Source organism: Haemorhous mexicanus, chromosome 2 (genome assembly GCF_027477595.1).
Source record: "Haemorhous mexicanus isolate bHaeMex1 chromosome 2, bHaeMex1.pri, whole genome shotgun sequence".
NCBI classification, from domain to species: Eukaryota; Metazoa; Chordata; class Aves; order Passeriformes; family Fringillidae; genus Haemorhous; species Haemorhous mexicanus.
Window position 1 is genome coordinate 72982509 of NC_082342.1, and position 71442 is coordinate 73053950.

The 71442-nt window shown below is 42.6% G+C and overlaps 2 protein-coding genes across 4 annotated transcripts; both read right to left on the bottom strand.

The window, feature by feature from the left end:
* Nucleotides 1-11087: 11087 nt before the first annotated feature.
* POU4F1 (POU class 4 homeobox 1) lies at nt 11088-13302 on the bottom strand. 3 transcript variants are annotated; one of them, XM_059840378.1, is made up of 3 exons: nt 12967-13302; nt 11876-12137; nt 11088-11782 (listed from the first exon to the last, which is right to left on the bottom strand). In XM_059840378.1, the coding sequence occupies exons 1-3, from the start codon at nt 13087-13089 to the stop codon at nt 11088-11090; spliced, it is 1080 nt and encodes a 359-aa protein (XP_059696361.1). In that variant the 5' UTR covers nt 13090-13302. The 3 variants fall into 3 exon arrangements, with proteins under 3 accessions (XP_059696361.1, XP_059696362.1, XP_059696360.1); XM_059840379.1 differs by having other exon boundaries at nt 11088-11775; nt 11875-12137; XM_059840377.1 differs by having other exon boundaries at nt 11088-12137.
* Nucleotides 13303-21663: 8361 nt separating this feature from the next.
* OBI1 (ORC ubiquitin ligase 1) lies at nt 21664-44435 on the bottom strand. The gene is made up of 6 exons (XM_059839195.1): nt 44301-44435; nt 39600-39735; nt 38522-38613; nt 36605-36853; nt 33336-33424; nt 21664-24010 (listed from the first exon to the last, which is right to left on the bottom strand). Exons 1-6 carry the CDS (start codon nt 44370-44372, stop codon nt 22507-22509), a joined length of 2142 nt encoding a protein of 713 aa, XP_059695178.1. The 5' UTR covers nt 44373-44435; the 3' UTR covers nt 21664-22506.
* Nucleotides 44436-71442: the final 27007 nt, after the last annotated feature.

The following is a 71442-nucleotide window of genomic DNA, read 5'->3' on the forward strand; positions in this document are numbered from 1 at the left end:
TTTTTTTTTTTTAACAGGGGATGGATCGAGAGGAGTGGTTTAAAGTACATTTTCTCTTATTAAGCGTTTGGGAAGAAATTGTTTAATAAGCCTTTCCTGTACTACCTATTTTCCCTGCCGTGTTTTTACTGCGGGTTGAGGCATCTCAGAGCATTGCTAAAGTTAATTCCAGATTTTTATCTCTCTAACCTACTTAGGATGCAAAAAGGAAAAAAAATCCCGTCAAATTAAAGTGAGTCCTCCCGTCTTGCCTTCTCCCAGCAAATAACTTGCAGCACCTAATAAATCTAGATGGAGTTCCTCATATAGCCCGGTGCAGAAATAATTATTGTCCTGGCTTGTTTCATGTCAGAGGCCTCTTTGGCTCATCTGTCATGAAACCAATTTCACTTTATTTACATCCATTTGCTAGTTTAATTACTGTGCTGATGAATAGCCTGAAGGAATTAAGTTACGAGTCTTTGGAAACCTAAAACGACAGATATATGGGTTACCTTTTAAATAGAGGAAGAAAATGATGGGTGGTGTGTGCACCAAAATTTAAAGGTAATAAGAGACTCTTTGCTAGGTGGAAATGCAGAATTAACTTACGCTCAGCCCATGCATTTCCCTCTGTCTTTATGTGAAGTACTTCTTTGAGAGGCACTCATATTTTTGCAGGTTTAATGCAATCTGTATTAAAGCAAAGGTTCTGCAAGATGGGTACCAGCTTAAGATCTAAGCATAGATGCACTCATTATTTTTTCAGCCACAGAAAGAGGAAAAATGTTAGAAAATAAGTCGAAAGTCTTAAAGACTGGCTTCAACATAACCTATGCACTGTACCTTATAATACATATCAATAGGATTACTTTGCTGTGTCTGCAATTGCACAAATCGTCTCAAGCACCTCTTCCCTCTTACTTGCCTCTCTCTGATGCTCAGTACCAACACAGGGAATTTCAACCAGCTGGGGGATCTCGTGCTTTTTATAAAAACCTTGAAAACAACAAAGCTTATCCTTTTGTTATCTGTAGCCTGCATCCTTTCCTCTTCTTCAGGTGTTGGTCCCATCATTTGCATCGCACATATGCGTGTCACTTGACTTGGAGATCAGGGGTAGGGAACCTGCCCCATTCCACCCGCACGGTCCCTGCCGCACACTGAAATGATCCTGCCCTCCCCTCCTTCACCATTCACTAACTTTCCTGAGCCGTTTTCCTGAGCTGCTGCTTTTATAATCATCTAGAAATCCAAAACTTTATGCAGCAGGTATCTGAACGAAAGGTCAGTCTCTTTCATGCTCCCTCTCTGTCACAGTGTAAGGAAAAAAAAAAAAAAAATCCGGTGACCTCGGAATTAGGTCGGAAGTGTCAATTGCAGGGGCTGTTCCCCAACGTGTCACCTACGGACTGGCAAACGAGGTCCAGGAGGAGCCCGTGCAAGCATGTTCATTCTAACCCTGAAGACAAAGTCCCCCCAAAACCCTGTCCTCCAAACAAAAGTAGAAACCAGACCTGAGAGCCCGTGCATCTTCTCAGGCGCTGAGCCTGAAAAGCAGAATATTTTTGTGGGGGCATTGAGGGCTGCATGAAAAATTCACATACACAAAAGCTTTTGCAGCACTCTCCTATACAGACTGCTTCTTCTCCTTCTCCCGGTAAATTTGTGGATCCAATCCTTTCGTGGATCTCACGTGGGACAAACCTTCCTTGAAGAAATGATGTGAGGCAATAGGCAATAGGGCAGATATAAAAGCGGTGAGGATGGCCAGAGCTCTGGCTGCCTGCGGGGGAGACGGTGCTTGATTCGCTAGAAAAAGTCTTCTCCTCAGACACACCCTCCGCAAGGAGATGGCTGGAGGGGTGGACAGAGACCCCCTTTGTCACAGAAGTTGAGCAGCACTTTAAAACCAAATCCTTTGCAGGGGGAAACGCGATGCATTCCCCCTTCCTCCCTCAAATATCGCTATCCACTAACCCGAGCTGCTTACACCGAGGCTATAAAAGAGCAGATCAAAAGAGAATTACAGCTGCCTATTCGAGGTACTCCGGGTTTTTATATCTGGGAGAAATGAAAGGAGAAAGTGTACAGCAACACAGAGTGGGGTATGAAAAGCTCCCTTCCCCCCCTCCCTGCCTCTCCCCTCTTCTCTCTCCCCCTTTGATTAATAGATCCATGTGGCTAACGGCCTGACATATGGTGTGCGAAGCAGCTTGAGATGGCACCTCGGGCATACCCTACGGCTATTAACATATTACAGGCTTCTGTGCAGCCGCAGACGGACAGAGGGAGAGTCAGGCAGACAGACAGCCTCCCCTCTCCCCGCGCCGCCCGCCGCGGCCCGCCGGAGCTCTCCGTGGTGCTGAAGCTCCACTGCGCTGCGCTCCGCCCGCCGCTCCGCCTGCGCGCAGCCCCCGCTCCGCCTGCGCGCTCCGCCTGCGCGCAGCCCGCCCGCGGCGTCTCCGCCGTGCTGGAGTTCAAAAAGCAGGCGTGCACGCCCAGGCGGATTTGAAAGTCCTGCGCCGCTTTCAAACGAAGAGGAGGAAAGCAACATCGGCATTATTCCTTGTACATAATCTAAGGATTTCTCTCCCTCCCTCTTTTTTTTTCTTTCTTTTTTTTCTTTCTTTTTTTTTTTTTTTAAATTCTAGATTAAAAAAAAAGGTGTTGCTATGTATATAAGTCCTTTAGCACAGAGTACACAAAAATTGCCTTCTGTGGAATCCGGTGGCATATGCAATGCAGTGCCATCTTGCTGAGCAGAAAAGACTTTCCTGCCAATGATCCAAAAGTTAGGGAACTCGCACCTAATGCACCTGGCGGCGTGGGAGACAGGTTGTACCCAGCCATGGTGTTTAGAAGGAGGAATTATATTAGGCAAAAAGTGGCTTAGAATGCAGCAAAGCCTGAGGTTTATTTGATGCATTTCAAGGGTTCTGACAGAAACATACATCACCCCCTGCACTTTGCCTTGTAGATAGCTGCCCCCCGACTCTTTTTAACTTTGTTCTGGCTGTTTAGTTGGGAAATAAATGCTAACACCAGATTAAACGTTTCAGGTAGCTTCATCTTCTGATTTCAGTAAAATAGTGTTAATAAGGAGCTTTGATGTTGTTTTACTTTCAGACTGCATGCCTTAAGGCAGAAAAGCGCATAAAGGTACCTGGGAAAGTAAATTGCCAGAAGCGAAGAGCACCCCCCCTTTCAAAATCCTGTAAGTACTCCTCTCTCTTACATCAAACCGACCCTATGCAGAGCAGCGCTAGCTGTTCTGAGATTTCCTGGCTTTCACCAATACCTCCTCTGTCAATGCACACACGGCGACGTGTGCCTCTGTGTTTATGTGTGCGCACATTTCAATGTTAGCAGTTGCTAATGAAATTGAAGATTAGGGGGGGAAATACGAAAGGGTCATTGCCGTAGCTGCTTTTTTATTATGATTATTTTCTTATTCCCTAATAAGAATACAAAATCCCGTGGGATAAAGCCTCCTAGAGGTTTTTGGTGAGGAGTAAAGCCATGCAACGCGAGTAGAGAACTGTAGATCTCCACCACACTGAAGCAGCCAGGAATAAAAGTTTCGTATCCTGTATGTGCATTTGGAGCTTTCTTAGCTATTTCGCCAGTAGCCCCTCTATTCTTTCGGGAGACCAGCATATCAGCATCGCAGATTCCTCACAATCAATACATTTTGCATAACACGAGTCTCCCTCGAACGCTCTCTTCTTGTCTTGCTCCCTCTCTATTCTGCTTTGCCTCTCGTCGGTGGCCGGGGTTTCTACACGGGGTTTTTTCTAAAAGAAATTAGCGCCAGCGATAGAGAGTCTCAAAAGCAAAACCTGCTTGCTCGAGTCAGAAATTTCGCTGGAGCCCACCGCAGTAACCTTTCAAGCACGCGGTTCGGTTTCAGACAGACACAGCTTGTCTCCCTCCAGTATCTACTCTCCCCCCCTCCCCTTCTATCCCTCTTACAGCAGTGCTTTAATAAAGTCACATAAGTGATTGAAATTAACATAAATCATTATTAGTTATTAGGATTTGCTCTAAATTACTCTGTGAATATAACACCAAACCCCATCTGCCACTCCTGCTCTAGCAGCAATAGATTGCAGATAAAATAAATGTCCTTACCCCATTAGAATGTTCCTGTCTCTGTAGCCAAAAGCCAAACAAAAGCAATAAATACAGAGCTTTTTTCTCTCCACTATTCAGCTGTGACTGTTTTCATCAGCTCTTCCTCTAGAAAAGCTCAATAGCTGCCTGAAAATATTGCATTTTATATCACCAAAGGGCGATTAATATTGCATTAACTGTATTTAACATTTTTTAAGCGCGAGTAATCTGAAATGAGTAAGTTTCTGTTACTAAATACGGGGGATGTCAGAGCTGGTGAAAACAGCTTAAAATATCTGTATAAACAGATTATTTGTTTCATACTTTGTATTTTTATAATGTTATGGTATAGTGTGCTCTGTTTGAAGTAGAAGAAGCCATGCTAATGGTCTGTTTAAAGTATTCTGACACTGTCTGGAGACATCCAAGTCTCTGCCTTCATTAAATGTTTATTGTCAACACTTCAGTGAAAAAAAAGTCTTGTGTAAGTGAATTTCCACTGCTGGATGCTGTCAACACTTTGTTTTATTCTGATCCGCGTGTACAAAAGTTTGTATACATTATGCGGAAGTGAAGAGAGGCAGAGATTTAGTGAGCTATAATTAGTTACCAAACAAACTTTTGTTAGTAATTCGGTTTATATAATGACCACAATCAAGGGTTAAGTTATGTATATTGGCGCCTCGTCTCTTTTCCGCGCAGCCCCTAAAAAGATGTGTTCATGTTGACATGCGATCTTCTTGTCAAGGAACATCCTTTTTAAAATAAAGTAAGCAAGCAACAACAACAACAACAAAAAAAAAAAAAAAAAAAAGAAAGAAAAAATCAAACCAAAAGCATACACACAGATCTTACATCTTTACATCTTTTAGCTCTGCCTCACAATTTTAAATTTCTTTCTTCCACCCGGGCAAGGGATGAAAAGCCCTCTCCCATGTCTGTGTTTGCAGCATGAGCCGCCGGTCTGCTCCCGCTGCTGGACCCGGGCTCGGGGCGGTTTGTCCCCGCACCGGGACCTGCCCCGTGCTGCAGCCGTGCGAACGGCAGGCTCGCTCGGCATCCTCACCCAACGAGGCACTTCGGAGTCTTTTATGGCTCGCTTGTGGAAATCAGTGAGAAGTTACAATTTATCTTCAACGTATCAGGGCCGAGTGTCTTTTAAAAAAATTATTAATTTTTATATAAAACCTTTTAAATACTTTAAGTACAGCATTTAGAGTGATTAACGTCTTCAGACATCATTTTTTAAAAGTAATTTTCCCTACCCCCCTACTGCCTGATAAATTTTAATTTTATATTAAAACAAAAAGAAGTCTTTAACCACTTTTCCCCCAGAGTTAGAGATGCTTTGGTGCACCTAGGTAAGCAGGCTGAAGGAGTTAAAAAGCAGTTCAAAGGAGGACGTCTGCTTTCCCAGAGGGGCTGTGACTGCAATTTGGGAAGCAGATTTTGTATGTGCAGCTGTCCCTGGACGACCAGGCACGGCGAGCTCCCGAGCAGGGCTTGGCTGGCGACAGGGCCATAAACCCGCACCCGTGCAGGGACCGGGCTCCCAGGCCCCCTCTGCCCGCGGGAGCGCCGCGCTGAGTCCGCCTCAAAGTTGCATCTCAAACCAGCAGGCGGAAAGGCTCTCGGTGGGGGAGGGCGAGCATCCCGCGGCGCCTCCGCCCCCAGCGGAGCAGGAGGCGCGGTAGGGGCCCCGCACCGCCTGCCGCTGCCCTCGCTGGTGCGGAAGAGAAGGCGGAAAGTGAGCTCCTGTGCCCGCGGGCGCTGCCCGCCCTGCCCGGCACCGCCTGCCCCCAGCGCTGCCCATCCGCCAGCCGGCGGGGCTGGGGCCCTCCGGTGCAGGCGCTCTTTCTGCCACGACTGCTTCTTCAAAGATTTATATGTGACATCTTATTTTAAATTAACTTTTTAGCCCTGGGTTTCATTCATCCATCCACCATCCACGCACCCATCCACCCGCCGCCTGCCTATCTATCTTGCTACGATGCGAAGAGACTTGCTTGCAGTTTTACCACCTCGGTCTCATCTCTGGGACCTATATATTCAGTTGACCTATATATTCATTCACTGCTTTTCTCCCAAACCGAGCCTCCTTCAGGTGCGAAGGGGTCGCAAAGGAGGAAAAAGAAAAAGCTTCTCAAAAAGCGGAAGGGGGAAGGAAGGGAAGGCGCGGGGGGGGGGGGGGACGACGGGGGGACGGTGAGTGTCGTGCAGCACGCCTCCCATCAAGCTGTCTTGACAACAATTACTAAAGTTTTTAATTAGCCTCTTGTTATAATTCATTTTATTAATTTTCTAAATCTCAGCCCATGAATTATTAACGGCGGCCCTGTAATTGTGTTTGCAGCGGCGCACGTGATGGCGGCGGCCCCGCCGCGCCCGGCTCTCCCCGCGCGGGTCCCCTCCGCGCCCCGGCTGGGGAAGGGGCCCGGGCAGCGCCGGGCCCCGCTATTTTATCAACTCTTAAATAACATAATTACCCATAATCAGACCCTCGTCTGGCAGGTGGAAACAGGTTCCCAAGCGGGTTAGAATTCTGCTGCTGATCTTTTAAAAATCAATTAGGCTTGCCTCCGCTTTGGAATCAGCAGGTAAATATAATAAAGCTTTAAAAGAAAAAAAAAAAAAAAAAAAAGAGCACCAGCTGAAAAGTGAGATATAAATAACTGGAGGGATTTAAAATCGTTTGGGAAATGCCAGAATAACACAGGGCACCACCGGCGCTATCAAGCTTTATGCGCTCGAGTCCGTCAGAGTTAAAATAATTATCTTTCGACAAATCTATTTCTCTTCGGAGGAAAGGGGTAACACAGGGAGGCGGGGAGGGAGGCACATAAACCATAAAGTCAGTGCTGTAGGACACTTCATTCTCCTTCTGGGAAGCCTTTTTACTTGTTGAACCAGGACCGAATTAGTCTTAATATCACAGGAGAGTAAAAATCAATACGACCGTGGCAGTGGGTGTCTGTTACTCACTTATGATGGCCTAATCTAAGTTGAAAGCAAGCGGAGAGCAAGTGTTAGGCAGAAATTCCGGGAGCCAAACCGCGTCTAGCAGACTTAGGACTGGAAAATCACACTAGGAAACGCTAGGAGAGCGGCGAGATACCTCGGCTGTGGAGAAAAAGGCCGTTCAAGGAATGACAGCAGCGAAACGCTCTTCGGCAAGGGGCACAGGCTGGAGTGCAGGAGTCGTCAGAGCCGCCACCCGGCAGCGGCCTCGGCCCCTGGCACATGGGCAGTGGGGGGGATTTCTGTATCTTTCTGGCCACAAATGGCTCTTCTCTATGCGAGAAGCTGCGCACTGCTGGGGAATAAATGCCTCTTGGTCTTTTATCTTACTTTTTTCCTCGGATGCAAAAGTTTTAATAGTACTTAGGTTAAATCTTATAAACTAACTCCTTCCTTCCTTTCTTTCTTCCTTTCTTTCTTTCTTCCTTTCTTTCTTTCTTTCTTTCGAGGCATTTGTTAAAAAAGCCTCAGGAGAATTTTGTGGCTTTATGAACCATTCAGATTCATCCGACAGAAAGTGGGACGTTTTTGGTTTTGCACAGTTTCCTACCATGAAAAATAGGAAACTCTGCAAAGCTTTTATTTTCACCATCTCTTTTATTAACATACCTTTTTTTTTCTTTGTAGTCGATAAGGATTGTACTTATTACAAAACAAGCTCCTCAACTTTTCAATACATACATCGGTCATTACTGAATGATACAAATGCGGTATCACTTTCAACATTTCCATCATTTGGGGCAGATGAAAAAGAAAACCCAGCATTTGTAATTATTTTTATTTGTTCATTCCTGACTCTCCAAAAAAATGATATCCGGTAATACTTTTCTATAAAATAATATTTTTACAAATGCATTTATTAAAAATTCTGATGACATTTCAAGTTAATAACAACATAAACAAGTCAATTTCCGGTGGACGAGATCTATGGGTTTTTTTTAAAAATACCTTTAGTGCTTATTTTTTAACATCAACAGTTGTTTAAAATCACAGCTTTTTTGAATGTATTATTCTTTTCTGAACATCACGTGTCTTGGTTCACAGATTTACCGGCAAAATTAAAAAGATTTGGCTAAAATATGTCTACAGAAGAAAAAATCCCAGCTATTAAGTAACTTTTTACATTTGGCATCTGATCTAGTCACAGGTCATCAGAAAATAGAAAGAGGTTCTTTGATCACTTGAAGCAGTAGGTGGCATCCTATACGTTCCTAATGAACAATTGCATTCACAACATAAGGAGAGATCAGTTTAGGATTTTCATATTTATTAACCCAAAATAAAAATAAAGTATCTTGATACATAATTAAGTGCAATTAGGCCAGTCAGAACAACATATAAACCTGAAACCACCCAAGCTTTTCTTCTTTATACATATTTTGTAGGTGCATAATCCTTTCCAGCACACTGAAAAGAAATACTTCAGAAGTCCTTCTTAAAATTTTACTTTGATTTATATTCTGCAGTTATAGAATAAACTTCAAGAAACACACGCAGCTAATATATAGTTAATTTTATTCAGAGCACCGATTTTCACATAAGAGCTATCTCAAAGTAATGATTTCTGGATTTAGCAGAAAAATACATCTCTCACTATTTTCTTTTTGGTAGAATTAGTCTTATCGTCTAACGGCCATACCTTGAATTTACCAGCCGTGGAAATATTTTTCTTTTTTTTAAATGCACCCAATAATGATAATAATAACTATTCTGTTTTTATGTTTGTTTTATTTGTAAGTATGCTGGGACACATCTCCCTGTTGTATTTTGGCGTACAGAAATATTTCTGATAGAAATTAAATAGAGTAAAGACACAACCAAGGAGAAAGCTCAGCAAACATACATGGACAGGTAGATTATTCAGTGAGACATTTTAGGATCCACACGTGGTTGCAGTTTGTAACCTTTTGTTGTTGTTGTTGCTGTTGTTGTTGTTTTGTGCATTAAAGAAAATATTTACAATCGTCTTTCTTATCTTTTTTTTCTTTTTTTTTTCCCCTCTTTTAAATCTAAATACAAGAACGTGACAAGAACGTTTGTGTTTTCGGTGAAAACAGGCAGTTAAACTGTGAAATTACACCATCCACAAAAGATTCTACCAGAAGCTAGTCTATTTAGTGCTCAGTTTCAAAATGCATAGAATGTTTGCGCTGCAAACAATGATACACAAAATAATAATAATAATAATAATAATAATAATATTAATAAAATAAATAGATAAATAAATAGATAAATAAATAAATAATATCGAGACTTTATCACGGATCTTTCTATGCCTTTTCCCTCCTCTTTTATTTTCCTTTTCTATTTTTCTTTTTTTTTCTTTTTAATTTTTTTTTCAGGTCATGTCATGCACAATTTCAGTCTATTGATTGTTTTGATTTAAACGGAATGGTATTTTCTTTTCAGAATTTTTTTTTTTTATTCGAAAGCCTCAGCAGTCTCTTGGCAAGAGACAGTCAGAGATGGCTTCTGCACGTCACCCTTTTTTTTTACCTAACAAGCCCTGATAATTTTGTTTGTTTTCAATCCGTGAGACATGTAACACACCTTGACGGTTATCAGCAGTACCAGCATGGTTATTACAGAACAACATCATCGCTTCCAATCCAGGAGACTGTGATAGTGCAAACTGAACCCCACACACGCCTTCCAAAAACCTTCCTCCACGTAACGTTTATGATATACAATAAACGACTTTTAAGCCCAAGTGGTTTTTTCGTCGTGTGTTTGTTCCCAACGTGCACATCCCTCAGAAACAAATGTCATTCCAAACCCATCACCGGTGATTTCTTTTGCTTACCGGGTGCAATAACCTCCAGCCCTTGGAGGAAACCCAGGGAGGACCTTAACCTAAATCCAGCAGATTTGGTGGGGCTGCCGGGGGGCATACGGCTGGGAGCAGCGGGGTGGGAGGGAGGAGAAAGAACATAGCTAACCATGAGCCTTAATGAGTCTGAACATAATCTTTTGGAGAACATCCCCGCTCTGGCAGGTTTGGCATCTGCCTCCAGATGCATCTCTGCAAAGGGAGGGACCCGTCTTTGGACACAGCTGGAAACGCAAACCACGCAGGCGAGGGAGGAGAGACAAAGGGGTTGTGGAGTAACTTTTTTTCCCTTGTTTTTCATGATCTAGCTAGGATTATTGAGGCAACACGGAGAGGAAAGGGACTGCTCCCTAGCCTCGGGGGTCCTCTCTCCCGCTGCCGGCCCTTGCCCCGCTCTCACCGTTCCCCCGGCACAGACAAGACCCATAGCCAAAGCCTCGCGCAAAACCGCGTTCGAAGGAAAATAAAAAACAACAGGAAAAAAAAACAAACAAAACCCAAGAAAAATCAAAACAAGCAAACAAAAAACCCAAACCCAAGTCAACTAAAGAAAAAGTTCCCCCGCACCAAACCACCACTGTCCTCATTCATTACTAAGCCAGGGTACAGAAAAAAAAGCAGAATGTAATGAAAAGAGACCCAAACCAAACGTAGCATCATCATCACCAACAGTTTCGCCTTCCGGGTTTGTTGGTCGACTTTGTTTTCCTTCGGAAAGTTGTGACTTAGGTTTCTCGGTTTGTGGCTGTTGCTGTCACGGTATTTATTGGTGTGTGTCTGTGTGTGTTTACGCTTTAAGTTGCTCTTTCTCCCGCTTTCTCTCGGGGGGCTGGGGGGCAGAGAGAGGAGAGGGCCGCAGAAGTGACCCCCCTGGGCTTCTAGAGCGTTTTTACCTCCTCTCTCCTCCTTCTTCTCGTTGGTGTCCCGGTGTCTTTTTTGTTTTAATAATTGATAGCACACCCCCCTACGCGCACGCCCCCACCCCTTTCCCCGAGTAGTTCGCGTTTAATTTCTACATCGTCCCTTGGTCCCCAGGAGCCTCCCACGGCGTCTCAGGCGACGGTGGCGGTGCGTGGGCGTCCCCCGCGGCCCCGGCCCGACCCCCCGGTGCCCCCGATGCCGGGGCCGCCCCTCCCGCTCGCCCCTAGTAGGTGGCGGAAAATTTCATCCGTTTCTGCTTCTGTCTCTGGTTGCAAAACCAAACCCGCACCACGTTCTTTTTGAGGTCCAATTTCTCGGCGATGGCGGCGATCTTCTCGGAGGAGGGCCGGGGCTGGACGGCGAAGTACGCCTCCAGCGAGCGCTTCTCCGGGGCGGCGATGGAAGTCCGCTTGCGCTTCTTCTCGCCCCCATTGAAGAGCTCGGGCTTGTTCATTTTTTCCCGTTGTGCGCCCTCGGCCTCCTCCAGCCAGGCCTGCAGGATGGGCTTGAGGGCGATCATGTTGTTGTGGGAGAGGGTGAGGGACTCGAAGCGGCAGATGGTGCTCTGGCTGAGGGAGCCCACGCCCGGGATCTTCAGGTTGGCCAGCGCCGAACCCACGTCGGCCTGGGTCACCCCCAGCTTGATGCGGCGCTGCTTGAAGCGCTCGGCGAAGGCCTCCAGCTCCCGCGGGTCCGTGTCCGAGTCGCAGATGGAGGCCAGGCCGGCCGCCCCCACCACCGCCGCCGCCGAGGCCACCTGCCCCGCGGCGCCGTGGTGCGCGGCCACCAGCCCCGGGTGCGGCAGCCCCGACGGCATGTTCATGGCGGCCGGGTGCGAAAGGTGGCCCAGGCCGTGCATGTGCGAGTGTGGGTGGGCCGACGTGGAGATGAGGCCGCCGCCGCCCCCGCCGCTGCCGCCGCCGCCCCCGCCGCCTCCGGCCCCGCCGCCGCCGCCGCCCGCCCCGTCGTGGCCGCCGCCGCCGCCGGCTCCGCCGCCGCCTCCGCCGGGCATGAGCGCAAGGGAGGGGGAGGTGATGTGGTCCAGGAGGTCGCCGGGCTCCAGCGCCTGGTGATGGTGGTGGTGGTGGTGGTGGTGGTGAGCCAGGGGCACGGTGGAGGTGGAGGTGCAGGGCACGCTGTTCATGGTGTGGTACGTGGCGTCGGGCTTGAACGGGTGGCTCTTGCCCTGCGAGACGGCGATGTCGACGGCGGCCAGAGCCTCGGCCCGCGCCAGCAGGGTCTCATCGAGGCTGGCGAAGATATTGCTCTGCAGCTGCAGGAGACACAAAACAGAGCGGGGTGCGGGGAGAGGAGAGGAGGGCAAGGGGGCAGAGAGGGGGCAAAGTGCGGAGGGGGAAGGGGACGGGCGGGGGACAGCGTGGGGTTCCGGGAGGGCCGTGGAAAAGGAGGGGGGAAGTCGAGGGAGGGGAGAGAGAGGTGGGCAAAGTTAGGGTGACGGCCGGGAAGGTGGCAGTAGGATCAGCGTGTAAAGGAGTACGGGATCGGGGGGAAGAGTGGTAGGCGACAGCCCGGGGAAGTGAGGGGAAACAGGGACGGGGTAGAATAATGGGGGGATGGGAGGGGGAGGAAGCAAGAAGAGGGAGCAAAACAGGAAAAGAAGCAAAGAGTAGAAAGGTAAGGAAGCAAGGGGAATCGGGAAAGGAGAGAAGGAAGGAATGAAAGGAACAAATAAATTAATAAATTAAAAGGGGGGAGAAATGGAACGAAAGGAGAAGAGAAAGGAAGAGAAGAAATGGATCTGTAACTCTCAGCTGGGGAATTGTGTCAAGCACAAGAGCACATAAAACGCATTCCTTTTCAGAGGCCGAGTCATAAAAATTAATACAGAAAGTGGATGAAGTCGGAGACTCGTGTGAACACCGCTTTCAAAAAAGATCACAGGCGCTCAGATGATTGCAGAGGAAGACATGAAAAAAACATTAAGCGCCGCTTGTCAAAATGTGCCTCGCAGCGGTTTTTTTATTAATGCACATACACATACATGCAGTATACAGAGAGAGAGAGAGAGAAAGAAAGAAAGAAAAGTGTGTGCTTGTAGGGGAGAGAAAGAAAGAAGAGAGCTGCAGCTGTCTGTCCCTTACCGGTGGAGTTGGTAGACATGCTCTTCTTATTGCTTCCGAGCTGGAGTGTAGAGAGGGGTATTTGTGCTCAGGTAGGGTGGGATGCATGGCAAAATGAGGCTGTTTGCTGTTCATGGACATCATCTTGAAGGCTTGGCATGTAAATCCACAAACACTCCTAAAGTCGGGGGAAAAGTGCTCTCCGGGCTCTCTCCTCCCGCCGGGGGAAGCCGCTGACAGCGGCGGGTGGCAGTGGCGGAGTCGGTGGTGGCGGCGGTGCCGCAGCGGACCCTGCCCCCGCCGCCGCCGCTGCCGCGGTGGCCGAGGCTGGGCTGGGTAGGCGAGCGGGCGACAAGGCTCCCTCCGGCCCCCGCCGTCTCCCTCGCTCCCTCCCTCACTCAGTTCTCTGCCTGCCGCTGCCCGGCGCCGGGCGCGCTGCGCTGCGCTCTGCCCGCACCTGAGCCCCGCATCCCGTGGCTACCGCCGGGCGGGCTCTCGCGAGAGCGCGGCGGCTCCGGCTTTGACAGACATCAGCTGTCTCCCCCCCTTCCTCCTCCTCCTCCTCCTCCTCCTTCTTTTCCTCCTCCTCCTCCTCCTCCTCCTTTTCCTCCCGCCGCCCCCGGTCCTTGCCTCCCCACGCCTTGTTGCATCTCCCGCAGCCCTCGCCCGTCTCACCGGGGCGGCGGCGGCGGGGCCACTCTTATACCGAGCGGCACCGAGCACCGGGCGGCTGCGGCACCTGTGGCTGCCACACGTGCGCGCTGCGCGGCCGCCAGCGCGGCCCGGGGCGCCCCGATGGGGCGGGGATGGGCGGGGTGCAGGGCCGGGCGCCCCTTCCCTGCCGCCGGAGCGGCGCAGGGAACCGGCCCGGCCCTCGGCACTGGAGCACAAAGGTGCTCTGCCCCTCCGCGCAGCGGAGCTCTGCCAGAGAAAGGGGCGCCCTCCGGCCGCTCCCCGCTCCTGCCGCGAATTGTACACCGGCTCCTGGACAAGACGGGCGGCGGCAGACATTTGTTTGAACCACTCTTGTTTTCCCTGTAATTTAATTTTCCCCCACCCCGTGTAGTTTTATTGCGCCTATTGCTGTGCCAGGTGCAGCGGGTGACAGCCGCTGCGCCCACGCGGGGCGTGCGTGTGCGTGTGCGCCCTGCACGGGCAGCGCCGAGGAGGTGAGACTGCATCTCCTCCTGCTGCCCAGCAGCAACTCCTGCTCCGTGGGAAAACCAAGTTGCACTGGCGTGGCCTGAAGCAAAAAAACAATCACCAACTCCTTTCTTTTTTCTTTCTTTCTCTCTTTCTCTCTCTTTCTCTCTCTCTTTCTCTCTCTCTTTCTCTCTCTCTTTCTCTCTCTTTCTTTCTTTCTCTCTCTTTCTCTCTCTCTTTCTTTCTCCTTTTCTCTGTCTTTCTTTCTCCCTTTCTCTCTCCATTTCTCTCTCCCTTTCTCCCGTCCTTCTCTGTTTCTTACTCTTCTTTCTCTCCCTTTTCTGTGGTTTATCCTTAGAATACTCTTGCCTTTGAATCAAACAGCTAAAGAGTGACCCTGTTGGTATTATGAGTGATTTGGGATTTCTGTCCCGTTTTAGAGCAGATTCTATTTTTTTCTTGTAGTTGCTTTATGAAGTCGGAGGCAAAACTAGGGAAGGAGCCAATCTGCTACTGCGCGTGTGAGATTAGTTCGAATCATTAGCGAACGGCCCAAGGTGAATCCCGTCTGTCCCTTGGGGCAAACTGGAGCCGTCCCTCGGTGACCGATCAGATGCTGCCTTGCTTGTTTCAGCAGGGCTGCAGGCAAGCAGGCAGCGGGGAGAGGCAGCCGGGTGTTTGGATCAGGGATGTGACAGCCAGGGAGTGCATCGGAATTGCTCCGTTTCTCCTGAGCGCCTCTTATTTATGCGCATAAACATAGCCGAAAGGTCACGCAGGAAAACACACAGGCGCACACAACAGCACACACCACAACCCCAACTGAAGACACATTTGTCTTCATAAGCCTTTCCCTAGCTCCCTAGCCAGTCCAGGAGGAAGGAGGGAGCGTCTGCCAATTACTTGTGCGAGAGGGAGCCAGGTCTCCATCCATTACTGTGTCCCCTGGGGTAGCGAAATGCAACTTCATCTCTGAAGGGGGTGAACTTGAAACTGGGATTGGGCTCTCCTTATTTATCGAAATCATTGTATCAGAATCCACAAATCATACTTTATGTGTATTTATTGACTTTTTTTTTTTTTTTTTAAGCCATGAGTTATTCTGGCTATTTCTCAGCTACCATCCATTGTAAAGGAAAACCTCCTGGGAAAGGGATGGGGAGTAAGTAAGAGGGAGACATCACGGTTTTTGTCCAAAGCTGCTGAAAAGCGCCCAGCTCCAGGAGCAAGGCCCGAATCGAGCAGGATGCCGTTCCCGACTATGGCGAGATACAGCCCAGAGCCGCGGTGCTCCTGGGCTGAGCTCGGCGGGGCAGGGGGGCGGATTACCAGGATCACATCCTCGTCCCGTGGAGGAATGCGAGGGATGCTGTTCCGTTTGGGATGCATGGGTGCTTATCAGTGTTCCTCTGGCGAACCCCATTCTCCAGGATGCTGTCAGACCAAGTTCATCAGGTTTCCCGAAGGAAAACGCTGAGAGAAGGGAAAATTGTGCAAGGGGTGGCAAAGGCGGCAGAGGAGAGGGCTTCCGGGCTAAGTGGTGACCTGCCTTCCTGCCTACATACCACCGGGCACTTGCTTTGCCTCTGCGGCCGGGTCTTTAACTTCTGGGATGGCAGGGGCTGGGTCGGGGCAGCGAGGGCACGCAGGGAATGCAGACAGCCAGGGCAGACAGCCACCAGAGGAACGGGAACATACGGCTACGGCAGGTGCTGCTGGGCGAGACCTTCTCCTTGGCTGGAGGAGCATCAACCCCCATCAGTACTTTTAAAACGACCTCTTCTGTTCACTGGCTTATTTTTAAGGCCAGAAAGGCAGAGAATTCAGCCTTTCTCCCACCTCCACCCCCAGCGCTAGCCGGAGGCTGAGGACCTTTCGGAGTTCTAAGGGTCCCACCTCCGAGGTGTCTTCTGAACCCTGGGATGGGGGTGGGCGCCCCGTCTCTTGCAGCTTGCGATATGCGATATCCTACTGGACTCTCCTTGGGGGAAGCAGTCCCTCTCGGCTGAAGACACACCCCCTGCCAGGCACTCCTCGCTCCATCACTGAAACAACCCGGGTCGCGGCCGGAGGTGACAGCGTGCGGGGGAGCGAAGCCTCCCGACCCCGGGGAGGAGGCGGGCTGCTGCTGCCGGCCCCCGCCCGCTCCCCGCGGCGTCCCCGGAGGCAGATGCCTCCTTAGGGAGTTGCAGCCGAGTCTTCCCTCTGTCTGATTTTTCAGGAGAGGGGAGAAGGACAAGAGGGGTTTTTGTGGAGCACCGTTTGGTCTGTCACTTATCAAGTTCCGGAGGAAAAACTTTTCTTCTCAGTCCTTGGTACTTTTTTTTTTTTTCTTTTCTTTTCTCTCAAGAGCTAAAGCGCTAACTTGAGGCTAACTTTTAAAGCGGCACTAAAAATTGCCGCCTAACTGTAACTCCCGCTACTGAGGTGCTGCAGCCCGTCCCGGCGCAGCCGCTGCCCTGCTGCTTGCTTGGCCGCACCGACTGCAGGGGCTGCTGCCCCAGGGGGTTCCCCGGGGCCCGCCGAGAGTCTGCACCCCTTGTCACCAGCCCCTGGTGGCCCCCCTCTCCCCCCCCCCACACTGCCAGATTCCCGGGCAGACGGCTTGAACCAGGCTCAGAATAGAGCGGGCCTGGTAATAGATTTTATTTTAATGTTCTCTGTTGTTTCTATTCCTCGTGGGTACGCCCAGCCTCATGAATACTGATGGCAATAAACTCTCAGGCTTTGAGGAGCGAGTTCATTGGCGACACGACCATGCTCTAGCCCCGCGTTTATGGCCCGAGATGCTCAATGAAGCAAGGGAGGCACACATATATACATATTTACTTGTGTCTCGTAGTTTTCTCCGGCTTTAAATACAAGAAATAGGCAGAATTCCTTAATTGACTGAACTGCCTATCTCGAGAAAGCAATAAAGTAACCCCTTATTCCCACAGTGAAACGATTTATAAATTAATTACTGTAACCCATTGTATTTGATTTCTCTTTTTAGGATTCCCCAAAGATGAATATACTAAAGCTTATGATATTAACTATTAACGTCTGATCATAGTTTGCTATATATCCCGACTTAAAAAATTAGCTAATGTGGATCTCACCGCTCACGCTAAACCCTCTGGATATTTTCATTTCAGCAAATGTTAGCTTTACACTTTGCAGTCGCGCTATTTGTCCTACCCTGAGTGTCACAGGGAGCACTGAGACAAAACCTACAGTACATGTGTTATTTGGTGAAGTTCACAGAAAGTCAATATCCCATTTAAAGTAAAAGCTATTTTCCCTTTAAATGATCAAAATTAACCTTCAGAAGAAAAAAACCAAAACGCACAACAAAACACAACTAACCCTTGGGTGAATGCACAAAAAGTATTTCCTTGTCCTAATGAGGACTTTCCTTACATCAGCAAAGACCTGCTAATTACTGATGTACAAGCCGCAATAATTGCTTTTGCAGCCAAAGTGTAGAATGTTGTCATATTAAAAATTGAAACGCTTGATGGTGATTTAAGTCCCAAGGTAGTTCACAACGTCCCCTTTTGGGAAAGGGCGGAGACCGGAGCAGCTAGGGAGAGGTCCGGTGGAAAACACTGCAGGTCCTGCTGGTAGTAAAGTTTCTCGCTCTTTCTTTCAAGTGTTGCGGAGGAATTAAAAAGCGCACCGAGAAGCCCTTCCAGCAAAACATCCCAGAAACATCCCTGCTCCCTTGCAGCCTCGCTCCGTGGGCAAACCGCTGCTGGCTTTCACCCGTGTCCACGATCCCTCGCGCTGCACGGACGCCACGTTTCGGCGAGGTAGCCGGAAAACGCAGCTTTCCGCCCCCCGAGGGGCACGAAGAGCGTTCCGAGGGGACAGGGCTCGGTGGCCAGCCGCGTCACTTCGTCCCGGGTCCGCTCGGCTGCCCGAACGGGGAGCGGAGCGCTCGGCTCCCCCCGCCCCCCAGCGCGAATCAAAGCACCTTCCGAGGGGCTGGGAAGTAGTTGCCTTGTCATGTAACACATTGCCCTGATTTATTATAAAATTTTAACGAAATCATGCATATTTTAACAGCCTTTAATCACTGCATGAAAATTTAATTCATGAACTGTAGCGCGTTTAAATAAATGAAGTGTTAATTCATTAGGATTAATTAATTTGTTAAAGGATTGTGTGCAAGGTTAAGGTGGAAGAAAAACTCTTTGTTGGTTTCAAGTCTTAATCACCGCGTTTTGTTAACAGTGAAGGTGGGAAAAAAAACCGCAATGAGGGTTTGTGTGGGGCAGGGGAGCCCGGGGAGGACAGCACCGGGAAGGAGCGAGCCCGCTGCTCACGGACGCGGGACATCTCGGCCTCCCCCGGCCTTTTTTCCGAGCTGGAGAGCGTAATCCTGGCTGAGCAGGTGGAGGTCGAGACCCTGGTGGGAAGGGATGGGGCAGGCGCGTCCCCACGACCCCCTCTGGGCAGGGCATACGGGCTCCGTGCCGCTTTCCTGGCAGGCAGCCAGAGCCAACACTTCTCTCCCCAAAATTTGGGGACAGCTCTAAGGCGGCCAGGATAAAAAGCACCCCCGACCCCGTTTCCTGTGAGAGCCGGGTGGCCTCGGAGCCGCCCAGCCCTGGGGCTAGTCCGTATTGCTTTCCCAGGCATGCTGCCAAGGGGAGAGTGACTCGGGAAAGGGACAGGGACTCTTCTCATCCCGTCCCTGGGCTCCCCAGGCACTTTCTGCTGGCTTGGAACAGGCACCCGATGGCCCCAGGAGCAGCTGGGCTACTTGTCTTAGCTTCCCTGAAAACCAGCACCCACACAGCCCGTACGAGCTTTAGGGAGGAGATAATGCTTTCTACTTAGGAGAAAAGCTGAGAAAACCAGGAATACTCAGCTTCATTTGTTCTGCCTCCCTGTTTCACACTCCTGCTCTCTCTCACCACATTCACAGCTGTCAAAGCACACACAAGCTTTCTCCTATGCCAGCTGTGCTTTCCACTCCACCCTTCAGCTAATGAAGATGGCTTTTCCTGCTAGGGTTGAGGGACACTGAGGCAGTACCTCAATGCTGGGCCACAAAGGCAGGACAGCCAGGCCACCCCTTTAGGCCAGGCCTGACAAGCAGGTGGCTTGTCACAGCAGTAGAGGACTGCTGCAAGGGATCAAGGTGCAGGAAGAGCTGGAGCTGGATTAGCAGCCAGAGGGGCAATCCTTGGAATAACCACAAACCTCCATATTCAGTTACCTCAGAGCTGCTTTTCCCTGGTTCAAACCTGGGAAGGAAAAAGCGTAGAAGCCTTAGTCCATTTACATGGGGATGCTCTTATGCCAAAAAGTAGCAAGGAAGGAGTGTCCACAGTGGGCAAAACTTGAACCATAACCACAGCGCAAAAGAGTGTGTAAGGACTTTGTCTCAAGCCTACAGTTGCTGGGAGTCAGAGGCATGTCTTGGATGCTGTGCAATAATTAGGATCAGACTCAGTTTAAACTGCCTTGGAAGGGCATTATTGGGTGAGGGAAAAATGTGAGAAAGGAAGGTTGAAGGATGAGAGACCAAGTTAGCACACCTTGTACTGCATATAGAAACTGTGCATTGTCCCTCCTGCCCCCTTTTTAAAGGCTCTTAAAGAAGAGACAGTAGAGAACATTTAAAGCCAAACACAGCCCAAGTCTCTGTCTGGTGCTCGTAGGCAGAGCTATTCTGGTAGCCTCTCACCTGAGGAAGCAGTACCAAGCAGAAATGGACTCTCACAAGGCCTACAGGGAATGGTGGATAAGCAGGTCACTCGCCAGACTTTGTGTAGGTAAAACTGAGGATAACTAAGTAAAAACTTGATCTCAGCACTCCTGCTTTTACAAATAACCCAAAAGATTTCACTAACAACAAACTTAGACTGGTAGCAAACTCACTTCCCTGAGCTACTTAAAGTCCCGGAGAGCATTCTCATGTGTTAAAATCTGCAAATTGCCTTGTATTTAGCACAGTAGGTATTACTAGATAATTAATTTTATGAGGTATTAAATATCATTAGACATCATAGATGTCTTCTGTACATCACTTGGAAATGTCTATTATCTCAATAAAAATTCTAATAGTAAAGTAGTAGATCTTGTGTATTCCAGTTCTACATTACTACATAACTAGGTAACTGCCATGAAAAATTAACAGCAATGAGCTCTAGTTTAGGCCAGTTTATCAAGTGCAGAAGATTAGCAATGAAGGCATTGACAGAACACAGCCCGGAGAACTGAAACTCCATGTTCAGCTGAGAAATTTATACCTGAAGAAACCCCAGTCATTACATTTAGTTGAAATTTTGGAGTTGATATTGCACTGATCACACTACCAAATTTTAAGCCAAGAGGAATACAACCTTTTAACCTTAGGCTTGGCTCTTCTATCCATTCACACATGTGGTCAAAACATCTGCCTTGAAAAGCAAGCCTGTATGTGGTGTTCCTGCTCAAAGGATGAGTAATATGTAAAAAAACTCCTTTATTCTAGTTTGATTTCAGGCACGACACCAGTTGTATTCATGCCTCAGTAACTGGAAGTGAAATGTGAAAAATCAGAGTGTAAAATGAAGCCCATAAATTCACTCCCCCCACACCACAATGAAACAAACCCACAACACACAGCACTTACTACTGCGTGTTTGTGATTGCTCTGCAACAAAAGGATGTTTAAATAAAGCGCTTGTCTCTTCTCCCAAAGAGTTGTAGCAAGACAGCATTACTCTTAGTAAAACTGGTCAAATCAGGTAGCATAATTTACAGATGATTTTGAGAGCTCCCTAATTTCTGAAAAATATATTAAAATTGAACAACTAGATTTATCCGTGAAGATTAAAAATTCAGGTGGTATACTGAAAGCAGTAGCTGCAAGCACAATGCCATCCTGCCTGTCACCACAAAACAGTTCTTGCATGCATGGCTTGAATGTTGATTTTTTGGTAAAGTTCAAAAAAGAAAAGTCCCAGTTCAGAATGAACACATCAATTGCACAAATGCATGCTCACATTACAATGGGAGGTGTAGTTCTTGTTCAAACGGCTTACAGAACCTAACCCTACAAGATGAGCCAGTCCATTGAAATTTTCCAAGTGGCTATCACTCTTTTCAAAGGGACAAAAGGCAGCATATGGAATTTTCATATCATAAGTATTGATGAAGCAAGGACGTCTGTTTCTAAGAAATGCCATCAGAGTCCTATATAGAAAGAAAAAAACCCCTGCATCTTGTAATTAAATATGGCCTTAAAAAAACCTTAAAACACAATAATGCAAAGAAACCAATTTTGCTCTGCTGCTTAATTAAGTCTCCTGCCTGTAGCAGGCCATCACATTATGTTGACCTATGCAATACTTTCTGGAAGAGTCACCTCCAGAGAGGCCGAAAGCCATTTCCATCAACCGTATTGACGCTGACACTGGAATGGTACTATGTCTAACAAGAAGGAGGAAGGGAGATTTTTAAATCTTTTTTTTTTGGTGAATAAAAGCTGAAGTTTATGCTTTATAAAACTTATATATGTATTTTTCAAATTAGGGGAAAAAAAGTTTTCCCTTTTTTTTTTTTTTGCTAATTCAATATTTGAGGCAACATGAAGGATTACAGTGCTTATAATATGTTTTATTCAATTCACATAGAAAAGCATGCAGTATTAATGTAAAATGGTACAGTATTAATGTAAGATGTTCAGTGCACATTAGGTAAACAAATCATTAGCATACAAACCCATTTTTATGGTCTATACAGGCATACTAAACACATTTAGAATAACAATGATTTTTGGGCACTAAATTAAAAATTGTGTTTAACTTCAAAAAGAGACAAGCCATAATTACAGTCTTAAAAGTGATGTTTTCTAACTGAAGTGCTGTGACCCTGAAAAGAAAGGGGCTGCTACCTGCTACCTTACACCCACTTAAAACAAGAGTTTCAGTACAGTACAGTGCTATGAAATAGTCTAAGCAGAAACATTTCCTCTGGGAGGCAGGTTTTATGGCAAAACTGACATTAATTTATAGCAATTTCATGAATCCATAGGATATATGGCCAGTAGCTGCCTTACATGCACAAAATGTAATCTTTAGGAATGGGAAATGTAACCTTTAAAACTAATTCTTACATAAATGACTAATTTGACAAGACCACTTAGAACTGTCAAGGAGCCATTAGCTGCGCTCACAATTGGAAGAGCATGTAATCTGATAACTTAAAGAGCATCAAAAACTCCCAAGCCCTCAGGTAAATAAAATGCCCAGTCAAAATAATCTGGAATGGTTCTTCCTTGGGAAAGAGCTTGCAATGGGCAGGCAAATGCTCAGTTTTCACACAGCAAAAACGACAGGATCAGAACTACATGGAAATCATTAAAAATTAAGTTCACCTGTAAATATTAAACATTTGCAGGTTTACAACTTTGAGTCACGTTTGATTTCCTAAGCTGAATCAGTTTTTGGTGGTTTTTGATGGACTAGCACTGGAAAGGCTGTTTTGAATTTTCCTTTTGGTTGACTGACTGACATTTTTATTTTTCCTTTCAGCTGTAAAGGAAGACACCCAAGGAGGATTAATCTGACTTTGAAGATCAGATGACATCTTTAAAAAACATGAACCAAACTTCTGTTCCTCAAATAACCTTTGTGAGTTACTGAACAGTACATTTGGGGAAAAGTCCCTTTGAAATAAAGAGTTTGAAGGCTTGGCACCAGTAGCTGCTACATTTTGGCCTGTAAACAGTGGAAAGTGATCATTCATATCTACATCAGACGGGGAGAGGTTGGAAAACATAGCAGGTTTCCAGCCAGTTCTGTCAGCTACCAGATCGCTTGTCTCTGGACCCTTCATACTCTGCTCCTCATTCATCTCTTCCAGATTCTTCTCTGTTCCATTCAGAAGTTTAGCGCACTCTGCTGACTTTGAAGAACTGTCAAGGTCAGAGGACTTGAAATTATAGCAAGGACTCTTGCTGTTGTCTGACTCGGACATCATTGAGTCCAACTCAGAAATTTTATCGAGGTAGGCAGCATCCATAGAGGCCTCGCTGGAGGTTCTTGTGCGGTTCATTTCAGAAGAGCAGAGAGTATGCAACCTCTTAGGTAAGCAAGAACTTGTTTTATCACTGGACTTTGCTGTTGTCTCATCTGACTGACCAGCTACTGAATTTTGCTCTGATCCATCAAAATCTAAGTTCTCAGCAAAATTCGTTGGGCAGGTGCCCCAAACCCCTGATTTTCCTGCAGTAAAACAGTTCAGCTTCTTTTCACTATTACAGCTGCTTGTGCTGTGCTTGGAAGAATCTTTGCTGCAATCATCTGAAGTGTCATGAAACCCTTCAAATTTCAGTTTTCTCAGGAATGTTGATGGTTTACTTGCATTTTCTTTTCCATCAGGAGTGTTCAGTTGAAGGCGACTGAGAGACAGAAAAGGAGTGCATGGTGGTGGAAGATCATAAAGTTCTTCATCTTTGTATGGGGTGCATTCCTCAATTTTATTCCACTGGTCTTCTAAGCAGGCATCCATATTTGTACTATTTTCATCCAGGAGAACCCTGTGACATCCTGGAAATAGTTCTTTCTTTGGGGCACACTGGGTATTTGAGCTGTTCAAGCCATCTTGACTAGAAGAGCCTAAACAGGTTCCACCACTTGTCAGCTGCTCAAGACTGTCAGGACTCTGACTGGTATTCAAAGCCTTTTTCTCCTCAGCTTGGGTTTTCAAACATGTTGTATCTTCACTGCTCTCACCTCCTTCAGGATCTGTGGAAAGCGCTCTCTCACTAGCAGCACCCACTGTCTGGCTTCCTTTGCCTGCCTTTTTCAGCTGTAAAAGCTGACACTCTATTTCTTCTATATATTTATCACTTCTTTCCAGTGCTTTTTTCAGACGGTTCATTTCACGTTCACTTTGTTCCACTTTGGAATGAAGTGCAGCTACTGTAAACCTACCAAACCTGCAATAAGTAAAAAAGAAAGAAAATATTAAGCTGGAAAAAGACATTCTTGTGAAGGTTTGTAAGCTCATTTCAAGACAGAACAAAGCTATTAAACACTCTGTTAATTTGAAAACAAAAGTCAGAACTTCTCTCTGCTAGTTATGAAAAAAAAAACCCCTGAAATCATCACAAATAACATACAGGTGGAGGTGATACAGGAAAAGACAAAATTAAAGTATTAGTGGTAGCAAGGCAATAACAAGCAGATTACCCTTCCAGGGGCTGGTTCTATCAATTCAACTCAAATATGCATGAAGAATTATCCCCTAAAACAATGGCAAAGATTTATGATAACATTTGAACAGTGGTCCACATCTTGAAATATTTACATTCAATCATTTTCCTACAGTACAGCAGTGTTTTACAATACATTTCTTTCACAATGTCACCTTGTCAAAAACAAAATGCTGATATGAAATGCTGAAATTGCATTAGTCCTTTGAGGTGGTTTAAATACTTAGATAGACAATTTCAATTATGTTCCTGTTAGATATACAGCTTTTCCTCACCCATCCTGTGGAAGGCATATCCACTTACTTTGAGTTACTTGTTTTTCTGAGCTTTACAACCAGAACAATCTGATTTCTGTCTTAACTCCAATACAAAAATCTGCTGCTTGTGGTTTGTGAAAGTTGTCTGCTCATGGGGTTTCCAGCTTGAGCACATTTTCAAGTGCCAAGATACGGACTCGCCTTCCCCTCATCCTCCACCAGCTTTAAAGACTGACCTTCCTCAGAGGGCAGGTGAAAGTTTCAGCTATATGCCCTGACTAATTCTAACCTGTCACTGACAGGTGAGCACCAGGGAATTCCCTGCCCCAACCAAGGCTTTCAATTTACAGAAAGAAAAAACAATTAAAGTTCTGATATTATTAGAAAGGAGGGAAGGACCTGCAGCCACCCTGCAACTCTGACAAATAAGGTTTTATTTATATCACAAAGAAAGGACAATTCTCTATGTGGGCTTACACTGAATTTCCATTTTCCATCTTGCAGCTCCATGTTACAGCACAGGCTTCTATTTACTCTTTCAGCTTAAACACTGCCTGAAATTTCTACGTTTTTCTTTGTTTGTCTGCCTGTCCCTCCCTCAGAGTCACACTGAATTTCCATTCCATTTTCCCCATTTCTTCAGCTCACCTCTTCAAAAAATGCTCTGACTGCAACCCTTGGATCAGTGAAATCTGAAGGTGGGTATCTGCGGCCTCCAACTATGCTGGCAAAACAGCCATGGATATATGCATGCATTTCCAGCAAACAATCAAACCATATTCTACTTTTTCAAGTTGTGAGCTTGAAGCAGCAGGAAGCTGCTGTATGCTGACAACTGCAATACAATTAACTGGACAGCTGGGAAAAGCAATAAGGACTATCATAAGCCCCCCAAAAATGGGCACGAGTGAGCAGATCTACTGATATATTTCACTGCTCAACTGCTTTTGCATATTTAAAGAACTCTGAAGACTTTGGTATAGATGGTTCAGTGATGGATAAGATTTACAGAACAGTCTAAGCCACTTCTGTCACAGCTAGCAGACCACTTTTTAAATTAGATCAGCCTAAGCTTCACACAGTTTTGGTGTGTACCACTCCCTGCCTTGCAGACAAGAAATGGCAACATAGAAATTTTATGTTTAGTAAGATTTCTTTTTTCCCCAAAAGAAGCTAGCTGGACTGCAACTCAATGGAGGCAAGGACCCCTTCACCTCCACAGGACCTCTACCCAATTATCTTCATATTCATAAAAAAAGAAGACAGACAATTTTTCATTTGCTTGCTCTCTGGAAAACAAGTTTTTCCAACTGCTTATCGCAGTTGGTCCATTTCTAGCTGCACCCAAGACAGAAATAGGAAAAAAGGCACAGAAGACTTTCTCTCTCCTCTATGAAACTAGGTAAAAGCAGAATCACAGCTCAAGAACATTTCCATTATATTTTCAGGGGAAGGGGTTACATGAAAAAAGCATCCTTATATACAAGACATTTTGATTTATTTCCTCCCACAGTTAAAGGAACACAGTTTGATACAGATGGAATCACTGTGGCACAGCAGGGCCCAAGCAAGAGCTTTCCCACTTCCTAAGGTGATCCAGAGGTATTTATTTTGCCTTTCTCTAACAGACTTATTCACACAGTCTTACAGGAGCAAACCCTACACTCCCTAATAAAAGATAGAAAGATCACACAAAAATACAATTTAGCTGAATAGTCAAGTGACAGAGAGGGAAAAATGCTTTTGTAAAACAAGGAAGATTTTCTCGAGTCTCCTCTAACAGACATGCTGACATAAAAATTAAAACATGTTTACATTTATATGCGTACCTGGTAATTCCTTTTTAATGGAAGAATGGTGTAATATGTTTATTTAATGCAAATAGCATTAGTGACAGCCTGAGATTTGCTTATGAGGAAGCACTGTATTCTCAAGTGTAACTTTTATAACAAGTGTCCTCAGGTTAAAAAAATACAGTATGTTGTTCAAAGGCAAATAGCATCACTAATATGTTAATTGTTGCAGAGGGATGTGCTTGGGAATTTTGGTTTTCAAAAATGTAACATATGACAAGCTGCTTACAAAGTTACTTCTGCAGTTAGGCTTAGAACAGTACTTGCTTTCTGTTCCTGCTTAAAGATTTGCATACATTTATTTCCCAAATTTTAAAGGACATAGATTTTTAAGACAACTAATTACTCCAGATATAGGTGCTTTACTGACTGATCTAGCAAGCCAGAAGAGAGTTTGAAAACATTCATATTTTGGTTAAAGAAACCAGAACCCTCCCCATCTCCCCAAACCAAACCACTCGTAAGTGATTTTTTCTTTTTTCCCTTCAGATACACAGTGAGCCCTGCTATAGCCAAAAAATTACGGTCTTATGACAATAATAACAGAATGCAATACAGTTACATGAAAATAAATTTTAGTTTCACCTGACAATGCAGATAAATTCTATTTCCTGAAGCATTTGAATTATTTCACACTTGGTAACAAGGTGATGACTTCTTTGGTAGAAGTTAAGGTACTTATTATACATGTGGTAAAGAGCACACATATACCAAAAGGAAAGCCATATTCTCACACATGAACAGACTTTTGGGTGTTAGGGTCTTGTTCTTTAGTTGTATCACTGAAACAAAGACTTTGGATCTCACTGCATTTCAAATACATTCTTTGTATAGAAAACTACAAGCCCAGAAAAACAAAATCATCACTCATAAAGTGAACAGGAACACATTTCCAGTGGGATTTGGATCCTTAACACAGACACCTAACAATATTTTACATCACCTAAAGTCTTTTACATGACTGCTGGCCCCCACATATCACTCTGGAAGGATGAATCTACAGACCCTGTATCACAGCTACCAGCCCCAGGAAGGGTAGTGGATATGTTACAGTGCCTGAAGTGATGCTGGACGTCTAGATGAACATTTCAAGCTTGTATTTCAGGACCGTATTTCATATTTCCTCAGTCAGAGTCCTTTTCCTTGTCCAGCATGATTCTAACCTGACACCAATCAGAAAGCTGCAGACATCTCTCACCTATAGTGAGCAAGAAGAACTAACATTCACAGAGCCACCCTCCTTTGCATTATTCCACAACTGCTCCCTCAGTTATGTCTGATACTCCTATCCTGATTTTATCTGAGATATCTTCACAGTAGCTACTATGGAACTATGTTTTGCATATGTGATGGAAACAATGTTGATAACACAGGGACTGTTTTAGTTGCTCCTGTGCTGTTCTTACAAGGCATCTTCCGCCTCTTAACCCACCAGTGAGAAGGCTGGGGGTGCACAAGAAGCTGGGGATGGACACAGCTGGGGCAGCTGATCCCAACACACCAAAGGGATATTCCAGACCATTAACTCATTATGCTCAGAGTAAGAAGCTGGGAAAAGAAGAAGTAAAGGTGGGCTATTCTGAGTGACAGTGTTTGTTTCCTGAAGTCACTGTTAGGCACAGATGGAGACCTGCTTTCCTGGAGATGTTTGAATGCCTGTCTGTCTGTGGGAAGTGGTGAATGAATGCCTTGGTTTGCTTTGCTTGTGCACAGCTTTTCTTTCCCTGCTGAACTGTCTTTACCTCAACCCATGTGTTTTTTCACTTTTACTTCTCCACTTCTCTACCCTGAGACGGGAGGGAGTGAGAGGCTGTGTGGGGCTGAAGTTGCTGCCTGGGCTTAAACCATGACAACTTCTGAAGAAGTCCATTCAGAAACTGTTGTGAAGTTGAAGAACAAATGTTTCTTCCTTCTCTTCTTACCTATCAGTTCTGCAAACTCAGCTTAAAGGTTTTATTTTACACATCAGTGACCACTAACTGCAGCACATCTATCTGGTTGAGCCATTGAGTCAATTTAAAGCCACACAACCTCAAACAAACTTTTTCTGGATAGCAAGCAGCTGCAATGGACAGTTTTCTTGTATAACCATTTCCCAAAGACTGGGGTTGCAAGGATGCAATGGAAATTGATTCTCCAATTCTAATCACCTGATGGCCCAGGCTGGGGACCACCCTGCAGTTCAGGATGCATAAGCATGATCCGTCCCCCAAAGGAAACCAAGGATGCAAAGTGGAAAATGACAAGGTACACTCAGGGCTTATTAGAGTTTGAGATTAGGGCAATGCCAGAGTGTACAACCAAACCCAGCCCCATCATTTAGATGCACATTTTTCCTTGGGTTCTGCAGTTAGATGGGAAGAAAGGGAGGAAATTCAAGAACAAACCAGCTGAAAGAACTACTACTTTCTACAGTTCTTTGGTGGTATCATATACCAGCTGTACCAGTTCTGCAATTCTCCTCTATATCACCTATGAAAGGTGATCTGCAGAAACATCTTGGCAACATCCCAGGTTTTATACAGCCGTCTTAAAAGTGTGTCATATTTGCATAGACATCAGAACTAAAAAAAAAAACATTACTGCCAGATGAGGGCCTATTCCTAGCAAGCAAAAAAACCCCAAAACCCACAAAAAAATCAAGACATACTGTCCACTGGGAACAGACAAGTCAGGTTCATTCTCTGAAGTGAGCTTCCACTTTCATGAAGGGAATTGGCTGAATTTAGACAAATATCCAAAGCCTCTCCAAGCACTTTAACATCTATCAGAGAATCATTGATTTTCCATGTAAGAAAGGCAGATTATCACCAGGGTCAGCAAATAGCAAAAGCTAGAAAGAATTATTTCAGAACTACTAAAAAAACCCAATCCTCCTGGAAACCCCATAAAACGAAAATGTGATCTGAATGTCCTTACCCATCTACCTAAGGTTTAGATCTTCATGCCTGAAGGGGGCACTTTCTCAGGATTTAACGCTATGACTCAAGAACTCAAAGCTCATTTGATGGCCATTTATATGCCACTTCCCTCTACTTTACTTTTAAGGCCACACTGCAGCTAATCTTCAAAAATGGTCACTCCTCAAGACGAGCAAACTTGCAGAGAGGTGATACCATAGCCCAGTTTTCTGTCAGGGAAAACAGCAAATGTTCTTACCCTCTACGCCCTGGATGTGGGTTTTTAGAAGCCTATTTACAGGCCTGGTGAAATGCAGATTGAATTTTTTATTCTGATATGCGCAGAAATATTTGAGTTAGGTACAATTTTAATGTTGTAAAGAATGACAAAGAAAATCAACAGGTCAACAGGTTTAGATTTCAGTGCACCTGAAATCTAAACAAGATAAATCACAAATCTAGACAAGATAAACAGTAAAACTGAAAAACTGCTCCTCCCTCCTTAAACTGCAACAATTAACAATTTGCAAAACCAGAGAAAAAAGATAATGCAACAATTTTATGCATGTTACAGATAGTTTCTCAGACTGGAATTTTAACTGGCAGAAGGAATTAAATATTTAAGAAAAAGACTCCTAGGAAGCCTAGAAGTCTGGTTCAAACTGATTTGAATCTAACCATTCATAAAATACACTATACCCTGGAGTAGATGGACTTGCTAGTTATTTTCCTGCAGGTAAAAAGCAAACATCCTTTTGCCAAAAATGCTTTTAGATCCACTGTGCCCTGCCAATAGACCTAACGGTTTTCTATTTCAAGTAGAGCTGCAAGTAATAGGGCTTAATTATCCTGTAAAACTTGAGTTTCAGAAGTTTTTTTGTTCTGGACTGTGAAAGTGGAAGTTGCTGAAAATTCATCAGGAGAAAAGGTAAAGAAAGAACAAATAACAACCACAAATCAGTCTGATTTGCCTGAGAAATGGAGGACTAATGCAGGTCTTTGGTAAGAATCAGAGCTAGAAACTTACCCTCATCTGCCTTTCAGACCTGTGTCCCAACTATATGATGGTATGGTATTCTGGTGAAGGTCTAGTCTCAAAAATGTTTTCAGGAAAAAAATAAAAAGCTAATCAATAAATCAGCATCATCAGTTTAAAAAAATGTATAAAAATTCCTGACATGGCTGAAATATCGATTTTATTGACATACGTGACATTTTCCAGCAGGTTTTAATGGATAAGAACAAAGAAAAAACAAGTCCATGATAAAAGGAAAGTTTTTTATTGACCACTGAAGGAGACTAATTATACTTTTCCCTGTGATGTAAGAGGTAGAATCTGTGTTACAAAGGGATCATTCACCTGCCATTAGTGTTCCCTCTTCTGTAAAGCAAAGTCCACTAAAACAATTTATGTTGAGCTATTTAGCTCCTAAGTCATCATGCACAAAAGCTGGGATATACAGGGACTGAATACTGACAAAACCTTTACAAAATATTTTGATACCAGTTTTATTTAGGTACTTATTTGTTTAAGCATGAATCCATATCTGAGAATCTGAAGCTAAAGAATATACGAAAAATGAAACAACAATGGTGACACTAAATTACAGAAATCCAATTCAGTATCTATTTTAAATTACATTAGAGACCTACTCAGACACTTTTCCAAAAATTACCTTCTGAAAACTTCTGAATAAAGCACACAGGAACAACTATACTTGTAAATCCATGTACTTGCACAGAAATTTCATTCTAGTGACATTGCTGGGCTCTGATGCTTACGCCTTCAATTCTGATTTGATAGGCAAGTTAAAAAACTCATTTATTTCAAGCCCTGTTCAAAGTGTGAAAACTAGCTGAAAGACCCTTTAAATATTATCAAAGTTTGCCATCAGAGCTAAAAGAATATTTAAAAAATGTCTTGATGTTAGGTCTGGATATTGACCAGACTAATGACCACAAGGATGAAAGTTAATTTAAAATTTCTGCTAACAACATTAAGATAGGAAAGATTTCTCACTATCTGAAGGATGTACCTGGGATTGGAAAGAAGAGAGTTTTTTTTGCATCAAAACATCAACCTAAAGAAAGCCAATAAATGGGTTAGTTCCCACACTTTGAAAGGGGACACTAAAAGCACAAATGCAAAACGAGGAAGGAAGGTAACTTTTTAAATAGCAATTTAGCAGAACTGGTACTGGCCATCGTGCTAGAAGTGTCAGGTAAAAGGAAACAACAAAAAAGGTGTCGCAAGATATTGATATAAGATGTTTCAGAGGACAGAAGACAGTTTTTCTGCTCTAGTTAGTGCTACCAAGACTTCACTTGTAGTCTAGTACCAGTTCTAAGCATTATGACTTCAGAAAGCCATAAACACTGGAGATTCTTGAGTGCAGAGCAAAACCAAATAAACACAAGTTTACTTTTTCTCTCAAGTCATACGTGTCTAGAAGACCTGGACAAAATCAATCTTTAAGATTTGATGAGGAATGAATGGGTATGGGCTGGATGAATCAAAATTGCTAAATTTGATGTGCTGAAGGGCTTCTTTCAGGACAAGTTTTTCCTTGCATGTACTTAAATTCTTGTAGCACATCACTGGGCTCAAAGCAAAGGCAAGACTCAATACAGCAGAATCAGGTACAGAAATACAAACTCCAGAAATGTTTGAACTGTTCCTAGCTCAGTTTAAGCTTGATTCAATTAATGTCCTAAATCCCACACACACCTCCAGAGTTATCACAGGCCAAAGACAATTCCCAAAAGCAGGAAGGATGTGATATTTGTTCAGGAGACTAAAAAAAAAAAAAAAAAAAAAAAAATAATAAAAAATACCAACATGCCAATCTAGCGGGCATCTGGATTGCAAGACAGACCCTGACACCATCCAATTTGTAATAGCATTCGGCTATATCTGGGCTTCTAAAGCAGAAAGTGACAGGCTATTGTTTTAGGCAATCATGGTCAAGCATGCACAAGGCTAGAAGAAAGGGAAATTGTCTCCACTGGGGAGTTTTCCTGATATCAGAAAAGTAAAAATCAATTTAGATTATCTGGTCTCTTCTAGCTCTTTTTTCTAGGATTTATTTAGTTATATCTATTTACTTTTTAAGTTTGCCATCCTTGCCAACTCACTCTTGAGTCTTATGGGAAAAGATACACCATGCCATAAAAGCCATTGCCATGGCCTTAAACAGGGCTCTATCTTTTTAGGGGTCTTCATGGCACAATGTGCTTTCATGTATCCACAGCACAAGGATCATGCATCTTCTTTCCTGCTGTCTCTAATAACAAGCAGTGTGGCAAGTAAGCTCTTCTACAAGGATGAATTTCCTCTTCCAGCAGGTGTGTTGCCAGAACTAGAACAAAATCAAGAGATCTTTCTTTTCACATTACACAGGTGCCTCCCAATCCCCTTCCTCAAAAGCTCTGTATAACCCTTTGGCCAATATAGCTATTAGCTTTTTAATATCCAAACAAACAAGAGAAGAAAGGTAGAAAACCAATGAAAGAAAGGAAAAGAACTTTAAAAATATCGATATATTGCTTCACAAAGTACTCCCAAGAAGAGGTACCTTAGAACACAGCTCTAATGAGTAGGGTGAAGTTTTTGCTTTTTGAGGGTGTTGTTGATGGTGTTATAACTGTTTAAAACAGAGTATTAAACACAAATATCAGTTCTGAGAATGCTCTCATGCTGCAGAAGCTCAATTCTGCATATATTGCCCAGACACAAATCCAGTGTTTCAATACAAATCCAGTACTTCAATAATGGCCATGTAACAAAGGAACAGCACTTGTAGTCAAGTCGTCCTTCATTGTGGACTTGCTGCAATTCTCTTAGTTGCATTTCTCACCCACTTGCTGCTATTTTTTAAGTTTCATTTTTCACCTAAGTCCATGAGGATAAAAATTCCAAAGTCTACCTGAAGACACATATGCAACACCATGTACATCACCACAGTTTTAGGTTAAACAGGCCTACAACAGTTAAACAGTCTATAAATAAAAGATAGTAGCTTTTAAAATATTCACATACTTTTGGGGTGATCTACTATCAACTTCAGCTTTTAGTCGCAAATTCTCTCTTAAAAGGCTATTGTTTTCCACGCTCAGTTTCTTATTTGCCTAAGGAAAAGAAAAGGAAAAAAAAGTATACAGTGAAACAGAAATGACTTCTAATATTTATAGGACAAGCTGTTTCTTCTTTTTAAAGAGACAGAACTAGAAATGTGCAGGCAGGAAACAGCCTTCAGACAGGGACACCACTTAAAAATCGCCATGGGAAATGGTTTGCAAAACTGAATAGCGAACAGACATTTTTTATTTATATTCCCAAAATACATTGCAAGTGTCCTATCTAGGGAAATAAACACAGCCATGTTAGTTAGCACAGAAGGTCATTAAGGAGATGTCCTAATGGCAATTCCATGTTTTTTTTTCCACATGACTAAATACGTTAAGTACATTAACATTACAATGTGCAGGTATCAGCAAAACTAATGTTGAACAGCTTCCTCCATTCCAAATCAGAGCAAGATTACTTTGTGGGGTTTTGACTTGTTTTTAAAGCATAGTTATCCTGTGGATGTAAATCTATTACGACAAGCTATTTGCAGTCTTTCTTCACTTTCTTCCAAGACATTCTGATTAAGATTCTTGATTCACAACCATTCTTCCTCCTTGAATTGAGGTCAATTCTTCTTCTCAGCTCAGCAGACACCCTTGTTAACAATACACTTCATATAGAGAGAAGTTTTTCTGCCACCGTGTTTCAGAACAATGAATGCCACTATCCTAACAAGCAAAATATACTCTTTGCACTTCCTAGAGTCTGCTCAATCTCCTATGCTAGAAACAGCACCAACAGTCCAGGACTCGTAATTCATAGCCTCAATTAGATAATGCTTCCACTGCATAATGAAAGTATGATCTCGAGCTAGATCTGAAGAAAGAGCTATGCAGTTGGGCTCAGAGTGAAATGTACTTTTTCAGAAGCATCAAACAGTGCAAGAAGAGAGGCAGAGAACTTCAAATGCTCATACAAATATCCCTAGCAACCTTTCCAGAAGAGGGGAAGGAGAAATGGAGCAGAAAAATATAAACAAACACCCCCTATCCCCAACATCACAATATTCCTAAGTATAGAAAGAATAACTAGAGACTTGTGGCAAAAAAGGGAAGGGTGAGCCCAGGGCTGAGTGTCAGCTACTCGGTATTTAAAAAATAAAAGCACTAAAAACTATCCTGAAAGCAATGAATGAGAATTCAGGAGCACTCAGTTCCAAAGCATCATCAAACCATTTGACAACATGGCCAAGCCCTTTCTGTCTTTCCAAAAACTCAGTTCCCCCAGCGACATAATAAAGTAAAAAACTTCATTACTTGTGTAGCACTGATATGCAAGGCACCCATGTAGCACAGGGCAAGGTGGGACTGAACCCCTCTGGTTCTTTCTTCTGTCCTCCTCCTTCTAGTGCTCTACCCTCCAAGTCAGTAATCTGCAAGGGACCCCCGCTTACAGCACAATGGTTTCATTAATGAGTTCATGTAACTGCATTTTTAATGAGTGTACTTAGTCTAGGCTTTCTCCCATGGAGTTTGTTTCACCACTCCCATAGCTTTTATGACTCCACTCAAAGTAATAATGGACACTACTTGGCATTTCTATATTTGTCTGCTCTAGAACACTAAATGATAAAGGTGGTTGCTACTTCCTGATTCAGTCTAGTTTTGAAAAAGAAAGTGGTGACAACCACATTTACTGAGGGATCTTGTCTAGCTGGGAAGTGCTGTCTGATTGAAACTCCTGGGTCAGGTACTTTCAGGGAGAAGGTTTCTAGTTCCAGACAGTGTGTGCATGGGAAAGATGTCTTGCAGCTCAGAATAGGGATGGGCATTGCACACTGACAAGTGAGACAAGGTCTGCCAGAGCCAACTGACTTTAGGTACTTATGGAATTGAGCAGCTGTTGGACAGGGAACAGATGAGAAAAAAGTGTTGGACTTAATGATCTTAAGGGTCTTTTCCAACCTAAATGATTCTATAACAACAATTTAAGAGTTCTTCCCTAAATCCTATCTAAGCCTCTATTTTTTTTCTAACTCTTCACCAAATTCAGAGATTTCATATGCTTAAATCTCTTTTCTTGCTAAGGTTAAAGTTACCCTGAAAAAATATCCAAGCAAACCCCTTCTTCAGTTCCTGTTACAGTGTTCTTTTACATACGGGGGGAAAAAGTTAAAAACTTAGTCATCCCAAAAGAAAAAGAGAAAAAAGAAAGGTTTCTTTTCATCAAGTTAAATTGTACTGCCTCTAACAAAAATATAGGCAGACAAGAAATTCTTGTGAATCCAATTTTGCCATCTACAAGTGAATCTGAAGCTCCTGGGGTCCTAGAAGTGTCACATTAACAAAATGGCAGAACAGCACAATGTGTGCCTCTAAGTCTATAGCACAGAAAAAGTATGAACACTATTAATGCTAAAAACTTTTTAAAGAAGTCCTAAATGCACCACACTTCGGTTTTGTAGGAAGTAACCCAGTATTGCTAATAGAAGAAATCAAGGCAGCATTTTGAATAAATACAAGTCCAGTTTTTTCTACCTTGATTTCAAATTAATCTGAAATTTCACTCTTCTTCAATGTTTAACGTGATCTTACTTGTGCTTTCTGGTATATTTTGCAAGATACTTTTATTTAGAGGTTTTTTTCACATGCCTATCTCCTTCATCCTTGCTTCTGCAGTATCAGATTTACTTCTGTATTACATCAAGATGTATAAAAAGTCTGCAGGTTTCCAGTAAAGGATATTCTGGTCATAAAATGCTGAAGCTTGTCTATTTTCAGTCAAAGGGTCAAGTTACTCTGCCTCAGCAAATTGCACCAAAAATATCGGCTAGCAGGGAGGGCAACAGTGCAAAATCTGCCTTAGCCAACTGTACTGTGTTTGCCCACTGAATGTTGCAAAATAGATATATTATATAGATTATTGCAAGCCTGAAAAATCTGGTCATCAATACTGTCGACAAGTGCTACTATAATCCAATTACCCAGTCATAGAGTGACAGAGGAGTTGAATAAGAGTCACATACAGGACTCACTAGAACAAGCAATAACATCTGACACTTGCAAGGGCTATATGGAAATACTATGATAGACCAACAGTCACTGGAATTCAATTTTTTTCCTCCTTCTTCTAGATCTATGAAGTAACTGAAGGTCATGGTGGCTCTTACTCCCATTTAACTAACATGAAACAGTTACACTACAAATTAGCTGAAGAAATGTGTTTGTTACATTTATTACCTCCCTTAGCTTTTCCATATTATCCATCAGTTTTTCGCACATATCATTGGCAGTTTTCAGCTTTTTGCTCCATTCCTCTGGGGCTTCTGGGCCACTGGTACTTGCTTCATTTGCTGACTGGCTAGTTTCCTCATTTTGGCAAGATAAAGCTGATGCCGCAGGATCCAGAAGAGATTTCAGCTGTATCTGTAAACTGAGGTTTTTACCTCTCAGATCTTCTACTTCTTTTTGCAGGGATTCTATTTCATCCTAAAGTTGTCAGAAATTCAGAGGAATTAAAATAATTGGTGAGATAATTAAATAATTCTGGCAAGTTCCCACAGCACTTTATAAAGATGGGCTCTGGCAAGCCCAAATGCATGCCTTCAGTTACACATATATCTAAGTATGCTTATGTACTGTGCTTTAGGCAGGATTTTAATCAACCTGCACACCCAAGCACACTGAAGGTTTTAGTGCAGGGAATCCCTTGACTACATAAAGGACCCTGAACAAACTGTCGAGCAGACCAAAAGTTTCAAAGCATTGAGCAACATGAATCTATTATTAGGGCACTCTGTGGGAGGATTTCCTGTATCAAGAGTGTTCTTAAGGTCGTCCTCTGCTGACTCATTTGCTGTTATTTTAGATTGTTTCTCTCATATTATTCTGAAACATCACATGTTGGGATGCTGAAAGTCTCCAAATTCAAAACAGACAGAACACTGCCTGGAAAAGGCTGCTCCAGCTACGCCAAAGCAGCAACATCTTAGGGAAGATTCTCAAAACGCAAAGAACAAAGCTCCTAGCTGTATTAGTCTGAAGCCATAGGGACGCAAAAGCCTTCCAAAGCCTCTTGTTAAAGGGATAAAAGAAATAATTTATCCTGAAAACATGTCTTCTACACTGCTTACCAATTCAAGTGTATGAGTTGTTCATGGTAACACTACTTAAGGAGGCCATATAGAGCATTTACATAAATCCAAGGCATATTTTCACAAATAATCATGCCTGCCCCTGCCCCCAGCATGGAAACAACAATTTTAAAATAAGAGTTTTTTCATAAGAAATTTATGTTATCATAGGACTAGCTGTATGAATTTTGAGTTTGTTTCAATAGAAAGGCAGGAAGCATCTTTTCCTTACTCCTTCTCTCTCTTAGAGAAACTAATAGAACCTGAGATATGGGCAAGCTTATCATAAAAGATAGCTCTTACTTCCCTAGTGTTAAGGATATAGAGAGAGAGTCCATTTCCTTTCCCACATTCTCCTCCCCATGACAGGTTTCCTTCAAAAATATGTGATGTCTTCACACTGCTGCTACTGAGGAAACAACAGCTGAGAAAAAAAACTAAGCACATTCCTTATTAACAGCTTTCCATCTTCTTCCCAAGAGAGTATTTTTCCAGCAGGAGACTGGAACATTCAGCTCTACTTGCAAGCATTTACTCACTTTCAGAAAACAATAAACCAATAATGCTAAAAATTAACCTATGCCAGAAGGTTACTGTGAGCAGTATTCTTTAAGATGGAATTTAGTCTCTCTGGGCAACAGGGAATTATTTCAGAAAATGTCTGTGTTTGTACTGAAGACAAAACAAAAAGTTCTCTACACCTAATATGCATAAAGAAAATGCTGCCATACCACCTCGGGGGTGAAATTCCCAGAAAACTAAAGAATTGGCTCTACTTGGCTACAAGTTGTCTAGAAAGACTATGACCATGACTTCAGTGGGACCACTTCAAGCACCATGGAATGCTCTCTTGTAACCTTAGTCAAAAGGTAGCATTTTAATCCAACTGAGTTTCATGTAGATACAGTATACACCTTTACTCAAATTAAAAACAGCAGGACTCAAAGCAAAAGGACCATTTGTATGTTGTAGTTTAAAAGCTGCAGTTCATTTGGAAAGTCACACCACCACCCCTTGTCCTTACCTCATATTCTTTGTGGAGCAATTCAAGTCTTGTTTTACGTAGGTGTTTTCTGACTGTTGGACTAAATATAGTATCACTTTCACTTGTTCCTCCTAAAGCAACAATAGGATGAAAGAAGCACTGATACTGTCTCCTTTTCAGTAAATTCAATATTAGTCATCAACCTTGTACAACTTTTCATATTATCAACTACAAATGCAGCTAATAATGGACCAATTGGCTACCATGGAAGATTTAAAGTCCTTTCACTTTCAAAACAGGTTCAACTTAAGTACCTACTAGTGATGTTTAGAATTCAAAATCTTGAATCACAGCAGGAAGAAAATTTTACATTTTTCATCTATTTTTTTTCCTTAACAGAATCCTATGTTATTTAAGACCATACTAATAAAACAGAGCTGAAGGAAAAGGGTGGGGTATCAAGCATACATTTAATTAGTACAAGTTACTGTAAGTTTTTAAAGTGAGATTATTCAGGTAATTTTTCTCTTAGAATGAAATAGCAGGGATATTTTATGTCAAATAAAGACTCCAGTATTTTCTAGCTCTGGGAAAGTTAAGAATCTCATGCAGTTGCTGTAGCTTCGTCTTATTTCTGCGCCAAGAGTAATTTTCATAAAAATAAAAAAAGAAAAGGAGGAAGTGATGAACAAAACAAAACAAATAAACAACAAGTAAAAAAACTCCACATACTCATTCAAGATTCTGGACTGAAGTACACTACTTCTCAGCTAATTGCTGGTCTCTTAGGTGAACAGGTTGCAATGCATAGGTGAGAATGCATTTTTAATGCATTTTTTTCAGTTAAAGGCACCATCCAACCAAGATTTAAAAACAATGATTAGAGCCATTGGGTACTTACTGCATTTGGATAATCTAGCCATTAATATACATAGTGTCTTTGGGACTTCCCAGTAACATCCCTAATAGCTACAAGGTTAAAGATTCAGTTAATTCTTCCTTAGATGTTGGTAAAAAACACACAGAAGAAAAGGTATTCAGACATCTCTGGATTCAAAGCAATCTCCTCCAGCAGTAAATACCAGAAAGTTATTTCAAAGCCTAAACTTGTCCTTACCTATAATCTCCTTGCAGGGATTTTCAGGCGTGATGGGAATCCTGCAAGCTGGGCACTGATTATTGTTCTTCAGCCACACTTCAATACAAATGGAACAGAAAACATGGTTGTTCACACAGATAACTGGATGACGGACCTTTTAGCATTAAAGAGGAAATAAAAAGAAAAAAAAAAACAAACAGACTCTATGAATACCTTAAAACTCCTTCAAGTAACAAAATACAAAAATACACAACCCCATCTCCCAGTGCAAGTCTGGCCTTGCAGCAAAGTGACAGTGTTGTTTTGCAGGGTTAGCTAGAAGCAATGTCCTGACTCACAGCACCAGATTTCCCTCTTATTAAAGACACCAAAGCTGTAACAATTTCTGCAGGACTAAGGTCCTTGTTTGCAAGAGCTTGTTAATAACGAGAGCGGCAGCAGCACCTTTTCTTTACCCACAACCTCCATGAACTACAGCCAGCCACTCCAGCAAAATGCATTCTCCTCCCAAGGCAGAGCACAACCAAAGTAGGTGTCTTTTCAAAAGTGAGGCATGGAGGGATCTCTACTGGCACCATCCATCACTTTGCTGTGGAAGAGGTATCATTGGAACACAAAGTGTTACAGATTAACTTTAGCCTGCGGATAATCAGCTCCATGGAAATCAGCTTTTAAAAGGATCGGGGCCAAAACCACAGAGCTGAAATGTGAACCAGCAATCACTAATTCAAGTCTCCTGCTAGATATGCATTGCTACTAAATAAGTCATTAGCCAAGAATGGGGCAGCTAACTGATGGATTAAATATTCCAATCAGACACAGATTCTTTCAAGCTTTCCCTCCCCTTCCAAAACAGCAGGGTAAACAAACTTTCAGAAAATATTAATGACAATGCACTATTCTCTCTTGTCACTTAACTATAAAACCCTGTTTGAAAGTAAATGTGCATAGGAGGGACCAAATATGATGAAGAAGAAAAAGGCTTTATGCTTTACTGCAGTTTGCTACAGCTTACTGTAATACACACTTTCAAATCTCTTACTTGTTAACATTAGTATTTGTGTTAGGGGTCTTCAAATAATTGTTTTTCCTTCACTCCTGTCTTTTTTCAAGAAATGTATTTTTAGACACAGAAGTGTCAGAATATATTGTTGCAAATTCTACTGTATCGCACTTAAAACCCAAGTTCAAGAGAATCTTCATCTTTAAATGAAGTTCCTCACAATTTTCAAGATATTCCTCTTCCACTCTGTTAGTAAAGTAGTCAGACTAAAAAGGAAAAATGAAATGTTGGCAGGGAGAAGCAAGCACCTGGAAAGGACAGGCAGTAACCACTTTGGCCAAAAGACCAGACGTGACCTGTAGCAATTGTACCCAATGATCAGCACTGCACGAGCTAAACTCCAACTGTTTAACCACTGAAAAATTCATGGATATGAATTAAGGCCCAGATCTGTCACCTTCTCCTCCAATTCACTCTCTATGCCTCTGTTACCTTACAGGATTCACAATATTTTTAAGACCTCCAATATGACAATCCTGAGAGTCAAAGGAAGTATCTATACATAAACAGAAACTCAAGTTACTGAAAGTATGAACAAAGAGAGACTGAACTTTCACCTCTAATTAAGAGACTTTTTTTTGGTGATTATTGCAAGCATTAGCACACCAATACTTTGGAAACATTTAATTATTACAATTTCCATTATTTCTAACTTTAAAAATCCTGTTACTTATTGCTTGCTTTTTCAAGTAAAAGAGCCTTCTCACCTGCAGCTAGCAGGGGGGAAAAAAAAAATAGACTTTTTTCTCTAGCCATACTTCTTTCTTACTTTGAAGCAGCCTGAGAATAGTTATATGGATGGTGATGAAAAGATACAGAGCAGAATAACATAAAATAATCCAAACAGGAAAAGACGTTTCATGAGTGCAGGTTTGCCCCCCAGGGAGCAAGAGACCCCCAGTCACCCCAAACCTGAAGCACACTTCTTGCACATGAATGATTACTCTATATCTCTAGCAAAATAGTAAGTCACATTTATTACTCTCCAGGGTACAGTGCTTCTGATTTACACACCTTTACAAGTTTCATTTCAGGGCTGGGGCTTTATACTTCAGTTGGCTCAGGATCCACACAAAGCAAGGCACACCAGAACAGCAAAAGCCACTATTGAAATGTCACACCATGGCTGGCAGTGCCACTGCCCTTCCCACTAACTGTGACAAGTCCAGGGGGTGGGGGATCAGGATATACCTATTACTAAAAAAGCATTTTACTTGAATTACAGCACAGTTCCAGTTCATTAATTGACCATACCATCTAGAAAGACTATGGTTTATTTCAGAAGTCTTGATCAGCTAGGTGATTTTGATCAATTTCCTAATTTTTCTCTCCAATATAATGCCATTCCTATGCAGATCCACATCCAATCCTGTACACATCTACTTCACTTTGAAGGCACTTCTGGGCCTTCAGGCAGCACTAACAGAGGAGCAGGCACATGGGAAATCAGACACACACCAGAGAACCAATCCCCAGACAACCTAGACTGTTTCAAACAACACAGAACTGTGTCTTGAGCCCAAACAACCTGTTGACACCAAAACCAACAGAAGAGATCTTCAGACATCCTGGGACAAGTAAAACAGTCTGAAGCAGGTGGCCCCTGATCTGCTATTAAAAAATACAGGTATGTTAGAAGACCGCCCAGACTGTATCAAAAGAATATTCAGGTGACAACCATGAAATTGATCCAAGTAATTCACTCTTATTTTAAATGGTCATTGCACACCTTGCCAACACACTTTCTGACATTGCTCACATTAACAAAATGGGCTAATATGTCCCTGCTGCCCAAGATTTCAGCTTCATTAAAAACGAGTGGCCAACTCATTGAAAGAATTTCTCTGCAATATCTCCTTTTTTATCCTCTGACCATAATACTCAGTGAATAGTTCATATCTTGCAGTCAGATCTTTGCAAATTTTGCAGGGGTAGAAAGAGATACATTCTGAGTTTAGGGTGGGCCATCTACTTGATTTGAAGTCTATGCTACAAACCAGGGAAGTATCAGATTATGTCAACCCTCCATGATACTCCCTGCTTTCCCAAAAGATAGTAAAAACTGACAAGATTTTTTTTTCCCCTAATTCAAACTAAACAAATTCCTTTCTCCAACCTTAATCCCAAGAAAATGTGTTTTTCTGGTGAAGTTTTTCTTTGAAGTTCCAAGCTAGAGACAAAGATGTCCATTAAAAAGAAATGGCAGTCAGAGCTGTCAGCTTTGCCAAAATTTAAACAGATTTACATGTCTAAAAATGAAAGCATTCAAATATCTTTATTACATGCATCACCAATGGATTCACAATTCATTCATACATGTGAATGTATTAGCTCAGTGCGAGACAGCAAGGAAGAGGGTGGAAGCCTCTTCCAGTACAAATGCAAGAACATCTTAAAAGGAAGTGAAAGTATGAAATAGTGGCTTGGAATAAGACAGTGGCTTTATAGCAAGATATGAAAGAATACCTAAGCAAACTATTAAGTGCTTAGATCAGAAAGTAACTAGGAGTGGATTCAAATAGCAAATATCTTTGTCAGTTTGATTTCACTCTCCTCTTGTCATTCTTTCCAATTTTTGCAGAGTGGAAGGTATCAACACTGCATTACATACAGAGTACACCTGGGTTCTCCTCCATTTCCATTAGACAGATAACAGAAAAAGAAAAGTAACAGGACAACAGCCAGAAAGTCTTGCTCAGCTTCCACAAAAAAAAAAGCCAAGAAATGAGTAAACACGGTTTCTAAAAGTAACACGCTGTTAGAATTTTGAGGCTAAAGAAAAGGGAGACGTCTGACTACTTTTACTACCAGTGCTCCACACCTACTTCACACATCAAATGTGCCTGCTCTTTTGTTATCACTCCAACAGAGAAGGTCTGGGAGTGTAGGCCAGGTGAGGTAGAAACAAACCAGACGATAAATGCCAGAGTACAAACATAAAAGCTACGTCTCCCATTGCGATTACTGTTGAGCTTGAAGAAAAGAAAACGAGGAAAAAAAAAAAAGAGTGGCAAGGAATGCGCAAAGAATTTGAGAAGCAATTAGTGACAGCCATGAAATTAGCTCTGGGGCTTTTAGAGAAGAACAGGCTAGCAAGAGCCCTCTGCTTCCCGAGGGAGAAGAGAAAGGAACTGAGAAAGGGTCAAAGAGAGGAAACGGAAACTTTTTCTCCAGACTGGTGCAGTTTTGCTCAACACTTTTTAAATCTCCTTGCTTATACACCCCCTCTTTGTTTCACTCGTTCTCCGCGACACAGCACCACACTCAAACAGGAGCTCCCCGAGCATTTTATAATTGAGTATCCTACTGGGACCGGGAGAAACCCCCAAACCTCGACACCTGAACCTCGGGAGCTGCACACCCGCGTACCTGGGCGCCCCCAGGCCCATTCAACACCTCCCGGGACGCTCCCGCCGGGACAAAGCGCGCTTCCCAACATCCCGAGGGTGCCAGCAAACCTCGGCCACTGCCGGGAACGGCCTACGCACAAATTTCCTTCCCCGCACGGAGCCGCAGAGCCTTAAAAGACACAACCCCGGCGAGTGTCAGAGCGTCGAGCCGCGGCGGAGCCCCTGAGCTGCCGCCACCGGCCGGACCTCCGTGCCCCCCGCACCCACCGCGGGCCCGCGGGGGCCGGGCAGCGGCGGCGGCGTTACCTTGCCCAGGCAGATGTGGCAGGTGATGGGCAGCGTGAGGGACAGCGTGACGCTGGGGCCGTGCTGCGCCATGGCGGGCCCCGAGCGGCGCGGCCCGGCGCCAGCAGCACGGAAGTCCCGCGGGCGGGCGGCCCCGGCCCCGCCAGCCCCGCTACGGCAGCCGGCGAGGCCAAGCCGCCGCCCGGCGGAGGGAGCGCCGCGCGCGCTGGCAGCGCTCCCCTGGAGGGCGGGCGGGAGCCGCGGCCCCTCACGGCTCTGCTGCTGCTGCTGCTGCTGCTGCCCCCCGAGGGGGTGTCCCGGGAGTCCGTGGAGGGCTCAGCCTACGCCCGGCATTCCCGGGGGAAGCACGGCGCCGTGGGGAGCGCAGGCACAGTGCCTGTGCAGGAGGAGGCCGACGCGGTAGCAAGGGTGATCTCCCTCCCCTGGTAAACGTTTGCTGTGCCTAGGTTTCATCATGCTGAATTAAATACGCGGCTATTTTTATTCAGTTAATTGCCCTGAATGACAAAATCGTAGAATTACAGAATTACAGGATCATGGAATTCCTCGGGATAGAAGAGACCTTAAAGATCATCTTGCTCCAACCTGCATGCCATGGGCAGGGACACCTTTCACTAGACCAAGTTGCTCAGAGCTCCATCCAGCCTAGCCTTGAACACTCCCAGGGATGTGGCATCCACAACTCTGGACAGCCTGTTCCAGTGCCTCACCACTCAATCTCTAATCTAAACCTATTCTCATTCAATTTGTGCCCTTGTAAATAGCCTTGGCCCATCTTTCCTATAAGTTCTCTCCAGTTACTGGGAGGCCACAATTAGGTCACCCTGAAGCCTTTTCTAGCCTGAACAATCCTATTCTCTTAGCCTTAGGAGAGGTGCTCCATCCCTCTAACCAACCTGGTGGCCTCTTCTGGTCTCAGTCCCACAAGTCCTTCCTTTCCTGGGGTATGGGAACGTGTTCTCATGTTCTAAGGGAAGCTCCCGGGGCAGGAGCCCCTGTTCCCCGTTACCTCCAGTCCATCTGCAGTCTCTCACCGGGCATCACTGCTGGGTTCCCACACTGCCCTTCCACTGCACGGGCAGCTTTGCTTCTTAGCCAATCACATTGCCAGGCAGGTCAGTGGGATTTGCACAGCCCATGCAGCTTGGGGGACTACAAGAAAATGAGGACTGGGATAAGCCCTCACACCCTGCAAGGTGCTGCGTGTGATGATGCCATGAGGAAGATTCTGATCCATGGAAACCAAGGGGTCAAATCCAAGGATGAAAATTTTGCATCGGCTGCCCAGCTTGTGCCAATGGCTCCAAATCATGGAGCTTTTGTGTTGCACTTTCTGGGCTGCTGGAGAGCAGCTGGGAAGCAGTGCTGGGGGTATATGAGGCTCCTAGGAGCCTGCTTGCTTGACCTCAGTCCCAGGATTCCTGTAGTTTCTTGTAAATGTGCCGCAGCATGCTGAAAATTATAGACCTGAGTGATTTAACATTGCACCACAAGATAGATGCTTATAATGCTGAGCAGCTAATTCAAACAAGCATAAAGTTGTGGATGCAATGATGAACAAGGAAAGTATCTTAGACCGACATAGCAGAGTTGCACGGATGCATTTCAATTTGATATAGGCTAGTCACTGCAAATAAAGCGAGGGAACTAATCCATGGTGACATTCCAGCATAGATGAGACCTAGCGGATTTGGTGGTAATGAAATGCTTGGGTAGGAGAGGGTTTAAATAAAGTGTGCTTGATAAAAATTGAGTGCTTACATGTTACAACACTTTCTAGTAAACCTGGGAAAAATTATTGTCAAATAAGAAAAGAACCATTTACCAACATAATGCATGTACCATTAAGATAGGCTGGAGTGAGTGGGCATCCACTTTGAGGAGATTCTTTTAGTCTTGACACTGCTGACGTGCTGCTTAGGTAGAATGGTGCTCAGAGAAATTTTTTCAAGAGAAATGTAAAATTTTTTGAGATTTTTGAGCTTGAAAGAGAACCACTGAAGCCTGAAATTCATTGAGTAAGTTTATTGTGCAGCCAGCAAACTACACAGGAGTGCAATGAATCCCTCTTATTTATCTTTCCTGGCTTTATTTTTATATTGACTTTTATTGAAAAAATGTGCTTAGACAATATAGAGAGTAGAAAGGGTAAATGCATGAAAGAGAAATCAAAAGCAAGGAAATGTGTCTCACATTTGACATGTGAAACTCTTTTAAATGAATCTGGGATAAAGCAGGAACCCTTTCAAAGACATGACTTCCACTGCTTCAAAAAAAGTGTACGTAACTGGAAAGTGACCTGTTAGAGAACAAGCTCTGTTGCAATGAATATATTTTCTCTCAACCAAAAATAACTTGTAAAGGAGTTTATTTTTCTGAATAAGCTGCATAAAGGAACATGTTTTCTCTTAAGGAGGTTAAACCTATTTGTTTAGTGGATTTTTGCTGAAGTTGTATGCATAGTCTGTGAAGGAATACTTAAAAAATTATTTGTGATCTAGAAGTGCCTCAGGTTTTGTTGAAATTTATGGGTTGATGTTACCAACTCTTCAGGGGTATGGAAAATACTTAATTCTGTAGTACTGAAAGTGAGACCTCAGAGAGCAAGGAGAAAGGAGCTGGAGGGGTAACAATCTCAGCTGCAGCTGAGGGAAGCTGAGAAATACCATGTAAATGCAGGAGGTAACAAATGTTTAACAGGTCCAGGCTATTGAACACCATACTCCACATAGCATGAAGGATACTTTTGCAAGAGAGCTGGAGCCAGGATGAAACAGATAAAAATATTCCTGGAATGCCTGGCATGCCTCTGCTGAGGCACTGGGGCATAAGGATCAAACAGTCAGGCAGTTTTCCAACAGTCTGGCCACTGCTGGTAAATCTATAGAGAAAAAATGGGTTAAAAGCTGAGACTCTAACCATGAATGATGTCCTAGGATTATGGCTTCATTTGTGAAATGCTTCAGCAACTTCACTACCTGCTCCTGAAATCTCAGATATCTGAGAAGATTAATAGTGGAAATATGAAAATAACATCTGTCACAAAATGTGAAAAATCCTTTGATGAGACCTTGAAAAAAACCAATATAGGACAAGAAAAACTGATCAGAGTACTAAACTGAGACAATTCTTTTCTGCTTGAGACATATATTGTTTGATTCATAAAGATTAATAAAATTACTGTATTTTTGGCCTAAATTACACAAATTCCTGTATTTTGGATCTGTGCATGTTTCCCAGCCGTGTGCAGAGAGAGGAAGGAGCAAGTGTAGGTATGAAATGTCTGTCTTCTTGGCTGATTAGCTCAGTGACAAATAATGCAGTCACATTGCTTCCAATAATTTGAATATATATATGTTTGGATGTGGAGCTTTATGCCATGAAAACCTAACCTAAAGGTCATTTTTTGTACCAACACAAGTAGATATGATAGCCAAACTATCCACCCTCAGTGGCCGCTTCTGCAACAGTGAAGTCTGTTCAAGCTGGATTTGAAAAGTTTCTTCTTCAGTAACAAGACTGGATGGATCTTCAGCCTTTATAAAAGAGTTTCCCAGGTGGTTTTGCATGATTTAAGGGAATATAGAATTTGCCTCAAGCTGAGTAAAGAAGCATTGGATTCTAGGTGCCTAAATCAGACCTGTGGTTATTAAAGGGTGAAAACAGGTTCCCCCTGCTCAGGATTTTACTGTTGAGGAGCCCTGCGGAGTGGTGGCCTCGCTGGCTCCTGTTGTGAGACACTGTCTTAGGGATTCACCAGCTTCCATTCAGAGGCCATTCAGTGGAAACACGTAGCTCTCAGATATCCCTGTCTATCCTGCCTGAGGACTGTAGGCTGCTCTTGCCACCTGTTCTTTGGGAGCTCCCATGTGGCCTTCATTTTAAAATGTAAACAAATTTATCGCTCTTTAAATGGGTGTTTGGGGGTTTGGCTGCAAAAAAAAATTGGTATTTCCAGAAAGGAAATAAAATGAATACTAGAGGCCAGAAGATTAATCTCTGGCCATTGGGTAAGAGAACTGGGACAGAGAAAGAGAATAACTTGTTGATTTCATAATATTTGAGATTGACAGTCTTGTGGGAGGTTGGTACAGTTAGTCTTCTTCACAAGAAATAGTAAAAGATGACAAATCACTTTTAAAGTTTTCATTTCGAGTTTAACTGCTGTAACTTTACCCTCTTAAAGAAGAATATTTCTGCTCTCAGGTTCCAAACCCACAAAGGAATTCAAGGACTAGCTCAGATGTAGACATCTTGCTTCTAGGCATCTGAAGTTCAGTAAGAAAAACCCCATTCTTCATGATCTCTTTTAGATTTTTTGATCTTGCAGTTCTGATGTTTTCCATTTTTCTTGATGTGTCAGCAAAGAGCCAAACAAGTAAATAGATAATGCTGGGTTGTACCTGAAGTCAGTGCAGCTTTCATACTCAGGACATTAAGCTGTGCCCTTCTTTCTTTTTAAGGGTCTTGCAAGAGGCTGATTTCCCTTTAGATCCTTGTTCAGATATTTTATATAAACAAACTGTTTTATACTAGAATGACATCTGAGGGCAGGGGGAAGCTCCACAAGTGTTGTGCTTTGCAGGCACTCTTTTACCCTGCTCGTATATCTCAGCCTAGGGATGTCTCCATGGACTTTTCACCAGACAGGAGACTGTCTGGATGAAGGCTGGTTGCAATGAGTCACAGATGTACCAGGTGAGCTGCTGACTATCAAGAGGTATGTATAAACAGACTTTCTAATCTAATTTGCTTATTTTATTTGCTAGTACATAGGAAGCCTTTGTGAAATAGGCCATATAACAGTGAAGAGAGGTGAATTTTAGCCATCTTTTATGCATAGAAAGTTTCTTGCTAACCCATCTGCATAGATTTGACTGACTTAGGAGAATGCTTCTGCAGGGAATATCTTCAAGTTTAGGCCAATATTCTACAAGTTTTGGTTGCTACCTTATCTCTGGCATTGCTCCCAGTGTTTGGTGGTTTGATGCAACAGGCCTTGATTTAAATTGTAATTACAAAAGCCTTTCAGAAAACCTTGTGGTGCCTGCTGCCAGCAGAGGATCTGTCCCCCAGGATGTAGTGAAGAATGAGGCAAAATATCAGAAAAGTTTGATAAAGTTACAGAGATTACAGAAATCATGGTCTCCCCTTCCCTTCCCTTCCCTTCCCTTCCCTTCCCTTCCCTTCCCTTCCCTTCCCTTCCCTTCCCTTCCCTTCCCTTCCCTTCCCTTCCCTTCCCTTCCCTTCCCTTCCCTTCCCTTCCCTTCCCTTCCCTTCCCTTCCCTTCCCTTCCCTTCCCTTCCCTTCCCTTCCCTTCCCTTCCCTTCCCTTCCCTTCCCTTCCCTTCCCTTCCCTTCCCTTCCCTTCCCTTCCCTTCCCTTCCCTTCCCTTCCCTTCCCTTCCCTTCCCTTCCCTTCCCTTCCCTTCCCTTCCCTTCCCTTCCCTTCCCTTCCCTTCCCTTCCCTTCCCTTCCCTTCCCTTCCCTTCCCTTCCCTTCCCTTCCCTTCCCTTCCCTTCCCTTCCCTTCCCTTCCCTTCCCTTCCCTTCCCTTCCCTTCCCTTCCCTTCCCTTCCCTTCCCTTCCCTTCCCTTCCCTTCCCTTCCTTCCCTTCCCTTCCCTTCCCTTCCCTTCCCTTCCCTTCCCGAAACCTTCCCGAAACCTTCCCGAAACCTTCCCGAAACCTTCCCGAAACCTTCCCGAAACCTTCCGAAACCTTCCCTTCCCTTCCCTTCCCTTCCCTTCCCTTCCCTTCCCTTCCCTTCCCTTCCCTTCCCTTCCCTTCCCTTCCCTTCCCTTCCCTTCCCTTCCCTTCCCTTCCCTTCCCTTCCCTTCCCTTCCCTTCCCTTCCCTTCCCTTCCCTTCCCTTCCCTTCCCTTCCCTTCCCTTCCCTTCCCTTCCCTTCCCTTCCCTTCCCTTCCCTTCCCTTCCCTTCCCTTCCCTTCCCTTCCCTTCCCTTCCCTTCCCTTCCCTTCCCTTCCCTTCCCTTCCCTTCCCTTCCCTTCCCTTCCCTTCCCTTCCCTTCCCTTCCCTTCCCTTCCCTTCCCTTCCCTTCCCTTCCCTTCCCTTCCCTTCCCTTCCCTTCCCTTCCCTTCCCTTCCCTTCCCTTCCCTTCCCTTCCCTTCCCTTCCCTTCCCTTCCCTTCCCTTCCCTTCCCTTCCCGAAACCTTCCCGAAACCTTCCCGAAACCTTCCCGAAACCTTCCGAAACCTTCCCTTCCCTTCCCTTCCCTTCCCTTCCCTTCCCTTCCCTTCCCTTCCCTTCCCTTCCCTTCCCTTCCCTTCCCTTCCCTTCCCTTCCCTTCCCTTCCCTTCCCTTCCCTTCCCTTCCCTTCCCTTCCCTTCCCTTCCCTTCCCTTCCCTTCCCTTCCCTTCCCTTCCCTTCCCTTCCCTTCCCTTCCCTTCCCTTCCCTTCCCTTCCCTTCCCTTCCCTTCCCTTCCCTTCCCTTCCCTTCCCTTCCCTTCCCTTCCCTTCCCTTCCCTTCCCTTCCCTTCCCTTCCCTTCCCTTCCCTTCCCTTCCCGAAACCTTCCCGAAACCTTCCCGAAACCTTCCCGAAACCTTCCCGAAACCTTCCCGAAACCTTCCCGAAACCTTCCCGAAACCTTCCCGAAACCTTCCCGAAACCTTCCCTTCCCTTCCCGAAACCTTCCCTTCCCTTCCCTTCCCGAAACCTAACCTTCCCTTCCCTTCCCTTCCCTTCCCTTCCCTTCCCTTCCCTTGCCTTCCCTTCCCTTCCCTTCCCTTCCCTTCCCTTCCCTTCCCTTCCCTTCCCTTCCCTTCCCTTCCCTTCCCTTCCCTTCCCTTCCCTTCCCTTCCCTTCCCTTCCCTTCCCTTCCCTTCCCTTCCCTTCCCTTCCCTTCCCTTCCCTTCCCTTCCCTTCCCTTCCCTTCCCTTCCCTTCCCTTCCCTTCCCTTCCCTTCCCTTCCCTTCCCTTCCTTCCCTTCCCTTCCCTTCCCTTCCCTTCCCTTCCCTTCCCTTCCCTTCCCTTCCCTTCCCTTCCCTTCCCTTCCCTTCCCTTCCCTTCCCTTCCCTTCCCTTCCCTTCCCTTCCCTTCCCTTCCCTTCCCTTCCCTTCCCTTCCCTTCCCTTCCCTTCCCTTCCCTTCCCTTCCCTTCCCTTCCCTTCCCTTCCCTTCCCTTCCCTTCCCTTCCCTTCCCTTCCCTTCCCTTCCCTTCCCTTCCCTTCCCTTCCCTTCCCTTCCCTTCCCTTCCCTTCCCTTCCCTTCCCTTCCCTTCCCTTCCCTTCCCTTCCCTTCCCTTCCCTTCCCTTCCCTTCCCTTCCCTTCCCTTCCCTTTTTTGTTAAGCAAGGGGAGGCTGGAATTACAGTGTAAAATCTTAATGAGTAGATTGTGCTGAGCAGTGCAGTTCACCTCCATTATTCTCCCAGTCTCAAATGTTTACCAGCCAATGAGAGCATTCCTTAAAACCAGAGATTTATAGTGAAAAGTCAGCCCTAATTGAATTTCTTCATTAAGAACGCCATCAAACAGATACAGAACACCTTATACCACCTTGTTTAAATTAGATTCATTTTTCTGATTAATTATTAAAAGGAAAGTTTAAAAAATCATAAAATCTTAAGTGCTATTAAAAATTGATTAGGAATGCATTTTTTCATTGACCCAGTTTGTATTTTTTTAAATTTTTTTTTGTCAAAGCTAATACATTTGAGTAGCTGCCTCAGACAGAAGTTTGTAATCATTTGGTCATCAGTCAATTAATCACAGCTTCATAAATATTGATCTCAGATTACATTTATTCTTCATTCTTGAAAGATAGTTTTTTATTAATTTAGACTCACTCACATACATTGTGGTTTACACTGAAATTATTTTTAAAAATTCTATTAAAATTTAATTTGAGCAGCCAGCCAACAGTGCAGCCACTGCACATTGTGCCACCTTTTGGCAGGTTTGTCACCTCCTCCTGGAAGGTCCTGAGTGCCCACAGGTCACGCTGTAGGGTTTGCTGACTGGCATCTGTCACTTCTTCATGTCAAAGCTACATACCACTCATCCTAGGAAGGAGTAATTTGTGACTAAGCGTGGATTTTTCTGAGAGGAGCAAAGAGGGCTCTGATATTTCTCTTCCCACCCTCAGTGGCCATGTCCTGATTCCAGGTAGTCCATCACAGATGGTGTTGTGTTCGTGATTGTCATACAGCACTTGGCTGCCCCTTGGCCACTACCAGACATCCCACAAGGTGTGCCAGGGGTGTGTTTGTGGGTACATAGGTTGAAGATCCCCAGCCCTGCTGCAGTCCCTTGTCCCACACATGACCTTGTGACTCATTCTATGATGGTGAGGGTAGCTGGGAGTGCTCTTGCAGGGCCTGCTACTGCCTCTCTTCTGCCTAGGAAAAAAATCCAAGCATTTGGAAGGAACACAGTCCTCCTCATAGCATGTTCATCACACCTGAAGCAGTACTGAAGCAATACAAGCAATCTTTATTAATATTTCTTGTCCAGTTGCACCTAATAATCTCCATCTTGACAGTTAATTTTTTTTTTTTTGTGTATGTGTGTGTGTTTGTGGTTATGGCTGATCTTGTAGTTTAAGAAACAGATTTATGGACATATCAGGAGTAAGAGCACACATTTGAAGAGTGACCTGAAGCATTCCCCATGAAGGATGCATCCTTTTCTACCCTCTACTTTGTATTTTACTTTGAATGCTGTACTTCACGCTGAAATTGACAAATTTCTTGGTTGGCTTCTGCAGTACATTTGGTTCTTTGTCCTGTGCTCTGGTAAAAAAGCGTGTCAAAGTCAATGTTCCCTAAAATCTCTCTTGACTGAGGACTTTGGAGTAATGGGATAATGTAACGACTATTATCTTTTACAGCTCTGAAAAATTCTATGATTCATCTTTAATGTCTGACATCAAAACTTGTTGCCCATTGTTGTCTCTCCAAAACTCTTATTTATTCTGGCACTGCACTTCTGAGAGGCTCTGAAATACAGCTTCAAATCATGAGCAGCAGAGTATCCTGGTGTGCTCTCCAGAATCAGTATGGAGTCATGCAGACCCCTGTTAGCATTCCTTTTTTTGGCTGATCACTTTTGTGACTATCCATTTATCTAAAGTTGCAGAAAGCTGATGTAATTTCCAGAGTCCTATTCCCCAATCAAATATACCACTCATTTACCATAAAAAATTAAATCACACTGCAGCAAGTTATCAGACCCCTTCCTTTAAATCTGTCACACACACTGCTTCTCTGCACTTTCAGAAAAGTCAGCCTGTAAGGATCATGTCAGAAACATGTGCAGAAGGCATTCAGATAACCCATTTATTTTCTGAATAGCTGTGAAGATTTAAGATATTTTCATCTCTGAGCTGTTTGCTACTTATCTGTTTGCTGCAAAATTAGACCATTTTTTACTTTCATTATCCACGGACTATGAACATGCTGGACATAATTTCTTTGTTTTGCATTACGGCAAACCTAGAAGGGCATTGTCTGCTATGGCACAGTCATTTCCAGCAGAGAAGAGCTAGCAAGGGTATGCAACTGGGGACATGTTAAATTGCTCCAGCTGTAACCTTAAAAAATGCTTGTTTATTCTCTGTATTGTGCAATCAGAAGTGGATTCTGAGGCCAGTTGCAGCTAACATCTTCAAACAGGAGGGATGCCAAGGAGATCCAGTAAATATATCACCCTCTGACGAGTTCTTTGCAATAGTGTGGTGGCTGGAACCAGGTTATCCAGTTTATCCAGTGGTTTGACAGATGCTACTGTGAATTTCAGTAGTGTTTTATGTTGAGTTTGGTAAGCCCAGACAACCTTTTCTGGCAGAAAAGAAGAAAAAGAAAAGCTGCAAAGCAATAGAGAGAGATAATTGTAACAATGCCCCAACTCTTCCTGGCTTTTTGCTGCAGACACCTGCAAAATGGCCCAATTGGTGTTTTCCCACTGAAGTATTGTGTCACTAATTCACTGCTCAACAACTTCAGCACTTCTGAGAATGAATATGGTGGTTGAATATAAGGTACTAGCTTATGAAAATGCCTTTTTTTAAAAAAAATTCAATCTTTCCCTAAATGTGCAGAGTTAGTTTAGTCTAGAATATGCAAAGCTGTGTATTTCAATGAAATTCTTTAAACTTCAGAATAATGTAAGAGAAAAACAACACATTTCCTGTGAGTATATGCAGTAGATACACCTGTTTTTTCAATTTTGCATTAATTGGATTGAATTAATTAAATTCAGCTGATAGTTGAAAAACTTTTCTTGTTAAAAATATAAAAAAGTGGAATTTTACATTTTGTATGTATACGGTTATCCTTGGCTCAAAATCAGAGACCTCTGGAGTGAAGTGGCAACCAGGGCATGGTACATAGTACTTGCAGGACCGGGCATTTGCCAGAAAGATGTAAAAGATGCTATAGATCCAAATCAGTCCCAGACCTTTCCTTCTTGACTTACCTCTGAAATCTGTAATCCCAGTTTCTCCATCTCTTCATTGCAAGAATGTTTAGCAAAGATGTTAAATATTCAAGTAGTTTTTCTTCTTGTCTGTCATTGTAATGTCACTGTATTAAAACAGAAATCTCCCACCCTGTTTTTAGTATTTTATAATAGCTTGTCAGATGTGACTTCAGAGTGCTTCTGGGACATCACAGTTCAGGTAAATGTGGTCTTAGCCTCTAAGGCAAGTTTCACAAAAAACATAGTCAAGAAATAGGCTGCTGTACAGATCTTAAATTGACAAGAGAAGAAGGGAGGGAAGGATGTAACATATATCCAGGAACTGCTGCAGTTTTATAAACTTTGTGCTATTGTTTTTCAAATCTGTCTGGGGGGGTTGTGTAAGGAAGGAAATGGAGAAACAGAAGAGTAAAGAGAGAAGTAATTGGAATGAACAATGAATAGGAGGAGTGAAGGGCCAATGAGAAAACTGCCACGATGCTGTGGTGATGTTATCAATATCCATCAATTCTGGCTTGAGTGATGGCTGCAGCTGTTCTTGCCACCTTTGCTCCTTGCAGCTGATCCCTGCAGCTCCCCCCCCCCCCCACCCTCCATGCTCATGGGAGTGGAGGAGGTGGTGTTCTGGTGGCTTTGAGAGGGGCCTCCATCAGTGGGTGTGCTCTTTTCAAGGAACTCATAAAGAGCCCTTTGAAGGCAGTGCAGGGTGCACAACTTCCATCTTGGCTGTCTGAAAAATGAGTAAAAATTTTTTTTAGATTTTTTTCACCCAACAAAAAGCAGATCTCACCAACCACATCTGGGAGTCACTGCCAAGAAACAGAACTTTCTAGGATATGAGACATCATATCTTCAGATAAACATCCCAAATAAATTTGCTGAATTGTATTCTACAAGTGTCTAGTTTTAATCCAGGGCTATAAAAAGTTGCTAGAGTGAGTTGGCCAGACATTGTAGATTTCTCTTAGGGCTGACAAGGTGAATCCCACAGTTTGGTATTAGAAAGCTGGGTGAAGAAATGTCTGTTTCTGTAAAAATATGAAGCCACAGGGGCTAGCTTCTTAGCCGGTCGCCGTAGGGTCAGAGCGCCCCAGGCAAGTAGTCTTAAGGCTGGATACCTCAGCCCTTCAGGGGCTGAGTTTCCGAGCCCGAACTACTGCACAGCTTTGGCCACCTTAGCAATCTCAGTGGTTGTCAGCTCTTAGTGATATCAGCTCTTTTATGCTTTCAGCTCTTTAGCTTGCCAGGGGCTTTGGCTGGTTGTGGCTTCCAGGAAAGCAGACGAGAGAGAGGAGAAGGCTGGCATCAGACTGTTCCACGATGGTTTATTCTGAGGGATTTGTGAAGGGTCCGAATGCAGCTCTTCAAACAAAATGGGCCAAGACAGCCCCTTTTATAGGGTTAGGAGGGCTTGGAAACTGACCAATTGTAAGGGTTAGGGAAACTAGCCTATGGAGTCCCAGAGAGATAAGCAGGCCTGTAGGACCAGAGTGAAGACTTCTGGTTCAATTCCTATGACTCAGCATATTCTTATCTCCAAGTATTCCTCCATGGGGCCGTAGCTGGCCCTGTGCCTGCTGCATGTTTCAATTTAACAAAAAAGGTGAAGTCTGACCAGTAACTAAAGATCTTGATTTCAGTGACATTTCTGTAATAATATCCTAAGTGCAGTGGGTTTTAGAGCCAGCTGTTTATTTTCTGGGAGGACACTAAGGCAGACATGCTTACAATTGTATTTTCCTGAAATGAACCAGTCTTGCTTACTGACAAATCTCTAAATGAACCATTTTGCCAGATATACTGCACCAATAATTTTCTTTGTGAGTCTTACTTGCTACAAAACATCCTTTGAAAAGGATTGTGCTCTGGCAATAAACTCTGCCTTTTTGGAACTTTTTTGTATGTTGTTTACTCACCTTTTTTTTTTTTTTTTTTCATTTTGTCAAGTATTTTCTAGTATTCAGAGAAAGATCTTTGGTAACTTTAAAGAGTATAATAAAGGTAGTTGAGGAATGCATGAATTTATTTAAAGTGCTTATAGGAAACCTGGACTGCTGTATCATCTGTGCTGAAATATATGGCTAATTAATTTGCTAAGTGCAATGAGGAAAAATCAAGGACTATTTATATCTGGCCTTGTTTTTGATTTTCTTATAAATGTTCACTGTAGAAAACTTTGATCTTACAGTGTTCTGAAAAGAAAAAATCCCAGCTTTCACTGGAATTGAAGACTGAGGAGGCAGACTCCTGTGTCTGTACCTGAAGACCTCTGTGCTCAAAGCTGCTACTGACTTCAGTGGGAATTTTGCCTAAGTACAAAGAGAGGTGCAGGAACTAAGAGCAGGAGCAGAGGCAGTGTTTCAGTTTCACCTGAAAATTAAGCTTTTAGGGGCTATAAAATGTTGTAGGTTTATTTTTCTTTGGTTGGTTGTGTGTTTTCATTTTTTTAATGCAATAACTACAGGCATTTTAGATTCAGCTGAAAGGATAACTGCACTTAATAACTGATAACTTAATAGCACATCTAAATGTGTTTTAAAATACTTCAATTTACCTATTAAGACCAAATAGACTGTCTGTTAATTTGACAGAATATCCGTGTTCCCTGAACTTAGGGCTATAAAAATTGTTCATCTGCTCAGTCACAGGCCATTTAATTTTGGATGCATCATTGCCAGTTGGTTACAGTAATTAGCATTCTCTCTATTGTAGCAGCTTCCCTGAAGCTATGCTAAGTAGGGTTACATTTCTGTATGGAAACATAAGCAGCCTTGTGCAAATGAGCCCGGCCACCCATCTTAGAGACAGAAGCCCTAGCTACAGCTTCTTGGCTCAGGGTGCCCTATATGCCCACCTGCAGATCTTATTTACTGGTTATTAATGACATGAAGTGTAGGCAGCTGTGAAAGGCACAGCATGGCAGCTTAAAGCCTCTGCTCCGAACTATTCTCTCAGCCTTGTCATTTCTTTGAGTGACACCTAATTTCCTTTTTGCTTTTTTTTAGTTTTCTCCTTTATACTCTCTTTTATTTAAGTTATAGGACAGAAATAAATTCTCTGGGTGTAAATTGTATATAAATATATATACAATATATATAAACAGGTTTGTTTATATGTATATATAAACAAACCTGTGAACTGAGGTATGACATTTGCTAACCTGTGAACTGAGGCATGGCATTTGTTGCTTGTCACTTAAAACATGGGTTCTCGGATAAAAATGTTTTGATAAATCCTCTGGTATTATGAGCATATGCTATGAATATTTTGGTTCAGTATGTTTTTCCACGTCTCCTAATGCCTAAACTAGTGTTTTTATTGTATTTTTAATGGAGACACCAACTGCCAGCACCAGATTATGAGTAGTGCTGAAATTGTTCATTTGTAAAGGCTAGAATAAACAGTACAATTGCTAAACCATAAATAAATTAAAAAGAAGTCAAGATTTTTTACCAGTTGTTCTGCAGCCTATGCACATTTTCTTGTTCTGTGTGAAATGTCTATGCTTTCTTTTGGTTTCCTGGGAAACAAGTGAGGGGTGGTATGCACTGCAAGATGTACTCTAAGAATAATTCTTCCCATTTAATCCACTCTGAATTTTACTTCTTAATATACTGGAAGGTAACTAATATTTAATACCATGAAATGTATCTGTGCATGTTTAATGATTCAATTAATCAGAGAGAAACCTTCTTTATAATTAAATATGGATAGGCTATAGTCTTTTCTTCTCATTGACTGATGCTTCTGAGAATAAGGGATAAGAATAATTTTATACCATTATTCTGTGTGCCTTTTATTAGAACTCTGAACTGTTTGGGTGTAAAATCAACGATAGAAGTATTTTTTTAGACTTATGCACTCTGCAGTTTCTGTATTCCATAAAGTCTAACCATATGAATTTAAATACCAATACCACGAAGACTTACACGTGTTTAAGCACAAGAGAAGTTCAACTGATGCTAATGTGATTACTCACATTAAGTTTAAAGACTGTGCTCCAGCCTTTGTAGGACTGTCTCTTTCAATTTCTGGACGAGGCCTGATGTGAGCTTGGAAAAGATTGTATATAGTTGCTCTGTAATTCTTGATTTGATGGTGACTTCTGGCCATAGCTCATTTCCTTATAAGTAGCCATTTTATTAATCTGGTCGTGGACCCCTCTTGACTTGATTACTTAAAGAAAGGTTACAAACCACAGTGTAACTTATGCTTCCACACCTCCATACAAAATTCTATAAGTATAGGCTAAAAAAAAGCCAACTGTTGTCAATACAGTATGAGATGGAGGGAAGTTAATAAAATAGCGTTGTACATACAGGCAGATTTAAATATGGAAATGGAGATTTCCTGCTTCTTGATTTTGTATAAATTGTTGAATATATTTGTTTAATGATTTATACAGAGCCTCAAGCCATAGCAACTAGGTGGTGTTTACAAAAGTTAAAGCATAAGTTACATGCACAGCCTACAATGGGCCTCATTAAATGACCACTTATGCTGCCAAGGGTACCATATGTCAATAGCCATGTTGTGAGACCACTTTTCAAGTTTGTCACTGCTCATATTTCACATAGTCATTTTTTCCAACATATGTTCCCACCTTTTTAATAAGAGGATATTTTTCATTATCATTTTAACATTAAAATATCCTCTTTTTAATAAGAGGATATTTTTCATTATCATATCATTGGAAATAATTAGCAAAAAAATCAAATGCCAAAATTTTCCCTTATAAATAGGCTAAGTTTACAATGGGTAATAGGGTGCCTAGTCTGAAGAATGAAGAAGTGGTTGTACTATTTCTATAGCACTTCAGTCAAAAAAGACCCATTAATTTGTTCTTAGGGTTACCTTAAACAAGAAGAATAGTGTTTTTCTCAGTTAGGGTTCAGGTGTCTGGTGTGTATTATTTGAATGTTTCTGTTCAGACTTTAGAAACTGTGGACAAAGCCCTGGCATCCATGGAATATCACCAAGACTGGGTCTTCTTTCTTAGGGGCGGTAGCATGCTGCATTCAGGTGTTCATTAGGAAGGTGATATTCATTGAAAAGAAAACCAATAACCTTCTCTGGAAAAATAATCCAGTCAGTATATAAGTAGGGACTGATGCCAGCTATCATGTTTGGAACACCCTTGTGCCTCAGGATATCTATTTTAAAGATCAGTGCTCAAGGATTAAAGCACCCCTTCATTGCTGATATCCCAATTTCCTTGACTGGAGTGAACAACTGAAATAATGTGGTGTCATTGGAGAGTAAAAGGCTGTTGATTGTGACCAAATGTGCCCCAGTTGAGGAAGCCAACATCTACATCTGTCCTGAAGGAAGTTCTGTCAAACTTTATATATTCAGACTGCGGGACAGTCTAGTGAGGAATTTTATCAACCTGTGTTTAGTGTAGGTGCAGAGTCAGCAGGTAGCAAAAGCTCATAAATAAGCTCTGCAGATCATCTGCAGATGAATAACAGTGAAAGGTTTGGATGATGCCAAGCAGTCACATGTTGGGAAAGAGTTTAAGTCAATTTATTTTAAGGGAATTCACTATTTCATAGTGTTTGTTTTAAGCAACATTATTTACAGTATTTACATTATTTACAGAAACTTCTCCCCTTGTGAGGTCATCTTTGGTAGCTCTTCTGTGAATGAGTATCATTGCGTGATCTCGAACTATGTCACCTCATCACACTACAGAGTAAAAATCATTTGAAATATTTCCTTGAAAACTCAAGGTTCTCCTTCTCTTAGACCTCCCATTTCTAGCATGAGTCGGTTGGGAAACGGTGCTAAAACCCCTAACATTTTTATGCGCAAGATGAATTTTTCTCATTTGACTCATGGACATTTGCAATTGTAGTACAAATCCACTTTTGGTGAATTTTTTTTAAAGGCAAATATGACATGATTGACTATTGCCTATCACATGGTTGTGCAAGTTAATACTGCCATATATGTGACATAGGGGATACAAATACCTTTTGTTCATGAATATGAAATGAAATGTGAAGAATAATCAAGTTAATTTCTTTCTGGGTATCTCAAGGTATTCTTGATCAAGGTTTTCTGAAAAAAAGGCATTGTAGGTGCTAGTTTTTCTCTCTCCACACTGCAGTGGAGAGAGAAAAACTGTTGAGATGCAATATTAGGTAACACTGACTGTGAGATCTTTTGGACTATTTAAGAGTTCCAGAAAGATGTCTAACTATGAAGTTTCAGGGGCCTGCACTTGGGTCAGAACAACCCCATGAAGCACCACAGGCTTAGGGGAACATGACTGGACATCTCTCTGACAAAAAATGACCTGGGGGCCTTGGCTGACACCTGTCTGAACATGGGCCAGCATGTGCTCAGGTGGCTGAGAAGGCCAGTGGCATCCAGGCCTGTATCAGCAATGGTGTGGCCAGCAGGACCAGGGCAGTGATTGTCCCCCAGTATTTGGCACTGGTGAGATCACACCTCAAATGTGTTCAGGTCTGGGCCCCTCACTGCAAATAAGATTTTGAGGCACTGAAGAGTGTCCGAAGAAGGGCAGTGACCCTGATAAAGAGTCTGGGGCACAGGTCTGTTGAGGAGCAGCTGAGGGAGCTGGAGTTGTTTTGCATGGAGAAAAGGAGGCTCAGGGCTGACATGACTCTACAACTCCTGAAAGGAGGTTGCAGTGAGGTGGGCATTGGTCTCTGCTCCCAGGTAACAAAGGACAGCTCAACAGGAAACAGCCTTAAGTTGTGTCTTGAGGATTGCATAGTTCTTCAATGAAAGGGTTGTCAAGGATTGGAACAGGCTGCCCAGGGAAGTGGTTGAGTCACCTGAAGGTATTTAAAATATGTTGTAGATGTGTAGGCACTTAGGGACATGGTTAAGTAGTGTTCACAGCAGTGCTGGGTTAATGGTTGGACTTGAAGATTTTAATGGTCTCTGTGAACCTAAATGATCCAATGATTCTATGATTATAGTTTGGATCCATCTACATCCTGCCTGGGCAGCAGTCTGGGATTCCTTATATTGAACTGAAAGTAATAATAGCAGCATAAAAACATGTGAGGCTGCTGCATGCAGTGGCCTAGTGCTCCCAGTGTGTAGTTGAGATACAGCCAGAACACATCCCTGGACTTTAATAATGGACAGTGCTATTATGGGTAGTGATTTCTTGCTGTAAGTTCTGGCTTAAGCAGTGTTAAGGCAAACAACCTGAGCATGCTTTTTTTCTGTGGCTCCAGCTCCCTTATGCTACTTGCTGTCTTTGCACACTGCTTTGTAAGGGGTTCTAAAGCATGGAAATTGAAATTGGAAACCCTTACACTTTCTTGTGTACAACATGAATTCCAGTGACTCTCAGTTCTGGAATTTTTCACAATAGTAAAACTTCACATATATTTTCAACTTGATGCTTCAGCCTTTGAATTTGGGATTTGGGATTAGTGATCTTTTTATGAAGGATTTTAATTCAGTGTTGTTTGTCACAGGGTTCCTCAAGTCTCTTTCTGGTTGTAACTCTGGAGCCATGGTTTCCCAACTTTTGCTCCACCATAGGAGCGCTGTTCCATACACCAAAAGAACAGCCCTGATTTGAATTCCTGGATTCTGAAAAGTTGTGTTTGGGATGCTGTAAATTCAGCTGTTTGGATCAGCCTTCTGTGCCACTCTAAATTATTTTGTTAATTACTTACTTAGGACCTGCCACTGTTTTTGTTGTATCTCTCAGACAAAGTAGTAAATTGGCTCCATGTTTTTCCACTCTCAAATCTGACGTTTTTATTTTTGAGTTATGGTTGTATGACTTGCATTCCTATGTTACCTGTTTGGAAGGAATTATATTTCCATTCCTGTGGAATGTTATTAGTTTTGGCCCTCCAGTGAATGACATTTCCATCACTAGCTTCTCCCCTGCCTTTGAGTCTGCAGAAGTAAATTAGACTTGCCCCCTAGAGCTTTCTGAGACAGAGGTAATCTTCTGGTATGTTTCAAAGTAAGGTTCTTGTATCTGATGGAAGGCTTTAGTTGTGACAGCAAAACAAATAGTGAATAAATATGCTTTTAGGCTTGTAAGTGGATGTCAAGGAAAACAACTAAGAAGCAAAATCACCTGTGATGGCACTGTCCCTTTCATTTTCACTGGGAGACAGGGAATCAGAGAAGGGAAAACTCTGGAAGCAAAAAAGAGAGCTGAGTGTCTGTAAAGACCTGCATCTGTGTTAACAGCTTGCCAAGGAAACCAATGCCTGTACATTAATCTGAATTATCACAGTCAGTTTTCCTTTAGTAACCAGTTCAATCACAGCATCACAATCTCATTCTTGAACTGGAGGTGTACTGAGCACAGCATGCTGGCAGCATTAGGAAACCTAGAGGAGAGAGTAAAATTTACTGATAGTAGACAATTCAGAAAGAGAAAAGATGGTGAGAACTGACACAGCTTTCTTTTCACCAAGGAATTAACATCATAATCCTGCTTTCTTCAATTGTCTGAGTTATCTTTTTTCCTAAACAAAAATATCTGCATCTTTGGAATGTATCTGTTATGTCAGTTTTTCCTGGCAATTGATGCTTATTTTCCTATTTTTGTAAGGGGTTCTTTTAAAATCCTATCACTAACTTTCTAAGTTGTGAGTAGCAACTCACAAATCCTGTCTTCCTAGTTATGTGTGTGAATGGTGTGTTGTGTTCAGCAAATAGAATCCCTTGATGTGGGATAAGCATCATAACAGATGTAGAGCACTTTCAGAATCATCCAAAAGTTTTTGAGAAGACAGGAAACTATTTGACAGTGCAAATACTGAAGACATTAATTGTATTTTGGATTTGTTTTTTTTTTTTTTTCCCTTTTTAACCTGCTAAGACTCAGTGATTGGTCTTGAGCTATACCCAGAATAATGTAGGGATTTTATTATTCTAGGATGAATGTATTGTTGTCTACTACTTTCTTTGTGAGTAAAAGTGGTAAGTTGGCTATCCCCAAAGAAGCAACTGGATTTGTTGGACAACTATATTGCATGCTGAGCTTAGATGCTCAAGGCCCATTGGAAAAAGTAACAGATCCCAGATTCTTTCTCATTACAGGGTGGAAATATTTGTTCCCCCTTTCAGAAATGCTTGGGGTATTTTGTTTTTCTGTTTGTGTGGATGTTCAGGTCTCTTGCAACTCAGAACATTCTATGATTCTATGACACTCAACAGAAAGTTTTCAGCATCAGGTCTGTAGCCACCATGGAGTACCCAATCCCAAAATGTGCTGGGAAGGCTTGAGAGGTATGTTCCCTTCATCTCAGGTCTGTTGGGTAGTCTTGGCTGTACATATTTTTGTTTTGCTTTTGTTTTTTTATCAGTGTCCTGCACCATTTTGCCATCTGAACTCCTCCTGTAGGGGTGAATCAGCTTCTCAGCAGCATCTGAGGAGTTTTGAACTATTTTGGGTTGGTGGCAAATATTTTCTGCTGACATGAGCCAAGGGACTTTGTTAAGCATGGAAAAGTACTTGCAAAAAAGTACTTGCAGACTGAGCTCATAACACAGGTGGTTGGGATTTTGCAGACATTTGGAGCTGGATTTTTAAAGGCACTTGGCACACCTCATGCCTAGAGAGATTTTCCAAATCAACTTGAAGTAACAGAAACAGGCCATTTGTTTTAACTAACTTTGGCTGTCTAACCAGCTGGCTGACTAGACTTTCTGTGCAGAGACATGTGAGAACTTAAAAACCACAATTGCTTGTGTCAAACTCTGTTAAGACCACAGAAGGAGGCTGCCATGAAAGAAGCACAGAAGGGAGTGACTGGATGGTGCTGATTCCAGGCCCAGCAGAGGTGAGATCTGGCTAGCACAACCTGGGTACTGCAGCCAGACAAACATTCCCACTGTGGTAAAATTTGTAAAGAAGCAGCTGCTCACACGCACATCTCTGGTCAAACAAAGATCAACTCAAGGTATGGGACAGATGGCATCTTTAGATGCTTGCCACCACCAAGCATTGAACTCTGTCCCCATCTCCCCACCCCTTCAAATATGCCTCTGTAGATACCTGGAACTTCAACTGTTAGATAAGATACCACAGATAACATGAAGGTGATACAATTGTCTGAGTGCTATCTCAGACCTAGGGTGAGGATAACAAAACTCTGGGAGAAGAATGTATCACTGATAATGCACACAAAGAATGCAAAATTTATGAGCCGCAAGGAAAGTCAATTCAGCAACTGTGCTGAAATCAGATCAGAATGGGTAAAAGGTAATTCCAGCAGGGGGTGACCATGATCACCAACTCTCAATCCATCTACCCAAGAAACCCAACAACTCAAAAAAAGAAGGTTGAACATGCAAGGTGATTAGCATTAGAGTCAAGGAAATAATTTAACCAATAGCATGGGAGAACTGTGCAGGCAATGAGCATTAACTTGTTTGCTAAAATGTATAAATAGTGAGAAGTTTTGAACAACCTTGGGATCCCCCACCACCAAAAAGCCCAGAGTGAAGAAGAACCCATGGGATGCTGCTGATCCATGTGTAGAGACTATCTTCTGCTTAATCTGTCTGTCTCTCCATCTCCTCTCTTTTCTATTTCTTTCTACCTCCCTTCATGGTTAAATTAAATCTGTGCTATTGACTTTGACCTATGGTCTTGTTTGCAGCTTAATTCAGGCAGAGGCATCTCTCAATAATTGTATCTTAACAAGAGGCAAGAACTTCCAGATTTTATTCCAAGCAAAAATAGCTGGCTAAGACAAATGGATTAGACCAGTCTCTCATATCCCACTGGGTGATGAAAGTAAGACAAAGTTAATTTGCAAAAATTATGTATTACTTGTATGACTTGTATTACTACTATCAAGACAAAACCATGGAATTGGGTCATTTGAAGATTATGGGAGGGCTAAACTTGTTGAAATATGTTTTCTGCAAGACAGTGTTTTTTTGTGATTATTGACTCTGGACTCCTGTCCTACTCCTAATACTTATCAACCGAAACACTGACTACCATGCCTAATATCAATGAGTACTTCTAGTTGAAGGAAAATGCAAACATTTGTAAGTCCAAGTTTTATGGGGTTTTTGGGTTGGATTCATAAAACTGTAGAGACGTAAACCAAACACTTTTTTTTAAAGCTAGCATATATTCAAGTTACATTTTGTGAAAACTCGTTTTTTTATTTCATTTCACAATGACATATCATATCAAACTTTAGTTATTTTTAGGTGATTGAACCAGCAAATAAAGCATGAATGCTATGCGGAGATCTGTAACCCAGTTATAGACTTCTTTTTTGAACTCCTTACAGTGGCTTTGTAGGATGAATATTTTTAATGTCTTTATGGAGGTCTCACTAACCTAAAAAAATTGTTACATTTATTTCAAATATGAGCAAATTGTGTTAGTACCTCATCTGTACTGGTAAATGTCACTGGAAATCTTTCTACCCATGGTTCTGGCCCATGGTGAATTATGCTTTCTCAAACTGCTCCTGGAGATGATATGGGAGTTTATGAAGGGCGTCTCTGAATCCCAGCAGGCAGCTTGGATAAGAAGGCCACCTTGTTACAGTGAATAGTGGGGTTTGGGTTAAACATGGTCACCTGGGCTTTGTGATGCAGTTTGGCCACAGTGCAAGTGAGTGCCCCAGGGAGTATCTGGTTTACTGATGGACCCGTGGCTTTGCAGCAATACCTAGTTGACACAAGCCAGAAAACAGAGAAGGAAATCCTCCCTAAAATTTTCTTCATTTTGTAGAAACACAGATGAATACACAGATGAATCTGGTGGCAATGTTATATACTTAGCCACAGTGAGTGTAACCAGACTTCCAGCTCATTCAATGGTAATAAGTGGGGTTTATTTGTTCATTTTTCCTGCCATGTCCTATTTTACAGATGACAAAAAGACATTTTAGAAATCTTGGTGCCAAGCTGCAGTGAAAACCTCTCTGACTGGTGAGTGTGTTGGACTCCAAAAGCCCCTTCTTTCTGGACTTTTATGTTCTTCAGTTTCAATGGTTTTGTGAGGGGACGTTTTTCAAGTCTGTCTAAATGCACTTTGGCTGTGATTCCTTCTTTCTCTTGCATTCATGTGGAATGTTTAATTTTGGCCCAGTAGTTTCAATGTCTATTTGATTTTGTTTTAATTTTCTCCTCATCTGAAATTTACCAGCATCTTCAGTTAAGCTCCACGTGGCTGGCAGACTTAACGAATGTCCTCCTTCATGTGCCAGACAGACAGGGTCACCCACAGGCCCACCCAGTCTAAGTAATGACTTCCACTTTCAGACAACAAATTGAACTCTTTAACTTGCTACTGTGCATACCTTTCAAGAGCAGTTATTGAGCTAAACATGTTCTTGTTACTTCTAAATGCCTTTAAGATAGGAGGCAAAGGAGATTTAAACAGATTTTGTAGAATTAAACAATCCTCCTTATATTTGCATATAGGTAGGTAGGTGAAAAGTACTTTTGAATTAACAGGCTTGTTATTGTTCATTGCATAACAAAAACTGTGTGGGTTAGTGGGGAGCAGGAAGGAAGGAGTGAAATAGTGACTGCATTAAAAATTCTCCTGCTTGAAGCAGCTCCTGTCTCTGGATGTCTCCCACGCCTGTGTCCTCTGAGCCAAGAGCATCTCTTGTCTGTTACCTTGCTACAGTCATTTTCACTCTGCTTACATAATGGTTTATGGTTACACAAATCTCTCTGTCCAAAATATGTTAGATTAAGAAATATACCACATCTCTTTGGTGGATGGTATATTCTGAATACTTTCAGGCAGGAGGTATGACATTTTCAATTTGAATACTGGTTTAATACCAAAGATCTTCCATCTTGAGCACAACCTGTAAAATCCATGCTCTTTTTGTGAGATGAAATACTATGCATTTGAGTGGGAATATGTCCTCTAGTAGCAAAAGAAAGTAAAAGAAAATCTGGTTTTGTTGTTAATTAGAATTAAAATGGTAAATAGCTCTTTGTCCTACTTTGACAACTCTGTTTTGAAAATGCAACCTCTGACTGGTGCACATAGATTATTTCTTTCTTTAGAGAAGGCTATTTTTAATGTTTTAGAAACCTATCACAACATGGGACTTGTTTTGAGCTCTGTGGTGCTGGTGTTCCTCTTCTGTTTGAATGAAATAAGAAAGGCCTTGGGTTCTTGCATACAAATTGAGTTTGAAACTGAAGGGCAAAAGCATATATTAGGTCTTTGGTCTTTTACATGTGTCTTCCAACCACTTTTTCTCTTTATTTGTTTTAAAGTCGTGCTTTTTTTTTTTTTTTTTTTTCTTGGAAAGTTTGCTGAGCCAATTGCATGCCTTTCACAGGGATGGGCATTTACTTCCCAATTAGTCCCACTGAGCCAGCAGGGCTATTTGCCCGAGAGCCCTCATCACCATGAAAAAACCCCAGCCACCCAACACAAAACAATGAGATCACAATCTGGCCCTTTGCAATTAGCTCAACACTGTCAGGGTTTCACTTTCCTGCTTAAATCCCATAATGAGCAGCCATCAGAAGAGGAGGTAAATAAAGCTGTCATGCATATTGACAGTAATACAATATCACTGCTCATTTTTTTCCCCAAAGTTAAAATTGCAGAATTAGTGTGGCATATGATGTTCTCCCCTCTCCAGCAAAACACGTACCAGTTGCAGTCTTTTAAAGTCTCCTATCATTTTGTTAGCACGACTGCCTACGTGAGCAAAAATACATGGAAACTGCATCCTACCACAGTTGACAAGATTTTTTATTTTCATGATTACTTCTCTGCCTTTTTTTTATTTTGCCTGCAGGCAAAGGTTGGCATACATGTCAAGAGAACATTCTCCAGCTGGGGCCTGCAGTATAGAGAATTGTATACTCCAGAGGGCTCATGGGACCTTAGGCAGATTATTATGGTAATATTGGAGACTGCTGTCCTTTCCCTCCCACAGCTGGGCCGCCTCTCTCATTGTAAGTATTGAAGCAATATGTTTTGCAAATTATACATTGGGAACAACAGGGACCTGGGAAAGTGAGGGAGAAAGAGAAACATGGCAAAATGTTGCTTTTAATATGATATTTTTCTTGTTCATCAAGCAAAAAATAAATTAGAGCTTTAATTTTTTTTAATTAAATGAGGATCATATATTGGGAAAAAACAGCTATAATAGTAAAAAGTTAATATTGATTTTATTGAGTGAGAATTTTGAGAAAATATTGTTTATTATAGGGAAATTTCACACAGTAACCTGATGCAAGAGAACTGGAGTAAGATTACATAATAGCTTTTATTACAGATTTCAGAAATCCTTTTGAGTCCAATGAAGCTGGATTAACAAAAACTGCACCAAAAAATATCATTTTAATTAGTGCTAATGTGATCTCGTCATGGTCCAGCTGTTTCACACAGGGTGAAATCTGTGTTGCTTCATTAGAAATTCGCCCTCCAAAATAATGTCACTTCTGATTTTAACATTTCTTATTGATGTATATTTTAATAAAATAGGCAAATGATTTGGTGTCTACTGTCATAAGGCAGCTGAGGGGTTCTTGACTTGCTTGTTTCTAAATAAAAAGAGTTTAAAATATTACTGGTAGCTAAGGAAATATTTGAGGTTTTGACCTTTTTCTGAGACATTACTATAAAAATCAGATTAAATTTTTATGGTTTCATTTCAAAGATAATTTTGTATTTATAAAACTAATAAGAAAAATAAATATTGCTAACTTGGTAACAAGTTGAAGTTATGTCTTACACAGGCCAGATGCTTTTCCTTAAAGACTTGGTTTTGTCTCTTTTTTAAGTAAGTATGGGCTTCAAATCACAGTCTTTAACCAATATTTTGTTAACCAATAGTCACTTTAGATTTAGATCTTTGTTCATTTTTGACAGAACTATTTCACAACTCAATTCCATTTGGAGCTAACTTCAATTTTAATCTAAATTATTTTCAAAGTACTGAAACTTAATGCTTCATTTATATATGAAGCTGTAGTATATTGCCTTATATACCTGCCTGAATTCTACATTAAAAATAATCAAATGTAGAAAACCTCAGTACTCACAGCTCATTCTTCTCCATTATTTTTATATTCTTTAATACAGTGGAGACCCCTTGCAAATACCATTGTAGAAAAAGTCATTTATATTTTAATAACTTTATTCCTTTTCCCTGTGTTACTTAAAATATTTCTTTATGCACTGTTGGTGATAATATATTTATCAGCTCTCTAATTTACCTTAGACTTTGCTAATGTGTTCGAGGATTATGACCAGTTCTTGTATTTTTTCTTAATCATTGTACAATTTCTTTTCTTATTCTTAGATAGTGATTTTATATTAAAGACTTTGTATGTGGAAACAGTTTGCAGTCTGGTGGCAATTGTTGTACATTAAAGTTGGATTAATCTATACCAGGGGTGGATTTTTAATTATAATTTTCAATTAATATAATAATAGAAGAGGTTACTAAAGAAAGCAGCACAAGGACTCTGCTGCACTGTATTGGTTGCTTGCCTTGTAGAGTCTTAAAAAGCCCCTGATGATACATGACAGCATTTCTCTTTCTCTCCTCTGTAGTTTAAAACAGCATTAGCAAAGCCACCCTTTGCAAAGAAGGAAGAGCCTCCAAATACCAAGTGAGTTCTCTGGGTCTCTGGGAACCAGACACTTGCTACTCCTGAGCCTTTACAAAGACTTGTATTTCACAACATTTGATGCAAGACTGTGTGCAGCAGGATGAGGTGAAAAGGAAATTCTAAGGGTAAATGGATGTTGTTTTGCAGGATAGAGAATTCAGTCAGTGATGCATTTTCTCTTTAGTCCTTTTGAAAGTCAGAGGACTCCCAAACCTGAGCTACCTTCCACATTTCCTTCTTCTTCCTACCCCGCGTTCCTCCTTCCAGGTAGCACATATTGACTCCCACTTTTCTGGATTATGGTAACTGAGTGTTCAAGGTATATTGCTCCTGAAAATTGCAGCCTTCTCTTTTTTCCTCATTATCTTTGTGTTGGGTATCTTTCCCCAATATACTCGAGGTTTCTGAGCTGTTTTCAACAGCTGTTCTTGCTTTCAGCATTGTTAATGATAGACTGCATTTTGCAACCCAGTGTACACGGTTTGCCTAACACCTTCTCAACAGAGAATTTTTCTGCATTTGTCATGTGTGACCAAAGTGTGACATTTAAAAAGACAATCCAAATTATCTTGCTTTTTCCTATCTTGTCTATGATGAAAAATCCCAAAGAAATTAAGAATTGAAGAAATCCTGCTTTTCTCTATTGGAGCTAGGGTCTAAGGCTAAATCTCCACTGCTTGTGCACACTTGTTGGATAGAATACAGGGACTTTGATATTGTCAAGGGTTGCTCTAAAAAGACAAAATGGAAATAATTACTTTAAGGATTATATTAAACTGTGTTGCGGAATGAAGGAAATTCTGCATATTTCAGAAGATCCCATGATTTAAACATATTGCAAAATTAATTGCTGTGTAACTCTTTCTTTTGTCGAAGTGTCAAGACTTAACCACATGAAATGAGAAATCGCTCTACATAATACCAAAGTCCTGATTTGTATTTTCATCCAGATTTAAGTGGCAAAAAGCTAACTCTCTTAGTGAGTGAAATGAACAGGAACAGGAACAGGATTTTTCCTTCATGTATTTGCCTCAAAGACAAGACTTGGTGAATCCTCGGGGGAAGTTCCCTAGGCAGTGATGGATACACATGCCTTTCTGCTTGTGTTGTCCAGT

Coding starts and splice junctions, on each gene's coding strand:
- POU4F1 (XM_059840377.1), bottom strand. CDS start 13,089: ATGATGTCCATGAACAGCAAACAGCCTCATTTTGCCATGCATCCCACC. Junction 12,138..12,966: donor CATGTCTACCAACTCCACCG/GTAAGGGACAGA, acceptor TGTCTCCTGCAG/CTGCAGAGCAATATCTTCGC.
- OBI1 (XM_059839195.1), bottom strand. CDS start 44,372: ATGGCGCAGCACGGCCCCAGCGTCACGCTGTCCCTCACGCTGCCCATC. Junction 38,614..39,599: donor TCCCTGCAAGGAGATTATAG/GTAAGGACAAGT, acceptor TTGTTGCTTTAG/GAGGAACAAGTGAAAGTGAT. Junction 33,425..36,604: donor ATATGGAAAAGCTAAGGGAG/GTAATAAATGTA, acceptor TCTTTTCCTTAG/GCAAATAAGAAACTGAGCGT.